The sequence below is a fragment of the Sander vitreus genome, chromosome 1 (assembly GCF_031162955.1).
Source record: "Sander vitreus isolate 19-12246 chromosome 1, sanVit1, whole genome shotgun sequence".
Taxonomy (NCBI): Eukaryota; Metazoa; Chordata; class Actinopteri; order Perciformes; family Percidae; genus Sander; species Sander vitreus.
Window position 1 is genome coordinate 12015926 of NC_135855.1, and position 72089 is coordinate 12088014.

Below are 72089 nucleotides of genomic sequence, written 5' to 3' on the forward strand. Positions count from 1 at the left end.
AGCATTCAAAATGTGCACAGGGGATGTTGTCCTCTCTGTCCGTCTGAGACAAACAGAGAAGAGAATGCATCTCAGAGGACCTGAGTGTATACAATATGTAAAGGTACAAAATGACCTCAAAATACAGGGAAACAAAAAAATAGTTTGACATTAGAGCTGCACTTGATTTGATTTATATTAACAATGGACCAAATAACTATGTGCAATGTTAAAGATGTCACTTTTCATTTAATTTTTTTAAATTAATTTAACCCATATTTAACTAGGTAAGAACGGTTGAAAAATGATCTCTTTTACAGTTTTCTATTTTTATTTCCTCCACAGTACCTTTGACATCAGTTATTAGCACTTCTCTATTCGCAGTCTGAAAAAAAATCACATGAATATTTTGTAGCAGCTCGTTCCAGCTTTTTAATGATGGTCATCAAACTCGTGAATCCATGTTTTTATGGCTACCTCATCTCTTTAAATGTTTACAATTCTAGGTGTGGTCTTTGACAATTTGTCCACTTTTTTATAAAATTCAGCTTGACATATTTAGTACACTTGGAAACGTTGGGATTCTGTGGGTTTAAACAATGTTTGCACAGCATGAGTTTGAAATCACTATTTCAAATTCAAAATGGTGAGGTTTAAGTTAATTAACCTGAGCCTTTTAGCCTCTTTTGGCTCATTGTCTTTCTTTTCAGGCCTGCAAACTCAACTCGTTCTCACTCCCAATGCGTCAAATACTGACGCTTGGTCAGTGGCTCTCAGTGTCGGATACCGACACAAAAATCACCCTTTAGCGTCTGTACGGGATGCACAACCCGGTCTCACGCCAGTTCGTGAAATAGTCACGTTATTTTGATTTTGATTCGTGTACAGGTCAAGATTTTCAAACGCTAACATTTCACGAACTGCCATGACACTGGGCTGCTCTGGGGGACGCCACAACGGGGAAATTAAACGCCACATGCCGGCGACAACAACAGGACGGTCCGCCACACGCGGCCACAATGGGGAATTTAAACGCCACACGCCGGCGACAACGGGACGGACCGCCACACGGGGACGCGATCCCTGGGCGCAGGGACACGAGACGCGGTCTCTGCGGCACGCAACAACGGGGACATGAAACGCCACAACAACGGGACGGTTGAGGTTAGGAAAAGAAGAACTGGGAAAGGAACTGCAACATGCCGGATGCGATCCCCGTTCTCCGGGTGAAAGTCCTGTGTTGTTGACCCATCCACCATCCCGACCAACCTCCCTACGCGGATTTTCTGCTTTTCGTACTAATCCCTACGCGAGAAAAAACAACATCATTGTGTCCTGTTCACGAATCAATAGATTCAATAACGTAACCATTTCACGAACTGCCATGAGACTGGGCTGGGACGCACCGGGCATAGCTGCAGCTTGACTGCAGTGCTGTAAGATGATGTAGTATTAAGAGCGACAATGGTAGCGAGTAGTATAAAAGACAGAAAGAAAATATGCATAAGGTGGTTGTTTGGGGTGGTGGATGGGTCAAACAACACAGGACTTTCACACAGGAAACCGGGGGTTTGTGTCCTGTTCGTGTCCCCGTTTTTGTCCCGCGTGTCAATGAAACGTACATTTTGTAACCCTACCCACTACTGCCCCCTAAACCTACTCTCGAGCAAGCACATCTAAACATGACGCTAAAGAAGACTTTTTGCGTCAATAACAAACATCAAAGGCACCTCACCAAGCATTGGTTTTTGCCACGATGGGAGTGAGAATGTGTTGGCAAACTCCACCTAAACTTATTTCCATAAGCTGAGTTTTGGCACAAAAAAAAGAAAAGGCCTGTAGGCATAACACCAAATTAATGCTAATGTTGCTCTGTATGTATTTGCTGGATGTCTAATGTAAGCTTTTTTTCCAATGTTCAATATGATAGATGAATGTAGTTTACAGCACATTAGTTGAATGTAATTTTTTTGTTACACAGAATATGAAAGCATTGTGAGCTTAATTTGATCAACTATATTTGATATATTAAATGTTGACACAGTATACACAGGATGCAGTACCATGTGTTTTGGGGTGTCGTTTTTTATCATCTTATTACTATTTAATGTATGTATTTATTGCCAATTATTTGAATTATTTGTTTCACATGAATAACATAATTAAAACTGATTCAGGAGTTCAGTCAGCCTTCAGGTACAGTAGCTCTCACAAAGCTGTGAAAATCTTCTCCACAGTTAATAAAAAACATTAAGAACCCGTTAATTTGAATGTTTTTCAAGTTAAAATAGCAATTAGCAGGACTCACTTTAGTCTTATTTGGTATATTTTGTTGAAATTGGCACACTGTCCTGAGGGTGTGCCACAAATAATTCATCAGTATTCATGAGTGGTTAATACAGTTGCTCTGAAGCTCTTCTAAGTGCCATAAATGTGTTGCACGCCAAATTTAAGGTAAATTGCCACCAGAATTTGTGCCTTGAACTATCACAGTATGCTGGTTTATTAACCTCAGCTATGTGCCGTTAATTGACAGTGAAAGTGATGTATGGGTGCATACTGTACTGTGTGTTTGCCCTCAATGTCACCTGCACATAAGTTTTTTTTTTTTGGCAGCTAACTTGTAGCTAATTTGCAGACACTTTAAGTCTATGTATAATGGATGTTATGGTACAAGGGTGTACAGTGTCAATTGACTGAAGACGTGTTACAGATCATATCTTATACATTTACTGTAAAATGAATAGACAGAGCATCCGGTTTGGCGAAGTGAGTCAAATGCGGATGCGACTTAAATCTGCATTCTATCTAAATTCCAGCAGGGGGCGACACGTGCAGTTGCAAAAAGGAGGTTGGTTTCTATAGAAGTCAATGGTGAAATGACCCGCTTCTCACTTGATTTATTACCTCAGTAAACATTTTCATAATTATGGTCTCAATCGCTAGTTTTAAGTCTTTTTCAATACAGAATTATGTTCATTTTTTTTAATTATTATCTAGACGATAGACGATAAAGCAGGGTATGTTTTGGGGCGTGGGTACTTTGTGATTGACGTGTCAATCATGAAAGAGGCTGGTTGTGTCCGTGATATTGTTTGACCATCTTACGCTGTTTTTACTAGTTAATTTGAACATTTTGGTCCCCTAAAAAGTGCAAATTAACCAACATAAAGCTATAAAGCGCTGTTTTAATATACATTTATTTAATGAAACTGTCAATGACATGCTATAGTTCAGGTTAACATATAGTAATGTTACGGTTTGTTGTGGCACGTTTTCAACCTGCCAGCGACTTCAGATAAAAGTATGGACCAAGCTCTAATTATTGTGCATTATTGTCCCATCTTAATAAGTCATCCTGTGCAGTTTGCACTTGAATGTAACTGTTTCTTCACAGACAAGCAGGTAGACATTAATCATGCACTAATTACAATGTGCCATGGGCGATTTTAAGACCCTTTTTAGGGGGGGTCAAGCCCCCCCTAAATTTCATCTCAGCCTAAAAATTATAATATTAAAAAACTTTTTTTTTTTCATTTTAGTTTTTCAAGTTTGCGATCTTGTCTGTTAGTGACAGAGGAGAAAACAATTACAGGTTCAAAGGGCTTGAAATGAGGGTTTAATATCCTGTGTTGCTGATGCCGATGCTACGCACCTGTAACCCAGTAGTAGTAGTATGTTCCCTGTCAGTAGTAGTAGTAGTAGTAGTAGTAGTAGTGGTGGTGGTGGTGGTGGTGGTGGTAGTAGTAGTATGTTCCCTGTGTACAGCAGTAGTAGTAGTAGTAGTAGTAGTAGTAGTAGTATGTTCCCTGTGTACAGCAGTAGTAGTAGTAGTATGTTCCCTGTGCACAGCAGTAGTAGTAGTAGTATGTTCCCTGTGCACAGCAGTAGTAGTAGTAGTAGTATGTTCCCTGTGTACAGCAGTAGTAGTAGTAGTAGTATGTTCCCTGTGTACAGCAGTAGTAGTAGTATGTTCCCTGTTCCATCTGGTTGTGGAAAACAGAGACTGCATGGAGTTCTCAAATGTCTTATGACAATGCCAGAATTTTTTTTTTAGTTCAGTTTATTTTGCTGAAGGACAAGCCAGCTTTTAGTAGTTTATTATTCTGTCCTCAGTATTCAGAGGTTACATGTATTGCGTGTGTATTGGTGTTACCACTTTAGAAGTATTATGGCTGTTTAATACTTCTTGCGTACAGCACGATCGGCGCTGTGCGGACAACGATATGACGCAAACGCAGCCTGGGCGACTGGCTGAGCCGTGCATCTGCAAGATTTGGTAACAACACGGACCGCGTTGCAATGATTGGCTACAGGAAAGAAGACGTCCGTGCTTTGAGTCGATACAATCAGTGTGACAAAATCTGGCGGTTTCGCAGCACCCAGGTCGCGCTGAACGCAATAAGCATTAAACAGCTTTTAGGCATACAAAATATATATTATTTACTTAGATGTATTAGTTAGGATTAGTAATTGACACTGCATGTCCTTGTATGTTTTTTGTTTTGAGACTTCAAAAATCTCAGTTAGGTATAGCTCATGTACATAAGATTTAATCAGTTTTGGTAGTCGAATAAGTTGTTTAATATGCCATTTTTAAATATTTATCATACATTAACAATAAGCCTGCACTAATAAACAGCAGCTAGTGCATTTTCAATTAACTACAAGTTTTGTTTTGTTTTTCAAATGTACTACATCGTGAGACATTTTATATGTAGCAGGCTCACAGCTTGGGGGAAGAAACTGTTCTGAAGTGTATTTATGTTAAGGAGAAGGAGGAAGACATCTCTGTCTGCTCTTCCTCATAGGGACTGGTTGAAGAAGGAAAAAGGCTCTCCATCTCAGACTACCCTGCTTAACCAACGGATGTAGACTCTATTCAGACCAAGGTCGTTCTCATGGTCTCTGTCGCTCTCTTGGTTCCGCGCAGCTGCCCCCTGTCGATCAGCTGATCCAGACTGTGGCTGGGTGGAAAAACACATTGTAATAGTGAAAAATGTATCATAGTGTAGGCTGTAGAGAAATGCAAAATGAACAGCAGTACTCTTAATTTCACACACCTATCTAAAAATGCATGATTCCCTTGGCTTAGTTATACAAAAAGTCTGCTAAAACGTTCATGTTTAACATTAAATTGCAATAGAAAAGTAACTGTTCTGGGGCATTGTGTAGGTGGAAATGCCAGCACTCAAAATAACTTTCTGAAAGAGAAAAATGACATATTTGAGGTCCGCATATAGTTAAATATTAACGCACAATAGCATAACGTTGAACTGTACTTCATTTAATTGGGAGAAGAATACACATTAATAACTGTTCTGTGGTGTAACATTAACTTAGTTAAAAAAAAGCTAATTTCCATCTGCTGGCTATTGAACAGCATGTCAAGGGAAAATGCGCCAGCAGTTAGCAAGACTACAACGTTAATATTTCTATGATAAAACGTTGTTGCGGTTACTAAAGTCTAACCTGCATTATACAGTTTCTAATAGTTAGATAACGTTAATTAACGGCATTGGCAATCCTCGTTTTTCTGGCTAACGTTAGACAGTTTACACGGGAACATCAGATACATATACTTTACAGTGTTACTCCTCTTATATGTAATATATGTATGCCATGAGCTACTAAGATTACTTTTACATCTAGCTGTTAAGCTTACCTCGATTTATGTAGCTAAGCTAACTTTGTTAGCAGCAGCTGTGGCCCATTGACAGTTAAAGAAATGGACCAACAGATCCCGTTGCTCTGGACAAAGACCAGTGAAGGATATTAGAAGCACTTTTCCAGTGATGGCTGAGCGTTACTGTGCTTGAAGACAGATGTGATTTGTGTAATTATTGCTAACTAAAATGCTAGTTAATAGTAGCAATTAAACTTAAACAGCTAATGTAAGTTGAAACTGCCTGCGAGCTTTTCCTGTACTATACGGTAATTCCTCTCTACATGGTTATGACACAATCGTTAGCCTATTTTTACAAAAACGTCTGCTAGGGAGCCATAACGTGAGATACAAAGTAATGGAGCCCTTTATGTACTGTTGTGTTTCTTTAGACATAAACAATGGACAAATAAAGTCTTTTAAACGCTTTAGATGTAAAGTTATTCACTGTCAAAGTGACGTCAAAATGAATGGCAGTCAATGGAATGCTAATGGCTGGGTGTATACGGCGTTCACAGCTTCAGTCACCTCCCTCGCTCCTGCCCAGCTCCACCCTGGGTGACGTCACACATGCTCTGTCCATTAATATTAACAGTCTATGATCTTATACAGAGAAATATAGAAGTGTTATACAAATTATATATCAATTACATACAGATTATACTGGACACTATTAGCGTGCAGTTACCAACAGTACAGTATATCCCAATAATTTATGTTTTAAATGTCAGAAAAAAACATTTATACATGTTATGTGGGAATTTACTGTTGCCTGCACATTTTTGGAAAAGGTATGGGATGCCCAGATGTAATACTGTATATGGTATGTTATACATATGGTGTATTATGTTACATGTTATCATGTATTTCATTTCTTAATTAAGATCATATTTGAATAGCAAACATGACTTAACAGGGGTATGCCCTTTGCCATGAGTATGCCTTAAAAGTGCTCTAAGCGATGTCACGCGTTTTTTAGGCAGCAAACATCTCCTCACTATCTGCTAGCTGCCTGTCCCCTGAACACACTGTAAAAAATCTCAGTCTCTGTAGACAGCCCAGGCTCCACAAACGGCAACAAAAACAAACTGTGCCAACCTGCACCACGAAACAAACCAGCGTTCCAGCCAATAACTGACAAGAAGGCTTTGGGGGTTGGGGGGTTAGTGCGCAGAAGCACGGAAGGGGGGGAGGGGGGACGGGATGAGGAGGAGGGAGGGACGAGCTAGCCTCATTTTGTTTGAAAATACTTTGAACGTCAGCAAAAAGTGCCTTCACCCAACATTGCTTAGAGCACCTTTAAAGCCGCACTAATCAATATTTCCAATTTAACAATAGATCAAATTACGTAGTGACAACCCAACAACGTTGCACGTTGGCGGTTTCATCATGTGACCATAATCATGTGACCTTTCAATACACACAATAAATAACAGGCGCAGTTTTTAACATGTAGTAAAAGTTGTGAAATGGAACTGGTTAAGTTTAGGTAACAACAATAGGGATTGGCTTAAAATGAGACGTCACAGATGTCATTGCGTCATGGACTAAGGTCAGTAAAAATCGGTTAAATTCAAAATGACATTTGATTTTTAGTTTCACACGGTCTCTTGAGTGAGACCTGGGGTAAGTCCTGAGGACAGCCCAGGTCCGCCCAGTGTAGATGGCCAATCACAGCACAGCAGTACCAGACAAACACAGCACATTAGGGCGGGACTTGACATAAAGCAAGTAGGAAAAAATGAAGGACAGACAAAGCGTGCAGAGATGAGCTTGTAAGTTGGTGTATTCAATTTTTGCCAAATCCTGTCCTCTTTACGGTCTTCATCTCAAACACGCCCCGGTTGTAATTAGCCCGGAACATCTCAACCGGCTGGGAAATGTCCGATGCAAAAGGGGACCGGATGCATCTGCAAGAGCTAATAAAACATGAGCTTGCAGATTCATCTGGTTCCCAAGCAACCCCAAGTTGCTAAAAAAATCTATTGATTTTGCTTCAAGAAAAACAAAAAAATGTTGTGAGACAAACCTGGAAGGTTGTGATTTGGGTAAGTATTAGGTGACAGCTACCAAATCACTTTCTAAAATGTAAGTAAATAACACACAGAGCACACACTAGCTTTTCTACCAGCCTTTTTTTTTCTTTACACCGTGAATTATCAAAAATAGCCTTGTTCATCAGTCCTTCTGTTGAGTATCACACGCAACCAGGTTTTAATTTAGTTCAGCTGAGAGGCATGTAATTAATTTGCCATAAGCAGTAATGAGTTGTATTGTAATGTAGCATCTAATCACATCCTGTCTGAAGAGAAATTGCTGTGGTGTTTGCCTTTGTGTCTAGATATACCTGTCTTATGTATTTTTCTCACCAAAATAGATTCAGCCTCTTCAGCTCCAACTTTGAAGTCATTTCTTTCCCCTTCTTTTGTTACAGTGACAGTTGGACGGAAAAATAGCAAACAAGGTGAGATTGGTTTGATAATGGCGAGAGAAAAAGGAATCATACTCTGCTTTGCAGGCCCCAAATAATTGTAAGTGTCCTTGGTGCACTGGGCTGTGGCAGATTTTAATCAGCTTCCCTCTCAGCCACAGCATGATATGCACCACAGGAGCAGCAGGAGCCAGAGACACATATGACTGACATTTAGGATCTCTTGATGGCAGTGAAAGGGGCTAATAATGCAGTACATCAATTATCAATAGAGGCATAGTGTGAACACTGATTGTTTAATGTGTGGCACCTCAAATCAAAAGAGCACTCAAAAGTCTGTATTTATTTCCACTCATGCAGGGCGAATTTTATAAAGGAAATTATTTTAGTTGCTGATGACCACCTACAATAGAAGCTGTAATCATGTTTGTCAAGCGCTTCATCTGTGAAATTTGAGCTCTGTGGCCTGGATACAGCAGGGGGATTTTCAAAATAAAACTATCAAACACTAATTAGCCGCAACTGCTCACGTGAAATGCCTACTGCTGGGGATATATTGCCACACAAGGAGCCATCATGCTCATCTCACAGTGTCAGCAGTTGCTGCAGTGGCTGCTTTGCAATCAGCTCAGAGTGTTTTCTGTGCGCGGGCCTTTGCCACACAGGACAAGCTTTCAGCATTCAAATGATAAATGGAGGCTGGCTGCTGCCTGTCTCCGATATTTCTGCTTGGGAGTATCAGCAAAGGACTTACAAAGCATCTTGGGCCGTGAACGTGGTTAAAGCTGCACTGATCAGTTATTGGCCATTAGGGGTCCGAAAAACATTAAAATCGCTGGCTTGGAAAGTTGCTATGACTAACATGCTAGAACACAATTGCTGCCCTTTATCATGGAAATAGGTGTTGTAGGAAATTGGAAAGATTTTGCGAGGTGTAGAAAATAATGGGTAATAATTAAAGCTGTGTTATTTGTTGGGGGAGGTCTGACATAAGATACTGTATTATCAACTCATGAAGGCAGGTAACATACAATGGGTTTATTAGAGCTTTTGCTGGAGGCCAGCAGGCATGGTTACACCATTATAACACCATGACAACATTCAATTTCATTACATACAAAATTATAATTTTATTAGATTTCCATATAAATACAGACAAACACTGAGGATCGTTATTTAGTCACATACATTATTAATCATACTATATATACATCGTTTATAGGCCTACGACTCTTCTGCTGTTATTCACATACAATCACAATCACATTTTTGAATCGCTCTTGTATAGTTTCTGTTTTTACTTCCATTATATTTTACTTTTAAAAACCTTTTACTATTTATTTTTTTTACTTACTCTAGCTGTATTTACATGCATCAACCACATTTCCCCTTTGGGGATAAATTAGTATTAAGTAAGAATTCAACTGGTCCTAAGTGGAGAACAATTTTATATTAGCTGTGTAATACTTTGGTTTCAAAACCCTTCTCTGTCAGACCATAAACTGCCCCACAAAAGACCATACGGTATGTATGTATGTATGTATGTATGTACTGTATGCATGTAAATAAACTGTGTTAACTTACTGCCATGTTAAGGACCACATACGGTAATAAGTCATTATGTCACCTTAACATATGTTTCACAAGGATGCACACATTAATGTTGTGGAGGACAATGAGAGCAACAAGCTAAAAGAGGCTAACAGCTGCAGAGTCAAGTGTTAATTCTCTGTAGTTTTTGTTCACTAACAGCAACCCCATCACCTCACACTCAGTCATTTGATACGGTGTTAATGTGAAACCTTAGTGTCCAAAGGCAGCATTAACGAGCAACTTGGAACTAATTGAAGCTAAGAAAAATGTTTGTGGTGGTCAAAAAAGTGTGAAGTTTGAAAGTTATTTTTTACTGCAAACATTTACATAAACACAACTTACCATCCATGGCCCACTTACTTTGGGGCAGCAGTAGCTCAGTGCGTGGGGACTTGGCTTGCGAACCAGTTCAAGTCCCCGTACGCACCATATACGGAGTGTGGACTGGCAGCTGGAGAGGTGCCAGCTCCTCTTCTTTTTTTTCTTTCCTTCTTCTTCTTCTTCTTCTTACGTACAGGATAGTTTCTGTACTTTATGATCAACAAAGTTACAGTCATCAAATTGTCTGTCACTACTGTAATATTGTCTCCACATGTTTTTGCACAGTTTTCCTGTGAACATTTTTCATTTCATAAAAGACTGGGATTTTTTTTTTTTTTTGAAATCCACAAATAAAAAACATCAAAACCGTCTTCCCGCAGAAAATTCACACTGGCAGTAGCTCTGCCGGACACATAATGGGATCTTCTGAGGACAACGACCTCTTAACAAGAAGCTGTGTATTGTTGTAAATTGTTCAGTGAGAGCACTTGTGTAAAGCACAATGTATTCTTTTAATGACTGATCTCCGTGGCTGATTGCTTTGGTGTGATAATGTTTCGGGAGCATACAGAGACTCAGCTCAGCACACACATCATTGCAGCAGTCTGGCATATGGCGTGAGATTTCCATGCCTCCTCAACATGTGTTGACCTTGATTTGATCCTGCCTGCCTCCCATACATAATTAGTACCTATTAATTTCTGCATTCCTCCCCAGTCATTTTAAGCCAGGTGCCAAGTAGGAACAAGCAAGTGCCTAAGCAGCCTTCCCCTGTTTGAGTAGCCTGATGAGAGGTGGAGTGGTGCAGTCAATGGCGGTGTTGCTGACCGGCTAGCTGGCTGGTGGCGGTCTCGCTGACTCACTTAGCTGATCGATAGCTAATTCCCTTAAATAATCAAGGGCCTCTGCAACGGGAATGTGGTGGGAGGTGTGATATAATTGATTACCTTTGCTCTACATTTTCCCCAGTGAGTTCACTCTGCACGATACTCCGCTGCATTTTTCATTGAGCTGTTCACGAGATGCTGAGGTATGCTCCTTCCATGCATCACATTTGGTTAGGGCCAATACGAGGATATAATTCTCCTTTGCTAAGACATTTACTTTGGTGCAAATCTTGCTGAGCCAACCTTCAAGTCCTATCTCACTTAAACCCTTATACAGACATGCAGATCTGTTTGTTTTCTTGCCGAATGACTTTGTATTTGTGACATCATACTAGTTGCCAAGAAGCCACAGGAGCAACAAGTTTGGTCACACATCCCAAACTCAGACTACAGTCTGTTACTACAGACTGAATATATTACAGTAAAGGGGTCCGATAGCTTTCCTTGGACAATTCACTGTAATAAAACAATTATGTATGGAAGATTGATGTTCAAGAACCCATGCAAATCCATAAATTCAGAGTATCAAGATGCAGAGCACTAGCCTAGAAATCTAGACGCACCCTAGTTGCAGCAAATGTAATTTGCAGCCAGGGGGTCTAGCAACTCTCCGTTGGCTTGCAAGCTGGAAAAACCAAACTCTGGCCAGGCCAATCACATCGTGAATAGAGTCGGTGGGCGGGCTTATGGCTGCTGCTGCTGGCGAACAGCGGCCTTTCGAATTGGCTTTGGCCGCGACTCTGGAAGACTTTGAGTTAAGCTTTTCTTTGAGAAAAGAACAAAGAACGGCACTGAAGATGTGTTCGGAGTTTTACCGACCGGATAGGGGAAAGGTTTAATCCATCAACTAGCTCCGCTACCTTCTTCGTTGCTCTGCCTGGTTGTAGCGCTACCCTATTGCGTGCAGAGGAAATTTGAAAGACAACCGTTTATCCCGCCCCTCGAATTGAACCCTGCCAATGGTGTGTTCCCAGACCCAACATCTTGATGTGGGTCTGGCTTGTCAGGCTAGCAGAGCACTGACCAAATATTGTATCGTGACAGCATTTTACCTAAAATGAAACAAGGCTCTGTTTTATTTTCCTCAAATTAATTGCTCATTACAGTAATCTAAATCAGTTCATTTAGCAGAGAAACAAATTGTGCTTAAAGTTAGTTCAAAGATTACTGTGAAAACTTGTTTTGTATATATCTACTTAGATGTGGGATCCAGGACTGTGCTGCTGAGGAGTGGAGCGAAGATGAAGAGGACCAGAGGCAGATTTTTTGCCAGCCTTGCAGTTCTCATGCCTCAGATCTTCTGTGTGTCAGCCTGCTTCTACTCCTGTGTGTGTGTCTGTGTGTGTGTGTGTGTGTGTGTGTGTGTGTGTGTGTGTGTGTGTGTGCGTGTGTGCGTGCGTGCGTGCGTGTGCGCGTGCGGGCGTGCGTGCATGCGTGCGTTCGTGCAGGAATAATAGGGAAAGCAGAGAAAAAAAACATTTTACTCTTGAAGATGCACTTTGACTGGCACAAACCATCTATTGTTTTATTCTGTATTCAGTTGCTTGTTTATCTGCCAAAACCCCAAACATTGTGTTGTGCAAAAGCACTGAGCCAGCAGCAAGTCATCACAACTGACAACCGCAATCTCACGAGTGAACTCACATTGATTTCTTTCAAGGTGTAAATGAGTTGGTTTAGACACATTTTCATTAGTGGGGGATGCATACACTCTTACTTGAACCACATTTGAAATAAAGAAAGCTTGCTTTTATCTCCTAATTCATTTGTATTCCCAGTCAGTGATTGGTGTAATCAGTGTCAATCATGCGTTCATTAATATTATACAGCTATTAGCCTCGTTCATGAATCTTATCAACACTGACAGATTTTACAAAAAACATGTTGAAACAAAGGAACAAAAAACTAAAGATAATCTTAGCCCAAGGTCTATTTAATAGCTCATCTTTAGTTTTTGATCATATCGCATAATCTTTATCAACAGATGGAATTTGGCCAGTTGTCACTTTAAATTTCTCCTTAAACAGCACTTCCTGGCTCAATGTTGTATAATTTTATATAGATATAATGCTTGAGTTGTTAATTGTAACACATAGCCAATTTTCTAATCCGACTTTAATGCTAAACAATTGTAATTTTTTTTATAGATGTAGTGACTTAAAATCTATTGAATGTTATGATAGTTACCTGTAGAGTATTTTTTTTTATTTATTTTTTTACTTTATTATATATATGTATACCTTTGTTTGGTTTTGCACATTGTGAGTTGGTGTTATGGTGAGAGTTTTTGAGGTGCCCTGTAGAGTTTTCTTGTTTCCCATCCAAACTCACCTTGTATCCTTGAGGCCTTACAAATTTTGGTAAAATATGTTACATTGTGAATCACCTACACCAGTGATACTTAAGCAAAGCCAAATCTGGCCCGTGAAAGGGTGCTGGGGACCCACCGACCATTTTCTAATTCATATGTGTTTGTACTTTGAATAATAAGATAATATAATATAAGGTGCATAAAAAAACACCAGAATAGAGCTTGTTTATTCAAAAAAAAAGTGCCAGGGGAGGATTCCCCAGTACCCCCCAACAGAGATTATTATATATATTATATAATTCTATATCCCATAAATGTGTATTTCACACTAAAAGAGCTTAAATATGCTTGTCTTGTTTTATATCCGGGAGGAGCAGTTTGTTTATGGTTTATGTTTATGCCACATTTGAGTGGTTGCATGAAGAGGTTCCAGCTATGCGTATGTTGTCTAAACTTCTAAACATCTGTCAAATGTAACTAAAGCATTTACAACTAAAATGTAGTTGCAGCTATTAAATGCAGTAAAATATCTGATCTATCTGTCACAGAGGCCTATAGTGTAAATCCTTGTGCTAAGTAATTTAGTTCATAAGGAAAGTTAATAAGTCAGTTAATTTGAAAATAAGGAATTACAAAGAAAGATGAGATATGGATATTTTAATGTGTATTCATGTTATCTGTCTAAGTATTAGTAATGTGTGTGTATTAACTGACCCCTGACCTCCTGTCATTTTGCAAAAGTGGCCTCCTGGGCAAAGCAAGTTGAGTATCCCTGGGTTTCACTCATGTTGCCATGTTAGCAGTGTTTTCTCCACTGTCTTAGGCCCTATCCACACGAACACAGGTATTTTCAAAACCGCAGCTTTTTCTATACGGTTAGGCCGTTTGTCCACACGCAAACACAGTATCAGGTCGCTGAAACCGAACCTTTTTCAAAACTCCAGCCAGGGTGAAGATTTTTAGAAACTTGTGTAGCCAGTGAATACGGTGATTTTGGCTTGTGACGTCGGAGTGCGCACTATTGAGATTGTGCAGCTATCAGTCCATCAAGGTGTTTTAAGCCCCCAACGTCTCAAGTTTCTGCTTTAGTACTGAACAGAAACAGGTTGGTTTAAGATGTTTTTAAGCTGTCTTTTTTGTTTATCTGTGTTTTAAGCCCCCAACGTCTCCTTCCAGGCAGCGCTGCCTGGAAGGCAATAGGATTAGGCAATGGTTAGGGTTAGGGTTAAGGTTAGGGTTAGGTGCCTTGAAGACAACGGTCGCAGCGCTGCCTGGAAGGAGACGCTGAGGGCTTAAAACACCATCAAGCCTTTGTTTACATGAGACAAATCTCTGCAATGGCGGACGTAGCTAAGATATTGCTGCTAATAAGGGCTTGGTATATATATATATATATATATATATATATACACACACAGATACATGCACACAGTTCTCCCATTATATTGCAGAACAGAGGTGTCAGAATGCAATACTACGCCGCCACCTTTGCCGGTTTTGGACGAGACCCGGTCGTACCTCTACGGGAACTTCAGGCTTCTGATTGGCCAACATGGCATGCTCTTGACAGCACTTGATAGCGTGTTTTTTACGTTTTCATATGGATGGAGTTTTTTTTAAAACCTTGCTTGTGTGGATGAGGCGTTTTTTTTTATTGAAGGAGTTTTTCCTCCTTTATAAAAATACCCGTGTACGTGTGGACTAGGCCTTAGTGGAGATAAAGACTGTATGTCTGATGTGAAAGTTGTCGCCCAAAATAGCAGTCGTAAAGGTTGAGATTTAGGGTTAATTAAATTTGAATGACAACTGGGCAAGCTCCATCTGCTGATTAAAATCATGTGATGGGTTAAAGCTACAAACCAGCTACAAAATGGACATTGAGGTGGGTTATTTTGTCAAATGCTTTTTCCAGGTTTAAGAATTTAATTTGTAATGAATGTAATGTAATGAATAATGCTGTATCTATTCATCTATTTGAAATTATCTACAGAATGAGATTGCCAATTTAGACTGTAGCTAGACTTCAGATTTCCCTTTTATCGGTTTATGATTAACTCAACTCAAGACACTGGACAAGAACAGGTCTTGATTGACTCGCCCAACTGGAGAATTACTTTCTCTGGCCGTTTTGCAGCATTTGAGCTGGAATGCCTCCAAAACAGCAGGTTTACCTCCATTCAAATACACAGAGCTGCTGCTGTCGACCGGTGACCATTCTGCCTGTGAATAGTTTCCCTTAAAATGAACTGAATTAATTCAGTTGCCTATGTTTATTGGAATTTCTCTTGCTGGCTTACTAACTGTACATATCACCATATTCTTAAAAATGTTACTTCTTTGTCTCTGCTGCAAAGTAAATTGTTAATGTTGCCACCAAGTTAAACTGGTGTTTCCTTTTCAGATCATTAGTAAGCACTCCTGTCATTAACTTATTATTGAAAGTACATATAGTGGCCATGACAAGTACATACTTTTGAAGTTGAATCCAAAATCCCAAAACATCCACCCAGCCACTACCCAGCCACCAACCTGACCATATAATTAGAATATCATGAAAAAGTTGATTTATGTCAGTAATTCCATTCAAAAAGTGAAATTTGTACGTATTCCTTCATTACACACAGAGTGATATATTTCAAATGTTCATGTCTTTTAATTGTGATGATTATAACTGAGAACTAATGAAAATCCCAAATTCAGTATCTCCGAAAATTGTAATATTACTTAAGACCAATACAAAAAAGGATTTTTAGAAATGTTGGCCAACTGAAAAGTATGAACATGAAAAGTATGAGCATGTACAGCACTCAATACTTAGTTGGGGCTCCTTTTGCCTGAATTACTGCAGCAATGCGGCGTGGCATGGAGTCGACCAGTCTGTGGCACTGTTCAGGTGTTATGAGAGCCCAGGTTGCTCCGATAGTGGCCTTCAGCTCTTCTGCATTGTTGGGTCTGGCGCATCGCGTCCTCCTCTTTACAATACCCCATAGATTTTCTATAGGGTTAAGGTCAGGTGAGTTTGCTGGCCAATTAAGAACAGGGATACCATGGTCCTTAAACCAGGTACTGGTAGCTTTGGCACTGTGTGCAGGTGCCAAGTCCTGTTGGAAAATGAAATCTGCATCTCCATAAAGTTGGTCAGCAGCAGGAAGCATGAAGTGCTCTAAAGCTTCCTGGTAGACGGCTGCGTTGACCCTGGACCTCAGAAAACATAGTGGACCAACACCAGGGGCCTGTTGCACAAAACCAGGATAAGGGATTAAGCTGGGATATTCAAGTTATCCTGGATGAATTTAGCTTTGACTTGGTTGCACAAAAGCAGGTTGAATTAAACCCAGCCAAGTAACCATGGAGACTTATTCTTTGCAGCAAGCCTGCTCCAGAGCAGGCTAACAGCCAGGCTAAGATTAATCCTGGAGTCTCGTGTTAAATCAGCTGCCGCTCTGATCCGAAATAAACGTGTTTAACAGTTATTCTGTTGTCTTCTGAATGTGTTCTGCTTTATTTTTATTAACATGCATTACTTGTCACTATTGCTGTCACAAGTTTGATGTAAATCCTACTATTGCAGTTCTTTACATGGTAAGAAATGGTTGCACTGGCACCGGAGACACCGTGAAATTTGCCCCGTGCAACGTGGAGAGGCGGGGGGGAAGCAGGGGGATCCTCCCACACCGTGCAGCGGACTCTAAAGGAGACTTTTAGTGTCAATAACAACGACAATGGCACCTGACCAAACCTCCGTATTTTACGAGATGGGAGTGGGAATGTGTTGGAATGCCACAAAGCTTCTTAATCTTTTTATTTTGGTGCTGTCACGCATCTGGGAGTGAGAAAAAAAACCCTGAATAATAGGCTATATTGTTTTACAGATATGCTTACAGTGTGTTTTGAAGTCACTTACTTCTTTTTGTAGTTTTTGTCCAGTCATGTTTGTTCTGTATGAACATTTATTGTAGAAAGACATTTAGAATTAGACATAGCGTATAGAGATTTGTGCATATGGTTGTAAAACATATTCTCGCATTGTGAATACAGGTTTGAAATTAAGCCTAGTCCTTAGGGTAAATTTCCAGAGGAACATTAATTCCCTCTGCTCACTTTTAAGGCAAAGTAGGCTAAATAATAAAACATTTTATTTATGTAGTGCTTTACAGGCTACTCAAAGACACTTTACAGTAAAACCAGCACATAGAAACAGATACAGCAATACAACCAACACATAAAACAAACATATTAAAACACAGTGTACAACTTTGTAAAAATGTGAAGTGACTAGTAAGTACATCTTTTTAAATCCTTACGCATTCAGTTGGTCTGCTATTGTCTGTTGGGCTTTTTTTCTCTGTCTGATAACAACAGCCGTATTTCCCTTTTTGCATATTATATGTTTCACCTCCTCGTAATTTTCCATTAAAAGCTGCTGCTCAGCGTCTTCTCCATTTCTGCATCAGTAAATCTGTGATCGATACCGTGGTCTATTTAAGAAAGCCGTGAACGTGCACTTATCCCAGCTATCTATACCTGGCTTGACATAGCTTCACCTTCTCATCCTGGCTCGGCAAATGTGCAACCGATTAAGCCGCGATGAGCGGACCACACTAAGTCAAGCTGCGCTTTTTCAGTTATCCTGGATTTCTTCATTCTACTTTTGTGCAACAGGCCCCGGCAGATGACATGGCACCCCAAACCATCACTGACTGTGGAAACTTTACACTGGACTTCAAGCAACATGGATTTTGTGCCTCTCCTCTCTTCCTCCAGACTCTGGGACCTTGATTTCCAAAGGAAATGCAAAATGTACTTTCATCAGAGAACATAACTTTGGACCGCTCAGCAGCAGTCCAGTCCTTTTTGTCTTTAGCCCAGGTGAGACGTTTCTGACGCTGTGTCTTGTTCAGGAGTGGCTTGACACAAGGAATGAGACAGCTGAAACCCATGTCTTGCATACGTCTGTGCGTGGTGGTTCTTGAAGCACTGACTCCAGCTGCAGTCCACTCTTTCTGAATCTCCCCCACATTTTTGAATGGGGTTTGTTTCACAATCCTCTCCAGGGTGCAGTTATCCCTATTGCTTGTACACTTTTTTCTACCACATCTTTTGCTTCCCTTCACCTCTCTGTTAATGTGCTTGGACACAGAGCTCTGTGAACAGCCAGCCTCTTTAGCAATGACCTTTTGTGTCTTGCCCTCTTTGTGCAAGGAGTCAATGGCCGTCTTTTGGACAGCTGTCAAGTCAGCAGTTTTCCCCATGATTGTGTAGTCTACAGAACTAGACTGAGAGACCATTTAAAGGCCTTTGCAGGTGTTTTGAGTTAATCAGCTGGTTAGAGTGTGGCACCAGGTGTCTTCAATATTGAACCTTTTCACAATATTCTAATTTTCTGAGATACTGAATTTGGGGTTTTCATTAGTTGTCAGTTCTAATCATCAAAAGTAAAGAAATAAACACTTGAAATATATCAGTCTGTGTGGAATGAATGTATACATTATACAAGTTTCACTTTTTGAATGGAATTACTGAAATAAATCAACTTTTTCATGATATTCTAATTATATGACCAGTACCTGTAGTGTTGTTTTCATGTCAGTCTACCACCTGTTTCCTTGTATCTCCTTTAGTTAATCCTCTGTACAGTTGAATGACTTCCTCCAGATTGCATTTGGCAGTTGGCTTGCTTCGAAACTAAGATTCCCAGCAATAATAATGTAAATATTGGATATTTAGACCTACACTGCAAACATCTGTCTGCAACCCACTTGGATTGTGCTGCACAAGCTGTTCAGAGGAATTCAATAGACAATATTCTGCATTTATACTGAGCTGTAAATAGACAGCTCTGTTGAACAGCACAGGATGATGTGTGGTGGAACTGCGGGAGCTTAATTGGGTGGCTTTTATTTTAGAGTCAAACTTTATTTGCACAGGCCAGTATCAATAAACAGCTTGGTTAAACCTGGATTAAGTGATTTGTTTGGCCACTTAGGGGCAATGGGAACAAGGTGTAAACACAACACTGACATATCTCCTTTTAAGTTGATATGGGGGACTTGTTAGCAAACAGTCATGTATTTTCAAATCCTGCAAAGACGCATTCATTATCAATCATGTGGTGTCCTGGCGAATATCAATTCAATACTCACTCCAACACATTCTCACTCCCAACTCATCACATAAGGACACTTGGTCAGGACACCTTGACACACACAGTAAGTGGGAGGTGAGGGACATCGGGCGTACATATACTGTATCAGCTGTTTCATTCATCCTTCACAGTCAGCTGTATGACCAGTAACGTCCACTTGTATTAATGTAGGCTAACAGCATTGGCCACATAGATATAAAACAATCAAAAAGTTTTATATCCATGATTGGCCATATTACACTGACACTTCTCACCATTACTCTGCTGATACCCTCGACCTCCACCTTATCTTATGTGCTATATTTTGGCATTGTTGATTGACATATTTGTTAAAATAAGAGTATGACATTTTGGGAAAAATGCTAATTTGCTCCAGAGAGGTGGTGGTGTAACATCTAATCATTTTATTCAGAGCTCCGCTTGTCTTCTCTGTCACATTAAAGACTACAGTCTTGTCTTGTGTCATTTATGAACATGGACTACATTCAGAAACTTGAAAGACTTGCAGTGTGACTCCCAATTTGCATATAAAGACTTGAGACTTGACTTGCTGTAGTGTTCTCAGTCAGCGTGTTGCAACACTGATTTAACACCGAGTTAAACCACAGCCAATGAAGACAGACTCGCAGTAAGTTTTGACCTTTTACTGAGCAACTCCATCATTGACATGCTGGTGAAAACTGTAAATAAAGACAACACAAAATATGTAATCCTTTCTCTCTAAATAAACATACTTTTTAACAAATTGTCAATGATATATATATTCTCTAACATGTTAATTGTTAAATAAGGACACTTACGGCATTGCCTCTATGATCCTTTTGAGTGGTTGCAACCAGATTGCAGGACGCACATGTACTGCCTGTCTGCTGTAAGCAGGAAGTGGCTGAACCGGAAGTACTAGCAAACCGCAAGTGACGTCATATTAAGACGCCAATATAAAACGAAGCAATGAGAACAATATTATTATTTGTTATTATTTTCAACTTTAAATACTAATTATTTAAAGTTGAAAATGCCGTAGGGCAACACACTTGCACTTTACTCAAAGCACTTAAACAAAGCACTTTGTGTTCTCATTAGTTAGATCTGGTCCCTGCGGGGCAACTCAGTCCTCATCAGCTCTTGTCCCTTCTGGGGACACTCACTTGCTTCACAGCAACTGGAACCGAGCCAAGTGATCTAGTCTGCAACAAGCTGGCACCCGCCTTAATCACCTAGTCTGAAACCTGCTTCAGTCTCGCCTTTGACCTTGTTAATATTCCATTGTGTGAAACCTGCTCCAACCTGTCCTGAGAGGGGGTAAAACTTATGTAATGGTGTTCACATATAAAGAGAAGGCCTTTTCTTCCCCTATTATCGTCTCTTTTTATGCCTGATTGATTATAAGGGTACGATAAAAGCATTATGTCATTATCTTTGGTTGCTAGGCTTTATTATCTGGCCTTACAGACTTTACTGGATTGAAAGCACACTTATCACTGTACCTTGTTATGCAAGAGTTGGCTGGCACTCTCTGTCTCCTTGTAGAAAATCCATTGGTGTAGTTGTATTTATAAGTGCATTCTTGGCCCACTTTCTGTCATATCTTTGAGATTATACTTGTCAAAAGTTTGGTTAATGCTACATTCACAGGACATGTTCCTATTGTCTGCCCTGAGTCTTTGCATAGTTGGATAAAAGGGCTTTGAAAAATACTTTCTTGTAGTTGGACCTCACTATAGAATTACTTAAAAGTGATGGATCCACATGTATCACTTAGAGAATTTAAAAACCTCACAGAGAACCTTGAGGAAGATTCCTTTTTAAAGTGTTTGTGCATTTGTGTCATGTTTTATCCCCCTGCCTCGTTAATATATTGATTTTTGTCATACCATACTGTTACCCCACCCGTAGCCCAGCCCTAATTGGGCTAACAACACTCCCAAATCAACCACAGTAAACACCTTTAAAACAATCAAATCCATGGGATTTATTAACATAAAGGCATACCATGGGCGTAAAGCTGATCTAACAGTAGGGGGGGACAATAAACATAAAATTTCTGAAGAGCAATTTTTGAAGGGGACACAAATAATATAGCCACAATTATACTGGTAGAGGACATGTGTACACAGAGGAAAACCTTAATACTATCATTAGTGTAGCATGGAGACGCTACCATTATCCTTTTTTTCAGCGTTTCTCTTGATTCATTGGAAAGCTGACTAAATTGACCATAATGTTGTTCTTTAAAACCATGTATTTATTTTTAAGTTGTTTATAATCAAGCCACAAAAATACCTTAAAACATAATGACTTATTTTGAAAAAGTGTCCCCATATAAAAGAAATACAATGCTTTTGTACACTTGTTAAATTAGCTGATCATAATGTAAATTAGTGAGCCACTGGTAAAGCTCATCTGCTCACCCTGACAGCCACACACCTCCAAAAATATGAACTGAGCTCAACACACTTACCTGAGACTCTACATCTGACTGTCCCTGGTCCCCCTGAGACTCTACATCTGACTGTCCCTGGTCTCCCTGAGACTCTCCATCTGACTGTCCCTGGTCCCCCTGAGACTCTCCACCTGACTGTCCCTGGTGCCCCTGAGACTCTCCACCTGACTGTCTCTGGTCTCCCTCTCCCTCGTTTCTTTCTGTCTCCTTTGACTGTGACATAGTGACGTTAGTATTTCCATAAGCACCCATTCTTATAAAGATGTTACCAAATTGTCTTGATATGAGGACTTATTGTACTTACTTGGCGTTTTGGTGTACTGAAAAAGAATCTTTTGTCTGTTTTTCATTTCTCTGTCATTTTATCTGGGCAACAACAACACAAATCTTCAACGTCAGATGTCTAAATATGAATTAGGTTCATAGGTTCGCCATGCGGTCATACTATAATTCTAAAATTATCTTGCGTCCTCCACATATATATTAGGTTTTGTGTGGGACAGAGGATATATATTTAACTGATCAACCACTTAATTTCATATTGAGCTAAACACAACTGTAGATCTTCAACATTAACCCCAATATCAGTTCGCACACATAACGTTAGTCTTATCGCCATGGTAACGTTAGTTGTAGTGGGTGTATTTCTATCCAACAAGCTATAAGCTAGGTAACGTTACATTATATTACACTAACATAGCGAACTTTTTGTCATGATTAATTCATTAATTACCCAGCATCATTTCTATTTGAGAAAAGAAAAACTTCATACGTTGTTTAATGTGAATAAAATAGCCTTGAACCGTCAACTTACTACATTCCTGTCACTACCCGATGTGACTGTGAGTCTAGCGCAGATCCTACGGCATGCAGTGGACCAAACTACTGTGAGGCAAGGGAGGGGGGACTCAAAATGTTTCTAAACTTAAAAAGCATTTTTTGGGGTTTGTATTGTTTTACTACTTACACAGATATTTTAAGTATACATCATTATGTTATTTACAATACACAGCATTGTTTTAATGATATTTCTAGGGGGGGACAACCATTAGATGGGGGTGACCCCCCTGGGATTTACGCCCTTGAGGCATACAAAAAAGACAATACAAAATCCCAGACTGAGAAGCAACAAAACCAGCAGTCCCCACACCAGAGGCCTACCTTTGCTGCCTCTAGCACGGGAGCTTTTAAGTTTCTATGTCCGACCAACATTAAACGCTGGTGTCATCTAACCATGGTCATTCCCCAACTATAAAGGTCCTGCACAACAATAGTAAACCCACACGGGTGATTTGAATAATTTTGGTTGAGTACACCGCTTCTCTTTCCTGTTCTACCCACCTTCAACCTGAGAGGGTGTTTTTTTCAGTGAAATTCAACACTTTCTACAAATTCTTAACATCACTCGTCCACTGTGCTCTTTAATTGGGGGCTTTTCATGTGAAAAATGAAATGGGCAGGAGGTGTTGAGTTCCATTAGAGATAGTGGAAGTGGAAAGAAAAAAAATTAAAGAAACTAGTATTTCATTTAAAACGAGAAACTTAGAGCAGCAGAGTAGTGAATATGACATGACTCTTTAGCTGTATTGATGGAATTGGTGCCATGGAAATGTACATTATACTAAATTTGCAATGTGAGCTTGGCTTTCTCCCTCCTCCGCCTTTATGTTTGTTTTAACCAGCCCTTATTAACGGCCATTTGTTCATGTTGGACACAGCATGCTGGCTATTATTTATTCCAGCCATTATTATTTTCATGGGAAGATTGAATGTATTTATACTCTGTGGTTGTTTGTGTATATTTCCACGATCTTGTTTAATAAAAGTTGAATGTCAGTGGGGCTTAGTGAAGTAAAGGCTAAGTGAAAGTCAAACTCTTTTTTTACCTGCCAACTGTGCCTGGAGGGTATGCTGTCTGTTGTCTAAAAAGGTGGCATGCTTTAAATTCTGTTGCCATGTTCCCACGGGTTTACAGGTGTCTTAGTTTGCATAACTGATAGCGAAATCTATGTTTATTTTACACGGGGCTCTTCAGCATTCATTGCCTGTCTATGCAAATATCACTCCCCTGTCTCATCTGTATATTTGTAACCTTTCGTATTTGTTTATCTTTCCCAGAATGGGCTCTGTCAGAGGAGAACGCTGACCTTTCAGATCCACCCCGGTGACCCAACAGCAGCAGCAACCAGTGTGGAGAGATCACTGACAGACAATAGGCTGTCAGACACATGGGTAATGTATAAGCTGCAATGAGCGGCCGACCTGTGACAGTGACAGAGGGAGAATGTTAACCTGGTGCTTGGTCTCATTTCTCACGCTCTATGCCATATCCTATTGAGTTAGCTTTACACCCCAGGAATGTCTTTAATGTCACAACAGTCTGAGCTGTGGGTGTACTTCTAAAATGCAAAATGCCTCCTTCTGTTTGGGTGGTCCTGAACCACAGGTTTACCTCATTTCCTTATAGGTAACCCTAAACTAACCTCAGCAGCTGAGATGTCTCAGCCGAGTTAAAAATTATGCACTACAATTATACCTACAATTAGGCTCACACACACACACACACACACACACACACACACACACACACACTGTATGTCGGTTTAGCACACTTTTGGGAATATTATACTTGCTTAGTTAATGCCCTGTGGGCTTGCACTAAACTTTTAGTTTGCCCAATTAAGACAGAATCCAGTCTCGATCATTCTAAATACATCTGCACTGACACATCTTGGCAACATGAGTTGTGTGCCTCATAAGAAAATGGTTTCCTCAATCAACTGTGGTTTGATCATCACTGTTCTCATTGTTTCGTCATATCATTAACACAACATTATATCATTAACACAATCATTATCGCATTCTTTTCTTCTACGTTCTCTTATTTTCTCTTAAAGCTGCTTTATTGTTACTGTGTAAATGTAAATCTAGTTGCTGAGTGTTAGGTACAGGACTTGAGCCAGGAGGCATGAGCTTAGCTTATTTTAGCATAAAGGAGGCAGGGGAAGAGGCACTGGTGTGTCTAATTGGTTTCATTCATACATGAACGGAAGTTATAAAAATGTCAATTCGTAGTTATAGGTTTAGGATTTATGTTGATGCCCACCTGTTGTTTGCAAAAAAATAGTTACAGCACTTAGTAAAACCACTATGAATTTTACATTTCTGTTTGTGTTCAGGTTAAACAAACGGAATGAGTGACAATTATTGAGCTTGAAGGTGCTGGTAAGTGGATTTTTGAATTTAGCCAATTGCCACCTAGTCTCGCTTTGCCAGACCCTGCTCCGCAACACTGTGGAGTCCACACAGCATTCCGGGATTGGAGAAAAACATGCTGTGGTTTATTGTCAGGGCAGCGCTTAAAGCCACGGTGCCTCTGAAAAATAGCCTCGGGAGAGAACTTGTTTTGGTGGAACATGTGTTCATTCAAAAGTTGTTTTAGTCGTGCAACAGAAAACTCAGATTGGACAGATAGTCTAGCTAGCTGTCTGGATTTACCCTGCAGAGATCTGAGGAGCAGCTAACCATAGTTCTCATAAATCCACCGGAGTTTAAAATTCCAACACAAATAAAACGAAAGGTAACAGACATCCGACTGAAAAGAGTGAAATCCGGCGGAATTTCTGACGGCAACGAAGCAACCCCGGAAGTGGAACGTCGTGGATATAGACTAATTGCTACCTGGCTCCATATTTAATTTATAGACATGAGAGTTATTTCGATCTTCTTCTTCTTCTTACTTTTTGCAAGTGAGTAAATAAAAGTGTGGTACACAGCTTTGTTCCATTCTTGATTTTGATTGGTCAATTATGGCACACTAGCAGACCTATGGTATGGATGCAGTTCTGATTGTAAGCTGCAGGACTACTTTAAAATCAATAAAATATTTTTCAATCAATAGTTTGTGGCAAATTATAGATTTCTTTAGTAAGTGATGGAATAAGTGGGATAATGTAGAGCAAACGGGTTATTATTGCAAATTAAACCCCAACAGGGTGATGCAAGACCCGCTGGCATTACATTATCCCTTACTTAAATGTTTGGAGACATTTAAGTAATTCATGTCTCTGTGTTGTCCTGTCATGTATTGTATTGAACCCCTAATTCATTCAAATTGTACACATCTCATTTTCATCATGCTGGCAACTGGCATAAAAATATTTAACAAAGCACATCTCACACATTTAATTTATTTCCAACGCCTATTTTTAAGACAATGTTAAGCATTGTGTGATTTTACATTACTATTGTCAGACCTTCGTTTGGCAAAAATATTTAATAGTCAGGCAGTAGGCTGGCTAGAAAGCCAATGGGCAGTATAAATATACGTCTCATTCAGCTTAGTGGTTAAACTGAAACTAAAAATGTGAGGAAAATATGAGAGCAATGTGGAATTGTGAGTAGTTCAGGTGTTTTAAATATGTTGTCAAACTGGAGTTCAAGCTGTTCCTTCTTCCACCAGCATTTGCCTCTGTAGACAGATTGGGCAGGTTTGGCAACAAAGGCTGAGACAGCAGCTACACATCAGCCTCCATATGCCACCACGTCCTACCATTCCTTCAAGGTTTTTAAATGAGTATGGGGGATGTTGAGTTGTTCATTAAGTTCAATGTGGCTTATCAATGAGAGGAAAAGAACAAACTGAAACGAATCCCTTTTGATCCTTACATTCTTACACATGTCAGAGACTATTTTCATTCTGAAACTCTGATGATATTGCAGCTATTGTGCATATTTACTTTTTGGACATATCTGTGGAAACTGCATCAAAACTTCAGGTCTCTGGGGGATGTTTCCCATAGCAGCGGCTGACTGACAATTGAGGGTCAGTGTTGCTATGAGACGCGCTGTCAACTTCCATGTTGTGCTTCTCACTGAAGCACGTCATAGCCTACAAATACTGATACAAGACATTATTTCTTTTTTCAACAAGCTTACATGTTGTTGGTTATATACCACTAGCAATTGACATTTTGGTAAGTACACTCCAGTGACTTCCTTAAACCTCTGCTGGTTGCTTGACAACTGGTCCTGTTCAAAATTATAGTCTGACACATAATCGCCATAAAACGGCAAGCTGAAGGTTTTTACACTTATGCTGTTAAATTTGTAGTCCACCTGGAACATGGAAGCAGTTGTAGTGATGGCAAATGATCAGAACCAAAAAAAGTCCTGTAGTTACAGCACTCTGTACATTACCTTATGATTCATATCACAACACAGAGTACGTAAGGAGTGTTCAGTGATCGGACTAAGCAATGGCTAAATAGACACTGCAGACTCTGACCCTTGGTTCGATCCCACACTTTTTTATCACTTTTTTCGACATAGTATACTATGACTTATTTCGACATGCTATTCTATGACAATACTTATTTACAGTCACGGTGGCTCAGTGGTTAGCACTGCTGCATTTAGCACCAACAAACAAGCCCTGCAGACTCTGACCTTTGGTTCCATCCCCAGTCAGGGCCGGGCTTGTTGTGTGGAGTTTGACGTTCTTTTCTTTTTTCGACATACTATAATTTTACTCTTTAATCACTTTTTTCGACATGCTATACTATGACTTTTTATCATTTTCACATTATTATATGTCAAAAAAAGTGCATGTCATGGTATACTATGTCGAAAAAAGTGATGAAAGTCACAGTATGGCCGGTTAGCTCAGTTTGTGAAGCAGGCGCGCATATATAAAGCTTTGTTCCTCCATGCAGATTCAGGGTTTGAGTCTGACCTGTGATGGTTTCCTGCATGTCTTCCTCCTCTTTCTTATCTGAGCTGTCCTAGCCATTAAAAGCAGAAATGCCCAAAAAATAATCTTAAAATAAAAAGTCACAGTATATATTTTTTAGGGCTGTCAAAATAACGCGTTCATTTCGATTAATTAATCGGAGAAAAAAATAACGCAGATTTATCCATTCCATATTGACGTTTGACCCGGAGCCATTCTAGCCACCATTCGACTGTAAAATGGAGGAAGACGAGAATGTGCTGCCTGGATCATTAATTGGAACATTTACATTTACTAAAAATCCTCTTCCTGAATAGGCTACCGAAATCTGGTGCCACTGATATGTCTGCGCTTCTCTCTGATGCTCTGAAACAGACGTTACAGGCAACACAAACACCGCTGCACGTGACGCTAGTTAACACTATACTCGAGCAGCTAACGGTAGCCTACCGCTAGCTAGTAGCTGGATTAAAAACGGTTAAAATGCTGACAGCTAACGCTAAACGGTGTAAAGTTGACTGTGTTTTACTGTAGAGGATTCCAACACATGTAACAATCTGCAACTGCCGTTGTCGGAAAAACAACACAGACGGTGCGTTCAATGAAACTGGTAAACTACAGCCTTGTGGTGCATTCAAAGTTATTGTTAAATGTCCTTTTCCCATCTGGTGGTTGTTTTTGTCGTTCAACAGTAATTTATTAGTGAAATAAGTTATTGTTATACATTATTATTAAATCCTTTCATTTTGACCATATGGCCTAGCAATAAACAAGCCTTCTTTAATGTCGCCGACTGTTGTTTAGTACCCTTCTTGTTGTCAGGAGTTTCAGGGGATGTAGGACCCAAATGCAAGATGGCAGAAACAAGTGTAATCTCAAGGATTTATTTAAATGAAATCCAATAAACAAAAGGTGTCCTGGAACAGCAGGCAAAAATCCAACAAAAACAGGAACAGGCAAAACATCAGGAACACCAAGACCAACAGGGTAGATGACATACAGACACTCCAAACAACATACAATGATCTGACACAGGACAAGGGGAACACAAAGACTAAATACAGAGGGTAACAAGGTAACAAGAGGCAGGTGACACAAGGGCTGGGAAACAGGTGGAAAACATCAGGCAATCACAAGAGCGGGAAAACACAGGGAGTAAAACAAGACAAGACAGAGAACAAACTATCAAAATAAAACAGGAAACAGAACATAAAACAAGACTGATAATCACACAACAGAAGGAAACAAGACATGACAGAAAACCAGGCTACAAAAATTACAGGAAAACAGACTACGATAAGACAAGACAAAACACCAAAACCATAACACTTGTTTTTTCTCGTTTTCTTTTTCGGTCCAGGCACCGTTAATTATTTATGCGATTAATTTCGATTAATTAATCACAGAGTATGTGACAGCCCTAATATTTTTAGTTATAAAAAAGTGTCATATGATAGAATGCCAAAAAAGTGATAAAAAAGCCATAATATAGTATGTTGTGATAAAACATCAATGTGTAGCTGGTTAGCTCAGTTCGTAGAGCAGGCGCACATATGTAAAGATTAGTTCCTCGATGCAGGAGGTCCAGGGTTCATGTGTGATGGTTTCCTCCGTGTCTTCCCCCTCTCTCTCCCCTTTCTTGTCTGAGCTGTCCTATCCATTAAAGGTGGAAATGCCCCAGAAAAATAGTCTTTAAAAAAAAAGTCACAGTATATATTTTTATGTTGAGAAAAGTGATAAAAATTCATAGTGTAGTATGTCGAAAAAAGTGATAAAAACGTCATTATAAGTCAGTATAACATGTTTAAAACAGTCATATTATAGAATGCCAAAACAAGTTACTGTATAGTATGTCGAAAAAAAGTCAAAAAAGGGAGGAAAAAAAAAGTCATAGTGTGGCCGGTTAGCTCAGTTGGTAGAGCAAGTGCACATATATAGAGCTTTTTTTTCCTTGACATAGGACGTCCAGGGTTCGAGGCGACTTCTGACGGTCCCTGCATATCTTCCCCCTTTTTCTCCCCTTTCATATCTGAGCTGTCCTATCCATTAAAGGTGGAGATGCCCACTTTTTAAGTAATATTATAGTATGGCAAAAATGTGATAAAAAAGTCATAGTATAGTACGTTGAAAAAGGTTTTAAAAAAGTCATAGTATAGTGTGTCGAAAAAGTTATAAATAGGTCATAGTATAGTATGTTGAAAATAATCCCATACTATGACTTTTTTTTTATCACTTTTTTCGACATAATATACTGTGACTCTTTTTGACATACTATACTATGAGTTTTTTATCACTTTTTTCGACATATACTATGACTTTTTTTCAAGATACTATACTATGACTTCTTTATCACTATTTTTGACATACTATAATATGACTTTTTTATCACTTTTTTATACTATGACATTTTATCACTTTTTTCGACATACTATACTACGACTTTTTATCACTTTTTTCGACATACTATACTATGACTATTTTTGACATCCAAACTATGACTTTTTTTGATATACCATACTATGACTTTTTATAACTTTTTTCAACATACTATTTTATGCCTTTTTTATAACTTTTTTTCGACAAACTATACCATGACTTTTTAATCACTTTTTTTCGACATACTAGACTGATTATTTTTTATAGCATACTATGACTTTTTTATAACTTTTTTTGACATACTATACTATGACTTTTTTATCACTTTTTTCGCCATATTAAAATATGACTTTTTTCAACATGCTATAATATGACTTTTTAATCACTTTTTTCGACATACTATACTATGACTATTTTTGACATACTGTACTAGGACTTTTCATCACTTTTTCCGCCATACTATAGTATAACTTTTTTTTTGCATACTATACTATGACTTTTTTATAACTTTTTTCAACAAACTATACCATGACTTTTTAATCACTTTTTTTCGACATACTAGACTGATTATTTTTTATAGTATACTAAGACTTTTTTATCACTTTTTTTGACATACTATACTATGACTATTTTTGACATACTGTACTAGGACTTTTTCATCACTTTTTTTGCCATACTATAGTATAACCTTTTTTTTGCATACTATACTATGACTTTTTTTTATCACTTTTTTATACTATGACTTTCTATCACTTGTTTCGACATACTATACTATGACTTTTTTTTTCTCGAGATACTAGATTATGACTTTTTGTATCACTTTTTCCAAAATACTATAATATGTATATGATATTCTAGTTGCCTTTTAGCCTGCTACAATGATAATGTTTAGTAAATATTTGTCTATGATGTCCAGGTCCTTAGATATGTTTCCTAAGTAGAAGAAGAGAGATAAGTGAACTCAAGACTCTTCATCCTGGGGAACACTAATGTAGGAAGTGCTAACATGGCAGACAAACTAATAAATTCAAACTGTTTTTCTTGCTTTACATACTGATACATTACATGGGCAGTGTTTAGCTGCTAGTTGTGTTTAAATCCTTTCCTGTGTTTTTGACTTGTTGAAGGAAGAATCCACCCTAAAACACTTTCTGGCCTACATTGGCCAAGCATAGACAATACAACATGTTATTGATGTATTCACAGTCCAACTTTGTACAGTGGTTTGTACTTTAGTAATTCCCCCAGAGAGTCTCTAAACCTCCATTAACGCAAAGGCCCCATATTCATTAAACATCCCAGGATTTCGGCATAATATTTTATTGTTGTAGAGGTCTGATAAAGATATAAGAGTTATTACAGGCTTATAGGTTCAACTCATTTCAAGCGAGTTAGCTTGAAGAAAATGGATTTGAATTTAGCCAATAATACATTTGACATAGCCTTAATTTAGATAGCAATCGATTAATTTCATTCAAATTAATTTGGCTCTGCTGGAAGTATGAATTAACCTGTCTATACCCCCCAATGAGATATGCACATTTCTTAGCAAGGGCTCTGCGTCAGTTAATTGATTACAGCACCCTGCCAAACAATCACATCCTAAATTGTTGTGCTTAATTAAAACAGAGCAGGTTTTTATTGATGTATGAAAGAAAACCCTAGCTTGTCCAAATATGTTCTTTATACTAAAGGGTGTGTGCATATTTTTGTGTGTTTAATGAATAAAAGAACCATTTCAGTCAGAATATCTTCGAAGGAAATACAAACTCACGTGAGAGCGTTTAATATGATATGACAAAATGAAGAAAAACTTATTTGGGGTTTGGTTTTTTATTAAGGCATCATCATCAAATTCCATTACATTCTACAAGCAGTGGTAACCCATGTAGAAGTCTTCCATTATCCATCTGTCCTGCATTGTTTCTGCAGTAATCAGTGATTCTTTAACACTCCTCTCTCAGTCAGACAAAATGCTTCTTGGCTGATTTGATGTATGAAATTAGAGCGAAGAAGGAAGTAGACCTGCCGTCTGCTGTTTAGGTCGAGATGATATTGATCAAGTGTGGGCTTCGCTCAGCTAATGACGACTGAAAGGATCGAGGAAGCTGAAAGATGTATTTTCTTTACATATACAGTTATAAAAGTGAGTTATATAACAAAGTACATTAAGAAAGGTTACATAAAAATAAACAATTATGAATTTGATTTTACTGTACAAAGGCTTTAGATACACAAAAAGAGGAGAGAGCGTAGTTAATCCCTGCTTATTCTTTCTTGCCCAACAATGTATCAGTCAAAAAAACGACGTTTCTTGCTGAAGGTTGTCACTCAAAGTTGAAGCAAACTTAGAAAAAGAATAACAATGAAAAAATAAAGTTTCCAAACATCAGGTACGTTCTAATTTTGCTCTAAGTATGTGGCAGGTAAGCATTATGTAACTCTCCAGGGTGCACACTGTCGCTATGAGAAACTCAAATCTCTGTTTGGACACCTGGAGGTCAGAAGATTTAAGCAGTATATTATGATGATATAGTTGTTGCTACAGCGTAAGACCAAATACACGACTCCCTTCCTGAATATCAAAATCTTAACAACCAAAAACCATAACAAAACAGCACCCAGCCTCTCTCCACATCCCTCGCTGGTGTCGAAAAGCAAATTCAAGTCTTCGGTTTGTCGGTTCAATTGTCAGACTCTGGCTGTGACTGCCAGTTGTGGAATACCTGCAAGCGCAGTTTAAATGTATCTTTTTATTGCCTTCCCTCTGCCATAACAGCAGGTGATTGTTGATATGGATAATGTTATTGTTTACCATGGTTTCTGAAATTTGTTACAAACGCCTCATTGGGCCAGCTGTGTCATCTGTTGTTTAGGCAGCAGAACAACAGCACTTTTTGTTCTACAAATGTTTTTTGCATCAGCAGGAGCCACATTCTGGTGTCTTCTCTTTAGCTGTAGGAGTGTGCTCCTATTCATACTGATTCAAAATTAAAACAAAAGTTATAAACAAATATAAATTTTTTAGATCATTCATTGACTGCAAAGCATATTCTTCATTAGGAAAGATTTGATTTGATACCCTTTGGCAACATAAATAAATGTCTGACAGTAGTTAATTTTGGCTGTTACGGTGTAGTTCAGATAAGTTGCCTTCAGTGAGCCCTCTATTTAAATTTAATAAATGTACTCAACACAATGCAACATCTCACAAACGCCTTTCCATCAACAAATGTCTTATTTACAAAACTCAGCGCTATAGGCTGTTTATCAGATGCCAATTTGGCCGACTTTCTTTCAAAGGAGTTCATGAATTTGGTCTTGAGTCTTTTCAGTTTCAGCGGCGTCCTGGAAAGTTGGTCATTTGGATGTTGTCCCCTTGGAGTCCTGGGTTGTAATAGGCCAAACCACCAAAGTTCAAGTCCAAAGGTTCGTTGTTGTCTAATCTGATAACTAGAAATCAGACAGGTTAACATGAAACATTTTTGTCATTGAAATCATTGTTTCTAAAGCTTCATTATGTTGAAAGAAAACCCTGAGAGCCAAAGAGCAAGGGTTCCCTGCTGAGACTTGATTTTTGAACAAACATTCAAACAAATCAATCGTACAAAGCTCTATTCCTGAATAAACCATCATCATTCCTGTCGTTGTTGTTTTCTGCACCTACAAGTACTGAATGCAACAGGTTCACACCCAATATATAGAGCTTTTAGAAAGTCATTTGGGGAAATGTAGGAAATCGATAGCAGAGGATAGCGTAAACAAGGCAGATTAAAGGTAAGTAGGTACACCGAAGAAGTGAGTTCTCTTAACTACCAAATAACAACTGCAACACGGAGATAGGGTCGCTCAATTTCCTGAGAGGACAAAATAATAAATCCCAACATATTTTTTGACAGGTTGATTGAAGCGTGACTTCGTTAGAATGAAGCATAGGTTGATATCACTGTAAATAACACGGCTAAGGTGTGAGCGTGGTCAAATGGACCCCTTTCTCTCATTTATTTTCCCATTAAAGTATTTTTTGTGGAGGGTTTTTTTCTTATCCAAGCTTGGGATCTAAGAATGGAAGGTGCTGTGTGCAACTTATTCTCATCAACTGGTCCGTATGATATTATAAGAAAACATATGACCAACAATTTGTATGATACCTTAAGAAATTCCAGTGACCGGTCAACAGATTCTCACTCCCATCTCGTAAAATACGGACGCTTGGTCAGGTGCCTTTGTCATTGTTATTGACGCTAAAAGTCTCCTTTAGCGTCATATAACGTGCTTTAACTAAACGTGCTTGGTCGGGACTATTGGCGTCCCTTTTGACGCAGTTATGTTAAGGAAAAGGTCGTGGGTGGGCTTACGTTTCCGTGACACGTGGGAATAACGGGACGGTTAAAGAAGAAAGCACCTATAGGAAACGTGCCGGGTGGGACACAAACCCCGGTCTCCTGGGTGAAAGTCCTGTGTTTGACCCATGCGCCACCCCAACCAACCTCCCTATGTGGAATTTCGCCCTTACATACTACTCGCTAAACCCCGTGTAGCTGCTGCTCACCCCGGTACGTTATACAAACACGCTGAAGGGCACTTTTTTCATCGCTTCAGACGCTGACAGCCCATGTCCAAACATCCGTTTTCGGACGAGTTCGGAGTGAGAACAGGTTGGACCGGTCACCGTTAGGCCTATGTGACAGTTAAGTTTAGCCATGAAAACGGTTAAGATTAGAAAAAAGTGGACGGACCTTCACCACTTTTCTTTCCACTTCAAAAACAAACAAACTCTCTCTCTCTCTTTTCTCTCTAGCTGTTCCACTCAGCACTCTTACTAGAGGCCTCGAGAACTTTAGTTAGGTTGACTGTAACTGTAGCGTTTTTCTGTTGCATGTGTTTTAGAGGTTTGTGTGTTTTTACTTTGCGTCGTTTCTGTATTCGCAGCACGTTTCTCCTAATTGAAGTGTTTTGGGCCATTGTAGCACGTTTGCCCTGGCCAGCCACCGTACTTTGAGGATCAAGCCTCTAACAGTTTAGCCAACAGGAGCTGACACAAAATAAAAAATATATTAAAAGAACTTGCTGGTTACAGCAGCTTACAGGTCAAGGACAGCGGTATTGATTAATAATGTCTACATGAATAAATAATTACGCATACGATTCAAAGTGGCAGGCTCTCTAAGCCTTTTATCGTTACTTTTTTAAGCATCTTCTCATGTTTCCATCATACTGGTGCACTTCATAGTAGTTACTGTAATTTTTTAGATTAGCGATGTGTCCCTCTACATTGTTAAAGTTGTATTGTATAAAATCTTTGTACCGCAACAGAGCCTTTCCTCCATTTTGTTTTGGAAGATTGCTTTTGAATCATGAGGGAAAAAAGTATTTCAAGGCTCAATTCACATTGAAGGGCATCCTGCTGCTCCTCCAGTGTTTGAGAAGGTATGCATGGAAAGGCTCCTAAGGACCTACCACTTAGGTTGTAATCTAACTCATCTAAAATATGTAGGTAAGTATCTATCCTGCAAACTGACTTGAATGCTGTAGCAGGAAATAAAACATGCAGTTTCATTTCAGTTGGACCTCAACAGAAAGGTTAAGAACGAGGGCGTGCAGGGGGAACTGTGACAAGAAAATGCTGTCTTCTTCTTCATGGCAAGAATTAGCCAAATTGCAAACTGTCATAGTACATGATCCCATTTTGCATGCTAAGCTTAACTTAGAGTGTGTTCGTGTGACCAAGAAAGAGAGGTGCGGAGGAACCAAGGGCTAAAAGGAAAAGTTTGAAATTTTGGGAAATACTTTGCTTTTCTTGCTGAGAGTTAGATGAGAATATCAGTACAACTCATGCCTGTATGTTGAATATGAAACTACAGCCAGCAGTTATATCTTATGTATATCTATACGTTATATCTTGTTTCTTCAATCCATTAAAAATTAAGTGTAGACAATAAAAACTGCTGTTTTTCAGGGGTTCATGTATCACACTATTTCCCAAAAATGTTAAACCAGTGTATAATGTAAACATGTTTTAGCATTATATTTAGAGTTTGCACTCTGCTGCCCACCTACTGTAGCAGAGGGTTTTTTTTAATACTAGAAAATGTCAGGTCAAGTTGGCAACCCTAATTAAATCCTGATCAAGCAATCACAGATAACAGTGTTACATCTGTCCTAGTGTGGAATTTTCCTTTAAAATGATAACAAGGTTGGCTGTATTAGGCGGTGTCGGGACATACCTGGGGCTGAAGGATACTCCTCAACCAGTTTAGTGTGAGAGAAACCCTTCTGCTGTTTCTTCTTCAGGATGATGTAGGCAACCAGTCCCACAATGGCCACAGCCACCGCGGTTCCCAGAACAGCTCCCCACGCTTCGTTTCTTTTACTCTTGTTGGTCTCCGTTGCCAAACCTTCATTGGAGGAATGAGGGGTCGAGGGGGTGGGAGACAGTAATAAATATGTCAACAACTAAATGATTTATATCAACTGCTGTCTTTGAGGGATATTGTCAGATAATTATAGCTGAAATTTGTTTTTGCAATTGTGTTTCCAGTGGCAGTACGCTGCATAGATACACATCCCAATTAGTCAGCTGTTGTCAAATTTACGCTGCGATAATTAATGCAATTAACAAGGCAAAATCATGATCATTTCTTGAATACATTTGAATATTTAAAGACGGCAGGCTGTGCTCATTATCTAAATAAGGTGAAATGTGACTGAACATTACTTAAGCTCCCATTATAATATCACTTTTGAATTTGAATGACACAACTGATTCAACTTCTGATTCAAGATCACTTACACTTGTTTACATGTAAATATAGCAGTAAGCTAATCATCTGCAGCGATTCACATCTTTGCTCTCACATTATGACAGCTGTACAGGTGTGAGAAAAAAAAGTATGACATGATGAAGTAGACATGTAATTGTTGACGTTAAGAACATTTTCTACTTTTCCCAGTTTGTGTTCACGGCAACAGCAGTGGAAAAAACACAGTTTCTGAAAGTGACAGAATTGTTTTCAATATCCTTTGACATAGAAATACTACAGTTGTATTTTGTCAGGACTCACACATAAATAATTCAGTGGCTCCGTTTATCTACAAATGACTTAATGTACCCACTTGCTGGGATCAATTTACCCCTAACCTGGGGCAAGTTGAACCAAAAGATAAATTTTTTCAGGCAGTGTTTAATTTTAGCCGCAATCCCCCTTCATTTGAAAGTAGACAAAATAAGATATGAGTGGAAGTATATATTTATATACTGTGTGTACTGATATATATCTTACTCCACTCTCTTCTGAATGTCGGCTCACCAATATAGTTGAGGTTACTGTAAGTCAAGTTTTTTTTATATTTTTTCACCTCTTTTAACCGTCGGCTGGATTGCCATGAATGTTGGTACAGACATGTATGTTCCTCTCAGCATGAATTGTAATAATGTTGGTGAGTCCCTGACTTTTCATGTAGCGGTTCAGGTCAAAACTTGAATTAGACCAACTACTACTGTACTTTGGTTTATGTCCAAATACCTGCAAAGCTAATGACATTCCCATCACGCATCACTGTGTTTGGTGCTAATATGCATATATTAGCATGCTAACACATTACTGTAAACTAAGACGGTAATGACTAGCAGGCTGATGTTAGCATTCACCTTATAGCATCGCTGTGCCTCACAGAGCTGCTAGCATGGCCCTAGACTCTTGTATTTTGATGAAACAATTTAAGAGTCATAAAGTGCCTCGGTCAAGCAGCTGGAGTAGGTGGATATATTTTGTTTATTGATGACAGTGACAGCAAAGTTCCCTCTGCTCATATTTATAGACTATGTTTATCTGTACTCAACCGTCTGTGTTTTTATATAGTTTGTGTGCACACGCTGTGCCTGTCATGGTAACTATGGAGAATTTTTTAGTTTTCCCACTGTTTATTGCCCTCATCTGTTAGTGTTATGTCCTGCTGTCACATCTGTCCGTGTTATCCAAGTTTTATTTTAATCCCAACCTCACGCCAGCTCTCTAAAAGCCCCTTTTTTCTTCGTCTTGCCATGGTGTACATGGTAGTGAGCTGCATATATTATGCAGGAAAAGTTATTTTTCGAGTACATCGATAGATATATAGATGACCTTTGCACTGCAATATGACAAACAGCCTTTTCCAGTCCTACAGTATCTCCTTGATCTTGTGGTTGACACCAAAGACTAGTCTCACGCCCCTGCACAGAGGCAGCAAAAGTATCTTTGACCTCAGTCTCTGGCCGCCTCTTTCAGATTCTTTTGCCACTAAAACAGGGGTTCATTGTCCTGCTAAAAAGGTGGTTGTAATAGACCCCTTCACTCACTCGCCACATCGATAGCACCTGAAACCCAATCTAACCTTTTCCTTTGAAAGAAGGGCAGTATGTCTTCTGCCAGTGGGAAAATAGATGCAGGTAAATGTGGGTCAGGGAAAGGGTGGACAAAAGCAACATTAATATATGCTCTTGAGCAATGATACAGTTACTTTAAGTCACTTAAGGTGATCTCTGTAAAGGGTGTTGTGCCTGTTTGGTTGCTTTCTTGCTCAAACCTTAACACACATTAGTCAGGAGGGCTTAGAATTTCATACACATGCTTTTTTTTTCTTCTGGTATCTGTCTATAAAGTGATGTCATGCTGCTAGGAAGACACACAAAGCAGTTTGGACACAGAAATGTACACCAGATACTGTGACACCTGAAAGGCAGCAGTACCTCTTTCTGCGCTGCCCCTTAAGGCTGCATCTCTGTCTGTATTGTTGGCCTTCTCAGGTGTGATTGGAGCAGCGGGAGTTGTAGTCGCAGGGCTCATTTCTGTGGTGTCGGATGGGAACACCGTTGTAGATGAAGACGTGGTGGTAAATGTGGTGGAGGTCTTCTTTATCTCTGGCTTCATCGTGGTTGTTATAGGTGTTGTGTTGGTAGATCCGGTAGCATTAGTTAACCCTGTATCTGTGTCGGGTTTCGTTGTGGATTCTTGAGTAACATTTCTCTCTGGAGGCAAGGTGGTTGTCTGCAAATCGGTGCGATTGGAGTTATCTGAAAAGCTGGTGGCGTTTGGTGCGCTAAGATGAGTTGTGGAGTTTTGAGGGGTCATGGTCGAGTCATTAAATTCTTCCTCAGCTCCTGTAATGTTGAGCTGACTTGAGTTTGTGAGACTGGTTTGTGAAGTGGTATTAGCTGGAGAAATGGTGGCGTCTGGCAAATTAGGTTGATCAGTTGTAACATTTCTGGGACTTGTGAGATCCTCCATGGTATTGACAGCAGTCAGATTATCAGATGTTTCATTTGCACCCTTATCTTGGCCGGCCACATTTTCCTCGCCTTCACCATTTACTGTCATGGAGTCAGATGCTATCCCACTGCTGAATTCATTACTTGACTCCATAGCATTTGCATCAGGTGCCTGATCAAACTCTGTCTCCTCTTCAGTAACTGCAGCGTTTTGGTTTCCAGTTGTATTTTTGAGTAAGCCAACACGGAGCCAGCTTTTATCAATTGTCCGCCCCGGAGAGTCGGTTGAATCTTGGAGCGATGCCAGGTGAAAGGCCTGGATAAGCAGAAGGAGGCCTGCTGTGATTTTTAAATACAGTTCCATTTCCCTCTTTTTGGTTTTACTCTGAAACAAAAGAGAGAACATTAGACATTATTTCATTTCTTGAAATAAATATAATCCATTGTTGTTTTGAAAGTGCCTAAGGTTCAGATTGAACATTGTGATAGTACTTCAGATGTGAGTGCTCACTAATTAATACAGATCATATTGGAAAAGGAATATTATTGTTTTTTCAACTTTCAGTGGAATCTTATGATGGTGATTTTACTACATGATTGTGTTATCATTTTTCAAAATGTTGTTGTCTTAATTCATTTCCAGCAGATTGTCAATAAAAAACAAAAACTTGTTTCATTATTTGAATTTGGATTTTTGTTTTACTCGTGTGTAGAGTTTATTTTGATGTTATGAGTCTGAGTCTGTGTTTGGGTCTCTCCGTGAAATCTAATAGTTCTGTTGTCAGGGAACTGTAGATGTTCAAACATTATACGGACCACTTTTCAGGCATCTTGTCAATAAAGGTTGAGATTAAAAGGTTGATGGTTTTTATCTATTTCAAATTGTTTTGTAAACCGCTGTTTCCGTCAAGGTCTCAATAAGTCATAAAAGTGTTCAAAATCATAGTAAGTTTGAACATCTACAGTTCTAAGGCAACTGAGCAAACTGCATCTGCTAATGAAGACTATGTGATATGGTTGAAAGCTCCCAAACATGTAAGCAAGTGGAACTTGAGTGGATAGTGTTTTGTCAATTTCTAATGTGAGTTTGCATACATCTGCCATTGCAACATTCAAACAGGAAAAATGTTCTCATTATATTGTGTTATTATCATTGTTATATTTATTTCAACCATATCACCCAACTCTACATCACTGTATGTTGAGAATATGCTTTTTTTGAATGATATGTCAAAAGAACTTTAAGTATCAGCACAGAGAAACTATCGCAAAATACACAGATGAAGATTTATTTGATGAGAACAATAAATATGATAATAACTCTGCATTTAACATATGGTGGGCTAATCTATAACCATTCAAAGATGCTTTCACTGTTAGGGTTTGTTTGGCATTCCTCCAAAGCCACGCCCATGGTAACAGTTTCATAATATAAATATATGAATCTCTAATTCTGAGTCCAAATTTAAAGAGATTAGATGCTGGACATAAATGCATCTTTATTTCAAATGAAAACTAAAAGCGACTGAGGAGTCTGTTTACCACTTGTCCAGGATAAACACCCTCAGGAAGCAGCAGTATATATTAAACTTGTGTTTATCACAGCCTTCAAACTCTCCGTGACCAAATAGAAAGACTCAGTGTGCAACAAGACATATCTGGTTGTTCCCATTTTCCAGAGGCACAAAGTCACCTGCTTTAACAGATCAGGTCAGCTGCACTGACACAAGTCATGATGAAAATCCTTGAACCACTAATCCTGTCCCACCTCCCGTCTTTCAGGGAACTGCTCAGTTGATAGAACAGTAAACATGGGCCTTAAGTTCGTGAACATGACATCCCCTTACTGCTACATCTGGAGCTTGTGGTAGAATTTCAACACACACACAGCAAGCAACCACATTGCAACATGGTCTAAACACAATCTCCAATGAGATCTTTATGAAAGGTTAATTTAAACAGGTGCCCTGCGAGCTATGTGTTCTCCCTTTGGCTTCACTTCAATACACAAATGACTGCAGCTCTAGTTATTCCCCATAGGGCACTCTGTCACTCGCTATTTGGATCGGTTGCTTTGTTCTGAGCTGCTTCTTGTCATAAGCATTGCAACAGGCTGTGTATATAGAGCGTAATATCGTGGCCTGCAGCAGCAGAGATTTGAACATGCCAATCTGGGGATTTCACATTTCTGATTTTACCTGTCATAACAGATTTTAATGATTCAACGAGGGTACCACCAAAATTAAAATACATTGTTACCGCAACAGTCGGTGGTGTATATAATGTGAATATAGATTAAATAGATAACATTTTCATTTGTAGTGGCCCCAGTAATAGTTGTTTGTTGTGTACTGAAGTAGCATATCACGTGACACAGCCATTCATCTGCATGTAGCCTACTCTGCCCGTGCTGCTAAACCTGTGCATTAAAACGACTACAACAACAACAACAACCATGTATTGAGGTGGTTGAGGAAGTTAATCAGCTGATTGATGGGCGATAGAGTTAAAAGCCTATACATTTTGATGGGGAAGCACCAACACTCACGTCATCACACTCACTTTGACCAATGGTGGAACTTCATCACTTCGTGACAGAGCAACAGAGCGACAGAGTTTTAAAGTCCCAAGGCTGGTCCCTTAGCCTGGGAAAACCATGATGAACTTGCGGCAAATTTGAGATTTGCTCTGCAAGTCAGTCTGGCCAAGAGCCCATTTAAGCCCATTTCCAATTTTTCCAAATCGTGGCACCAATCACAACCGGTGAGGCGGCCTTTACACGATGACGATAGCGCAGCGACGGCAAGCAGCCTTTTGTTTACATTCAACATGACGGCCAACGAAGCGCAGCAACCCGTTGATGCCGCTGTCGCTGCTACGCCACCCGGATCGTTGGTCTGATTGGTTGAAGGTCTATCCAATTGCGCCCAGAGGCATTTGAGCGACGTCCGTTGGTGACGCCCCTTTGGAAATGGGCTGTGAATGAACCTTCCCCAGACCCACTCTCAGTTACAGCTGAGAAGGGTCTGGTGTCAACCAGGCTACTGGTCCCTGTGATCCAGCCAAACGTTATATACATAGTCTTTTAAATACAAGTTGGGCTTTCTGAAAAGCCACTTTTACTTTCTAAAGATGAAACTTCTGCTCTTAAATAAGTATGAAAAGATGCAATTATATTGACTGCCAATGGCAAATGAGCCAGTAATGTTCCTCTGTGCTCTGTTTCTCAAAAAGCTTGTTTATCGTCTCTTCTGTGGAAAAAACCTGTGGGTTGTTGATGTTGCAGCCTGCTGTGTGAACGCAGGATCAATCAAACGGCTCAATCCACCAAAAGATACAATTACAATTTAGAGTTTATAACACTACAGCAGGGAAAATAATAAACTGGAATAAAGTGACCAGTTCATTTGCAGCTAGAGATCAAACGTTTGTGAACCTGGTTAAAAATTGCTATTTAGCATCTTTGGCGCTCTCAAGTCAATGGTTATTTTTGGACTCACCTGTTGTCACCAGACATAATAGAGTTTAAAGTTCTGTTGGGTACACCACTTATAGTGAGCAGAAGCTAAAGCTTACACTTTGTAGAGACTTAATTCTACATTCAACAATTTAAATTATCAATTGAGTTTCAGATTCCAGTGCTGTGTTTTGTTCTGAATTGATAAAGCGTAATAAATGTGTTACAGTTCTAATTCAGCACTTCATTATCATGTGTATTGCAGAATTAATGTAATAAATAAGGCTATATACATGTTTACAAGTGTAAATGTTACAAATACTAGTACAGTAACCCTTCTATGTGGAGTTAGGAAATGAAGAATTCTGTGCCAATTTATCTGTTACTTTTCAGTGATACACAGTACATCCCCCTCTCTTTCCCCGCATTGTCTGTCTTGACTATAAACTGTCAAAAATAGTCATAAATGAGTTAATAAATAAGGATAAGTTCTTATTAACATGTTTGTTTAACTACAGTAGCACAGCATGTTGAAGTGTGAATCCTATAATGCACTCTGTAAATATGACGAGTTTATATAGTACCAGACAACTAGTATAACAGGCCGCTCAGCAGAGCCAATGGTTTGTCTTAATGTGTACTGTGTAGCCTTCATGGTCAGTGGAGACAAGATTTAAGATCGCGCAAAGATCAAACAATAATTAATGACTCTGATCTTTAATCTCAAAAATGTTGCGGGACCTGTTCTGATTTACATCTGCCAGAGACGAATGTTGACTGCTATTGTCTGTGTGTATGGTGTATATGTTGGCTATTGAATTTCAAGCCAGCAATTCCTGTTTTGTGTAAACTCAACGTGTCACTTCCTATCCATAATCAAAATAGCCTCACCTCTGTCATCACATTGGACATAGCTGTGTGGAACAACTTTCCACCTGTTTTTAGTAATAACAGAAGCAAACTGCCCGACCCGCTGAGAGGCTATTTGGCTGTCAGCATCCCACCAAAGAGTCTCTGCGCCGCTGTGGTTGACGTTTACCTCCAACCTTTCGCACTCAGAGAAGCCGTCATTTGAAAAGAGTTCCCACTCTGCTAGTCTGTCAGAGTCTGTACCAGCTATCACCTCAACAGCTCTCTCAGCTGTAAATGTACAGAGATCCAGTCCCACATAAAAACACAAACACACATGGACTTAAAGTAATAGTCCTGAAGACTTTCATTCAAGTAAATGTCTGTTAAGAACGTATCTATCGCCAAATGAGATAACACAATGGTGATTGAGCCTATGGCCCACTGATGAAAGCCCCTGCATTTGTAGTATTACCAACTGGGCGACATTCCTGGGAAACAAGCACAGTTAGGGACGGGTTCTCCATTAACGGGCAGTGGTTGGTGGAGTTAACGCAACAGACTCCCTCTTCAACTCACTTGTGTGTGTGAAGCGCCATACATATTTTTTCGGTCTCTGTCACACAGGTGACACTGTTTGGATCTCTGGGAAGTGAGATCCAAAAACACACCCGCAATTATCGCTAATCACCATAGGTGCAGCTAAAGAGAAAGAAACAAAGATCTTTGAGATTGTTCCTTTTAAAACAAATACACTGTAAACACGCTGAACTCCTTCAACCCACACACAGACACTAATGACCTGACATTTATGTTTCAAATCACTCAAATCAAACACCTATATCGTCATTTACGTTGTACATTTCCTGCCTCATACAACCTCAGTTTCTGTTTAGACAAAATCCCAAGCAGGAGTTGAAAGTAGCTAAGAACATTTACTGAAATACCGTACAATTTTGAGGTACTTTTACATTATGCTTCTTCATACCTCTACTCCACTAAATTTCAGGTAGAAGTATAATCCTTTTTACATCACTAAGTGTATTTAGCAGCCTTAGTTACTTTTTTTTGGATTATGAATTAACAGATAAAACATATGATCAGTTTAAACAATGATTGTAGATTAAACTACCCCACAGCATACAATATGAAGCAGTTAAAATTAGCTCCACCTCGACCAATGATTAAAAAAATATAATAATATAACACTGACCGAGGCCATTCTGAATAAATAATAGTACTTTTCATACATGTATATATTTACTGAATGCAGTGCTTTAACTTTTAATGTAGTATTCCTTTAGTGAGATTTTTAATAGTTATTTATGTAAATGATCAAAATACTTCTTAAAACCACTTGCACCAAGTTCACAAGTCATTAGGGCTCATACTTTTGAGTTTATATTGTGTAACTGCATTGTATGTTTAGGTTATTTAAGGCCCTACAGTATGTATGTCACTTCCTTTTGTGATGTTTTGGCACCCGGCAACAAACTCTTTTCCCTCTCACATTAAGCACAAAAGCATTTCTGTTTGTGAGACTTTTTTTACCCCTTTCAAAACATAAAGCAGTGTTGAGAAAACTGCCAAGTATGACCAAATTACAATAAACATTTTAGTTTAACTTGAAAATATAACAGCGAATCAAATCTTATTAAACATATTTAGACCAAAAAAAATAAATCATCCATCACATATTTCCTGAGAACCTTAAAGAAGACAAAGACAGAATTAAATCCTTCCTCCATAAATCCTTACCTTATTCTTAAAGGCTCTATCAGATGAGAACAGGTGCACTGGCACCAAACTCTCTTCACTGAGTGGCCAGCATGTGAGAGTGAATCAGCAGTCATCCCGGAGAGACAAGCAGGGAAGGTGGGAGGAGGGTTCAACAGAGTTGCATTCAGGGAACCAACCTGCCCAACCTGCTTCTTCACCTGCCAGCAATAGCAACATGCCCTGAACCGCATCCATCTGCACACTGTGAAAAGGCCACAAAAGACAGGGATGGAAATTAATGAGTAGGCAAGAGAGAGGAAGACCACCCAATTTCATGTTCCCAGCTGAAAAGGTTGATTATATTAATTTTGGGCTGCCAGGTTGCTATGTTGCCAGGTTAGATCTGATAATTCCCCCAGTGGGTGGAGCCTCTGGCCACATGTCCTCTGAGCTCTTTCTGTTTTGTTCTCACCGAGGCACTGGAAACGGCTGCTGTCGTCATGGCAACAGAATGGAGGCTTGCGAGCTCGGGTTTCATCCACGCCTTTGTGCCTTGTCTATATCAGGCTACCGAGTGACGTGGGACTTTGTGAACTCACAGCTACTGTGCGTCAGGTGAGCCGGGATTGTTTTTTTTTGTTTCATTCCTGAGTTAACTGAGTCATGCAGCGGCTGAATTCATCAGAGCAGACGAGCGAGACGGATGAAGTAGCATTCAAAGGCAATGTGCTTTGGTGAGTCAAGAACAAGAAGTGGTTGTACTTGTTTTCTTAATGAATCTGAAAGTTAAAATTCTTTGAAGTGGTTAAGAAATTACTTTAGAAGGGAAAACCAACATACGGTAGATGCAACAAGTCCTCCAAACCATACAATGATATAGGTTGCTGTAATACGACCCACAGGAGCATTTCTTCACAGTAATTACTAATTAACAATGGCTCCATTATATTCAAGTGTCCTAGTAAACCAAAACAGTGTGACAGTGTGAGCCAGCATGCACTACACCAGGACCCTGAAACTGGAAACAAGCCTTCGGCTTTATTTTGTTTTTGTCCTCTGTGATTTTTTTATGTATGTAATGACTGCAGTGCAGTGTTATGTGGGTTTTACTGAAATAATCAAATAAAAACAATCAATCAATCAAAGCCTTGAATCTGTCAATACTTTTAAAAAAATGATTATTAGTTAACTGTTCTCTTTCAATTTTATCTCCCAATATGAATGTCTAAAGCCTGTTTCAAAGCCTTCTTCACATTGTCAGGAATGAAATTCTGGGGAGAAAAGACAATTCAAATCTTTATTTATCTTTTATTAGCCCAACCTTTGTCAAATTCAAACATATTGAATCAAAAAACACTGCAATCAGCTCAATACCCACCATGTATAAATTTTTTTATTTGTATAATGTAAACTTCCACTACTAAATACAACAGTGTGTGTGTGTGTGTGCGTGCGTGCATGCGTGCGTGCGTGCGTGCGTGCGTGCGCGTATGAATAAAAACTGAAAAGCACGTTGGATAAAAGCACTATATAAATGCAGTCCATTTACTAAATATTCATTAAAATATATAAATAAAATAGGAATCATGACCTCAGTGGTAGCTATGACCCTGAATTCAGAACTAGTTTACGTATTGTTACCCACTGATTAAAAACATTCACATTCATGTCCAGACCAAGGTTACATTAGTTTCGAATGAGTTTTTATTACATTTTAGTTTTGACCTTTAAATTTCATTTTAGTTTAACTTTTAGTTAGTTTTCAGAGTTAGCTAGTTTGAGTTTTTCCTTAAAGGATATCGTTTTCATTTAGTTTTAGTTCACGACAATATTTTTCACTGCTTATTTAGTTTCAGTTACAGTTTACGATAATCACCCGGGACCAGACAGACGTGTGCAGTAGACATGTGCCTTTGTTAACATAACCAAATGACATTTATTTAAATAAGTGCAGTGATGGTTTGCAGGTCAGCTGATGATATACTGCCATAAATGAGGGGAAACAGAGGCTCACTGTCCCGAGCATAAAGAGTTCCTCACAGACAGCTTGTCGCTGGCACCTCACGTGGCCTGCCCGTGTTTGAAGCTAATGGGATCATGTAGCCTCATCAGGGACGTGAATAATAGAAATGTATAAATCTTGAACAGAGGATAAACAGGCCTCAGACTTCAGTGCAAAACAAAAGTGTACAAAAGCAATGAAAAAGTAAAAAGGTGGGCCACTTTGAAAACCTGGTAAATACATTATGCACAGCTTCATAACAGCAATTTGAGTTCTATATCAGCTTAGATAGAAGTGTGAAAGCCAGTTTTATATTCGTTTTGTTTTTGGCAGTAACACTCTGCAGTGACAGAGGAACTGAATCCGTAAATCGGAAGGTATCATTTGAGGTCATTATCAGGTTTACAATGATGATGAGGATCAACCTGATCTCACAGAATTCCATGAAATGAACACGGCCCCTTAACTCAAAATCTGTGGCAGTTTCACGGAATCGCAAAAAAATCTGTGATGGGCCCATGGAAGAATTCTGTGAAATGAACACGGATCGCCGAAAATTCCGTGATGGGCCCATGGAAGAATTCTGTGAAATGAACACAGCCCCTTAAGTTAAGGAAAAGGTCGTGGGTGGGCTTACATTTCCATGACATGCGGGACAACGGGTTGGTTGGGTTTAGGAAAAGAACAGGATGGTTACGGTTGGGTTTAGGAAACGTGACACGTGAGACACGATCCCCGGTCTCCTGGGTGAAAGTCCTGTGTTTGACCCAACCAACCTCCCTTCGTGGATTTTCAGGCTTTCATACTACTCGTTACCGTAGTCTCTCCTAATGCTACGTCATCTTCTCATTGACTTTACATTTGCATTGTTTTCAGTGGTGGCCACACGGAATTTTCACACATTCCGTGCCACCACCACGTAATGCGGTGGCCAGGCGTACTCCTTGCTGTCTGACAGCCTGTCCCTTTATCCTGGGTCCAGCTCCGCTGTCGATCGCACGTCTCACTGCGCACCATCCTGCACCCCCAAAAAGGCGTCTCCGCAGGTACCGACCGCAGGTCTCGACCGCCATCTAGACCAGCACCACCTCAGGTCCTGTCTTCGGTCCAGCTCCCCCGTCCAAGCCAGCCACTGTACGTCATCTTGCTGCGGATCCTGACCACCACTAGCTCCACACCACCTCAGGTCTCCTCCACAACTCCTTCTCCAACTCCTCCCGTTCTCTGCCCCACAACACCTATGTAGGCATGGCTCCTAGCTCACCTAATTAGGAGATGCGGTACCGGTGTGTTAGGAGACCGTCCTCGTGCAAACCCAGCATCTCCCCTGATTAGGAGATGTGCCTCAGGTGTGTTAGGAGTCTTCAGCGTCTGCCAGGCAAGCAAAAACACAAACAAAAGCAAAACACCACACTATATGTACAATAAAAATAAGCAAACGCTAGCTGCCTGGCTACACTTTGTGGCAATCATTTCACAGAATTCTGTGAGACCAGGCTGTGAGGATACAAATTAGCATGCAGAAAATAATACATCCATTTTCCTTTGAAGACTGCCTTTACTTGAACTCAGTGGAAAATATTGTAAGGTAAAAAGACACTAACAGACACCCCCACAGTGCTAAGAGAATATCTGATAAAACTAGGCATCATTATGTATGACGGTGTGTAGAAACACTTTATATATGTATATCAGATTGTATAAAGTAAATGCTAGAGATAAACATCAGGGTGGTACAAAAGATATATTCGCAATCCAAATAGTTAAATTAAAGCCCATACAGGATCTGAACGACTCCTAGTGGTAAAATAGAAAAAAAGATACAAGTCTTTATGACAGAGCACTCATTAGCATATTTGGTTTTATTCATTTAATTAGATTTTGTCTAAAGCTGTAGCTGTTATGATTGTGTATTTGTTCTGTTTCCTGTTTTATTTTGGTAGTCTGTTTTTCTCCCTTGTCATGTCTTGTTTTACTTCCTGCTTTGTGTGTTCCCGCCTTTTTTGATTGTCTGCCCCACCCTGATTTGTTTCACCTGTTACTGAGTGCTCATGTCATCTGTCTCTTGTTTCCTCGTTACTGCTTGTATTTAGTCCCTGTGTTTCCTTTGTTTGTTGTCAGGTCAATGTTCTGTTTTGGAGTTCTGTGTGTTAGTCTGCCCAGTTTGTCTGGTTTGTCTGGGTTGTCTCAGTGTTGTTGTTTTCTGTGATTCTTGTTTTTGACTGCTACTACACTTTGGATTACCTTGTCTGCTGTTTCCTTGACACATTTTGTTTGTATGGATTATTGTATTAAATCCTCGAAGCTTACTTTTGCCGGGCTGTCTCTGCACTTGGGTCCAACATTCTCTGATTTTTGTGACAGTAGCTCCTTAAAATGATCAACCTTTATCCTTAAAAAATATTTTCCAAAATGAGTGAAAAATAATTAGATTTGTTTATAATCCATCTTGACCCATTCATTAATTCTTAATAACATCAGCATGCAGGTATTATTTTTTTGTTGGCTCAATAGTTTAATTTTCCCAAAACAAATGATGTGAAATGTGTTTTTGCTAAAACCAGATGAACTGAAACAAAAAGCGTTGAATCATCTATTGCCGACTGTACAGTACCGCCTCTCTTTTGTTTTTTAAAGGAAAGAAAACACTGAAGTTTCAATCCATCTGGAGGATTTAACCAGCTCTTATACTGTAGAAACATATAAATAAATTCAGTTGGGGGCCCAGTTTATTAAAAAAAAAAAAGAGGGTAGAGAGAGGACTTGACCTTTTGATTTAATAAATCTGGTTCATTCATATACTCATTCATATGTGTTGCTCATCCATGCACATGAGCTCATAACATAGAATACAGAATTCACTCATTCATCCATGCATACATGTTTTTACATACATTCTGTTTGACGTTGACTAGCAACATGCTGTTTGCATGGTCACACATGCTGCATAGTTCATACATTGACAGTAGAATCAAGCAGACTGCATGCAATGAAACTGCAACAGATTATGTACAGTGCAATACAATCCAGAAAAATCACAATGTGAAAAATGTAATACATTGCAGCTCCTTTTTAAGTATAAGCATTACAATTCCCAAAATATGAGGTTTTTACTCAACAACCCCATTTCCCATTGCATAGTTAATAATTGAGTAGCATTAAAATATGCTCAATCTGATGTCAAGTTGAATATCCTCAGCAGTTTTGGGTTCATTATAGAAAATAAGTATTAATATGTGGAAATGGTCGAGCTTCTTCAAAGATCTGAGGCATCACTCTGAGAGAGTCAGTATGGGAAATGGCTGCGAGAAGGAACGTAACAACCAAAATGCCATAATGGGTGTGCACTGAATGTGAATCTGAAGAAGCATGTTTTGAGCTATTATTGTATTTAAGGTTAATTCACTCGGAGTAGATGCAAACAGACATCGTCGGTGTCTGGTTTCAAGATATTTTCATTAAAAAAAAAACAATGTTTTCATGCTTTTACAAGCAGCTTACACCTGTTTCAATTGACTCAATTTCACAATGATAATTTTAAATTAAAGAATCGTGCAGAAATGAAATGATTTTCTTTTTTCTAGTAAGTTCTCCAAAATTAAGCTTTCAGATGCTCCGGATAAACATTAGATTTGATTGAGAGTGTTTTCCCTGTATGCTAAAGATTCTGTGGCTCAGTCTAACAGAAACACTTTGTAGACATTCAGAGAGGCAGAGTGAAAAAACTCAAACTGCGCTTGCACTAGCTTATTTCCTCAGTTGATCATAAAAAAAGGGTATAATTGCTCGAGTCAAATCCTGCGTGGTTTCCTCTGGAGCTATTAATGGTTTTTGCCTTAGAGTTAGTTAAAATGAAATTGAGCAATAAATTGCCTCTTTAAGACACATTCATCTGCGGTAACAACATGTAATCACACTCAAGGTGTTTTCTATTTCTCAACATGCTTGTGACATTTGAATAACAGCTGCCTGGCACATCCTCCTGCGTACTGATTACAGTAAGACGGCTTTCAGGAGATGAACGATCCAGGAACAGTGTGCCAATTTAGACTTAAAAAACAAGAAGAGAATACTCACAGTTTCAACTAAAGAGCATGACTTCGGGTTAGCCATTAATAGAAATGTTGTAAAGCTGTTTTTCAGACAGAGCCAGGTTGTTATATTTTCTTGTGCTTTGAGCATTCTCTCCAGGGTTGATTACAGTCCAACTGTTACGTTACTACGAGCTCCCCAAAAGCCTTAATGATACCCTCTTAAAACCCACAAACGGCATACGATTTGTGTGTGTGCACGTGCGTGTGTGTGTCTGAGGATGTATTTCTGCAGGTCTGAGGAGGATACTTCACTGTCAGAGTTGAATTATCTTCCCAGGGTTTGTGTACCAGTGAGATCCGGAAGGCAGGATGGAAAGCTGAATGGCTCTGCCTTGATGTCTTTTAGGTTTAACCCTTAGATGCACACTTTAAACAATCTAACATTTCCTATTTTATACCACTGGTTGCCATTTTATCCTACCTTAAAAACCTTAACATACTATGTACGGTACGTTAGTAAGTCACACGTTATTAAAATCATCCTATTTCACACTTTCTGACAGTATCATATATATTCTCTATCAGCTTCAACTGTTAAATGAAGCCTTATAATTTTACACTGAGTGAAATATAAATCAGGACTCCACGTTTTCTACTGCATTTATTCCATAAGATAGAAATATTCCAGATGTCTTGTTTATACATCATTTTATGTAAAATGTAAAAAGGAAAATTTGGTCTCCTCAATAAAGCTCTATGGGTTTGAAAAGCCTGCAGTATTATAGTGTCACTATCTAACCGGTTAGATAGGTGTACAAGGGAGCAAAGTAGTCTGCAGGCTTTCATATGTAAACTGAAATCTGGTCTAGTACCAACAGACTCTGCATCTGTTACTATTGTTTAATGCATTTTAATTGTGTTTTTTTAAGTATCCCTGAAAAGCAGTGTTGATACTAAGTGCCTTATCCTGAGGAAATACACTGATATTGGTTGCACAGCAGGAGTTTGCTGTGTTGGCTCACTGGCCCATCAGCAGGTCAGTGAGCTTAAAGGGCCTTTAAGAAATGCACTCTAAATAGTAATTGAAATGCAGTTATTCCACTTAGCTATATTTATATCAGCCTCAATGCATTTATAATGGACACAGGCTCAAAATGTATTAGCTGCAGCTTATCAACTTTTCATTATGAAATGTCAATGAAGGCTTTATGAGCATATTTTGGAGTTTCCGGGATCTCTTTTTCCTAATGACTATCTTAACATCAGAAAAGCAGCTCACAAGCTTTCTTTGATTTTCAAGAAGATATTTGTTGTAATAGTGTTAATGGAAAGTGGTGACGTTGAAGAGTTAGAAGAGTTATGTGCAAACAAAAAGAAAAGGAATTGTGCCAACCTATCGTTGGTAATTAAAGGGTGACTTTAGTGCATCACTGTGACATAGAAATATCTTACTCCTTTCAAATTCAGTTTACCTAATGTGTGCAAAATGTCTTCTATGGCATCAGCCAAGTTTTCATTTTTATAGGAAGCTGCATGTTTTTCATCTATTTTTTCTGGTGAAGTTTTGTGTATGTGGCCAGGTGCACACCTCAGGTGGCAAAAAAAATAATCTGGTTTATTAATGGACACTGAAAGACCCAGTTACAGGGTGCTGAAGGTGCATGTAAACAGCTTAACTGGAATGCAGCCAATAGAAAGGTTATACTCTGCATGGAGCCAAAGGACAAGTTTGCATGTACTCTAATTATTCAAGCTATTAAAATAACAGAAATGGCCATGTAAACACCTCAGTTTTAAAGTGTAATTTTGTTATATTCAATTCATATATTGTTAAGAGTTGCATAACTTGTTTGTATGTTTGTTTGTTTGTTGCCACTAGGCAGCAGAATATTTCCACAAAAAGCTGAGAACACATCTTTGACTCACCATATAAAGGTACCATGGCTAACAGTATTGACACATTCAGCAAACACGGAGCAACAGTCAGGATGATCCCCCCTGAGGTCAGGTACGTGGATACTTCTTTAAGACACACCGGCTTGCCCTATGCTAGTTCCTATAAAGCACCTGTGCTGGCTTGGAATCACTGATAGTTTGATCGGAACCGTCTCTGAGCAGCCTACAGCTGGAGAGAGAGTCTCTTCACTCAGAGAACCAAGGTTACACCGTAACCGAGCGATTACTCTCCTTTTAGCTCTGGTTTGTACTCCACCTACTCCTAAAAACAAACTCCATTATCAACTTTCCTCACCAGCTGTGTGCCGTTTGGAGCAGGGCGGGTAGCGCACAGGGAGTTTATTAAAGCTTTTGGAAAAGGGGTTCATGACTGCAGTAATACTGAACCAGTAAATGTGCCACAAAATCCAAAAAAGACTAAAAGCTGTAGAGAGCCTGTGGAGCTATTAATGGTTTTGCCTTAGAGTTAGTTAAAATGAAATTTAGCAATAAATTGCCTCTTTAAGACACGGTAACAACATGTAATCACACTCAAGGTGTTATTTTTCTTAAAATGCTTGTGACATTTGAATAACAGCTGCCTGGCACATCCTCCTGCGTACTGATTACAGTAAGACGGCTTTCAGGATATGCTCGATCCAGGAACAGTGTGCCAATTTAGATTTAAAAAACAAGAAGAGAATACTCAGAGTTTCAACTAAAGAGCATGGCTTCGGGTTAGCCATTAACATAAATTTTGTAAAGACAGAGCCAGATTGTTATATTTTCTTGTGCTTTGAGCATTCACTCCAGGGTTGACTACAGTCCAACTGTTACATTACTACGAGCTCCCCAAAAGCCTTAATGATACCCTCTTAAAACCCACAAAGAGCATACGATTTGTGTGTGTGCGTGTGCGTGTGTCTGAGGATGTATTTCTGCAGGTCTGGGGAGGATACTTCACTGTCAGAGTTGAATTATCTTCCCAGGGTTCCTAGGGTAGAGAGCAGCAGAGTTTGGCAAAAAACCTAGTATAGTTTGTCACCCCATATAGATCATATTTAGTCATTTGATCCAATGTTACTGTATGAAAAAAATAATTTAATTTGTGTGTATGGCAAGGTTATTCTCTACATTGAGCCAAAGAACAAGTTTGTATCAACACCAATAATTTACTCTAATACAGCAGCAATAGTGATTAAAAACAAAACAGTTATTTGTTTATTATATATGTTCACATTCTGTGTTCTCTCCATCAGAATTAGAAAAGGATTTATTGCCAAGTAAGTAACACTTAAGTAACCGTGACACTGCCTTGGTGGTTGGTGCATACGTAATAAACATTGAACATCAGTGTAAATGTCAGTTTTATTAAGCTAATCTATTTATTAATTTGATTTATCATGTTTTTTTAGTACAGAGGGTTAAGTCGTTGTCGACCCAATTAGTTTTCTTTGATATATATATATATAATTTTATTTATTCTTTTTTTGGAGGGGGGCATTTTCAGCCTTTATTCTGATAGGACAGCATATGACATGAAAGGGGAGAGAGAGGGGGGAATGACATGCAGCAAAGGGCCGCAGGTCGGAGTCGAACCCTGGCCCGTTGCGTCGAGGAGTAAACCTCTACATATGGGCGCCCGCATTACTAACTGAGCTATCCGGGCGCCCATGATTTGATATATGATTTGATATAATACTTGTGCTTTCTGACAAATATTGTATTATCTTGTATAATATTTTACCTCTGGTTTAGTCTCCACCAACTCCTAAGGAAGAAAATCTAGCTCTATCTAATCTAAACGATTGAGTTTCTTCAACAGGTAGTAGCTTACTTGGTCTGCGGTTTGGTGCTGGGCAAGTAGCGTACAGTCTTTTATCAGAGTTTATCAGAGTTTATGTGCTGAAAACAGCTGCCAGCTGCTACTGACAACATGGGTAATTAGGGGATCAGACTAAACCATACAGTAAAGGTGCTATAGAACTACAAATAGTAAAAAAAAAAAAAAAAGCTTCATAGAGCTGCAGAATTGGGTGATAATTATATGTGGGTTTGTCACAACCCTTTTTACACTGATCCAATATCCGTGTGATGGCAGCTTACCGAGTTACCGAAGAAGTTTCTATTCACACTTTGTTTATTTGGACATGCAAATTCATATCTGTTGCTGTGTGTAAAGTATGTGTCATAAGGAAGCAGAGCTTGCTTGAACAAACAAGTCACAGTCTCATGTTCCTTCTTGCAACTACTGCTTTGAATGAGTATTTACATGTACAACATCCATCCATCCATCCATCCATCCATCTTCATCCGCTTATCCGGGGTCGGGTCGCGGGGGTAGCAGCTCCAGCAGGGGACCCCAAACTTCCCTTTCCCGAGCCACATTAACCAGCTCCGACTGGGGGATCCCGAGGCGTTCCCAGGCCAGGTTAGAGATATAATCCCTCCACCTAGTCCTGGGCCTCCCCCGAGGCCTCCTCCCAGCTGGACGTGCCTGGAAACACCTCCCTAGGGAGGCGCCCAGGGGGCATCCTTACCAGATGCCCGAACCACCTCAACTGGCTCCTGTACATGTACAACATATAAAACAAATACCAGAGCGATGACTAAATATAACGACATGTTTGTCTGCTAACAGTGTTTGACGAACAAGACTGCCTTAGCTGATTTTTGCGTCATAAGTTATTTTTGGCTCTAAGTGACAGTGGTTAATAAAACATTATTATGTGATGTTCGCTTATCCTTTGAGGACAGGCAACAATCAGCACTTTCAAAGGCTCCAGTCCATATATCTGGAGATTCTTCCCTATTGTTTTCTGACTGGGCAGGAAACACTTTTTAAACATAACTTAAAAAGAGAAATTATCAAGACGACACCCAGGACAGTTTAAAGATACTTTCAATGTTATTGAGTTGTCAGGATCTAAAAGCTATTCGTTGACTTTCAAAAGCGAAGAAGTGAAAGTTGTTTGTCACTTCATGGTTTTGATGTGACATAAGAAAGGCTGAAATATCCGGATTATTACCTTTTGAGGACCAAATCTGCAAGTTTCTGTTCAGATATAACCTCATTTATATTAACCTTACTTTATGTTATTACTAATAATTGATTTAAATCTTCCTGTTTCAAGAACAGGATGATGTAAAGCTTTCTGGGTTGGATAAACACCAAAATGTCAAACAATTAATAAACCAAATCATTCACAATAAGAACTGTTTTATACATGAAATGGTAGATTTCCAGAAAACCAGTAACTAAACATATTTCTCAGCAGTATTTTAAATAGCTTAAACTGTTAACTGTTTAGTGTGCATCTGTGTCAAATCATAAATTTACAAAAATCCAAATAAATGTAATTTCAATCGGTGTAAGCATGCTTTGTTTTCTCTCATTAGTAGAGAACAACTGAACACTTAACAGCATTTGGCTTTAAAAGGTCCCATATGGTAAAAAGTGAGACTTAATAAATAAATTATGTATTTTCTTGATGAACTGTCACAAATGACCAATGAATAATGCTAAGTGATGTCTTTGCACATCAAGCGATACACAAATAAAGGTGGTTGTTCAAGAGATGACTTGAGATGAACTTTCAGTTTAATGAATGACCAGTTCAAGGGGTGTAGGAAAACGCAGTATATCACAGTGTAACATTCTTTTTCTTACCCTGTCTGTTTATTTTGTGTACTTATTTATTGATTTCTATTATTGATTTCCCCTCCCAACAGTGATAATAAAATGGTGCTGATGCATTCTCTACCACTAGATGTCAGCATCAACCAACACCTTCACCTGTGATCACAGATTGTAGATTCTTGATAATGATAGACTGACCTTTTTATTAGCACAACTATGGACCAAAAACCTGACCTAAAACATTACTGGGAGGATGATTCTTCAAGCACAGTGTAGAGAAGCAGAATTACAAGTATGCAAAGAACTGCAAAATTGAAACAGTACAAAGTACAAGAGTCACAGAATGACAGTATTATGATATACAGCCTAGACCTGTAAAGGTAGCAGGGCTAGCAGGACAATTTCCAAAAAGAAAACAATGCAAACATCTACATGAATTAAGACGTTTGGCTTAAAAGATGAGTCTTAAATCTAGATTTAAAAACAGAATTGGACTCAGCATTTCAGATTGAGGCAGGGAGGGCTTTTCAGAGCATAGGAATGGTTGTATTCTAAAAATGAAATTGTCAGTGTAACAAGAAAAAGGTACAGACTAACTTTGGTAGTTACATTGTTCCTCATCCCAGGGATAAACAATGTATCACAATTAAAAGAACAAGAACAAGTCTCCATAGTAGGTACGACACAGCAATTAATCTAAAGACATGCATAGTACAAGAGTACAACTTAAAAGAGCAATATAATATTAACAATAAATGAAAATGTACTAGCAACACGTTAGCCTCAGACAGCTAATATAGCCTAATGGCTAGCTTGTTAACACAAAACTAGTCTATATCCAGAACGTTTCACTTCGTGCTGCCCGAAATTCCGCCGGGTCACGCTCTTTTCACCCGGATTACCTTCCGCTTTCTTTGTCTTGTGATGTTGAACTCTGGTTGATTTCTGAGGACTATGGTTAACCGCTCCTCAGATCTCTGCAGGGTAAATCCAGACAGCTAGCTAGACTATCTGTCCAATCTGAGTGTCCTGTTGCACGACTAAAAACAACTTTTAAACGTACACATTCCACCAAATAAAGTTCCTTCCAGAGGCTATTTTGCAGCGGCACTGTGGCTCTGCCCCGCGCTTAGCGCCGGCCATGACGATTGTGATTGGTTTAAAGAAATGCCAATAAACCAGAGCACGTTTTTCTCCCATGCCGGAACGCTGTGTGGACTAGCCAGACCCTCATCCGCAGCGCTGTGGAGGAAGGTCTGGCAAAGCGAGACTAGCACAAAACTAATTTTACATCACAGATTACAAATACTTAGAAAATAGATACAATAAGTGAAGTACTTACAAATAATGGTGCAACAAGCGTGGGTTAAAGATGCACGGAAGCAGATTTGGATGTAACAATGACAGGTAAACTGCAGTGTTGGGAGTAACGCGTTACAAAAGTAACGCAATTACAGTAATGTATTCCTTTTTGCTGTTAGGCAACGCATTACTAATTAAATTTCGGTAATATTATACCCGTTACAATCTCAGTTACTGTAACGCAAGTTACAACGCATTTTAACGCAACATTTAGTGGTGTTTTGATTTTTTAAGAATTCACCAACACCGTGAAACATTTCTTCACAGGAAAAAAAAAGCTGTGAGTATTATTTCCTGTCGCTGTATTCGATGGTTGAGATGACTGCAGAGACAGATACATTTGCGAGATGGACATTATTTTCAGGAGTTATTACACTGCGTTGAAGCAAGCTGTCCTGTCACTGTTCCCGTGGTCAGAGCCAGAACCAGAGACGGTACGGACAGCATCTGTGTCCCAACAGGTGACGGTACGTCAGCGCGGACAGCAGTGTGTCCGAGCAGCTGACAGATAGAAACATGTCGGGAATTAATGTTTAGGCTTGCTACGCGTAAATATAATTGCATTTTATCAGCCGTGGAAAGTACTACAACTGTAAGGTACTTTTCATTTTCATTTTCTCCTACTTGCCTATTGTACGTTTTACTTCTCTATTTTTATAGCTTTAGTTACTTTGCATATTCATATTAATTATACAAAATATTATGAATAATCTATGATGTATTAAAGTGGATAAAGACGAGACTTTATTGATCCTGTGGTGAAATTCACAAGCTACCTGCCAAGTCAAACTTCCGCTGTTATTTTGGTGAAAATAACTCAAAAGTAATGCAAAAGTAGTGTAAAGCATTACAATTCAGAGACAGTAATATTGTAATATAACTAATTACTCTCAAATGACAGTAACTAGTAATCTATAATGTATTACATTTTGGAAGTAACTTTCCCAACACTGAACTGTAACTCCTATGGGACCTTAATACCAGCAGTTGCTACTAGCAACAGGACATTAAGCTGCTGGTGGCAAAACTGTGAGGACATGAATAACAAAACCCTGCTGATGTAAAACATTTAGAATGGTTCTGTGAAAACATAATAGCTTCATAAATTTCAAGGCCAACTAGCATGGTTTCTCTCGCTGCATAGCCGCACCTTCACGCATAGTAAGGACTATATTTGTCAACGGAGTAATTGTAAATGTAAACGGCATTTGTTTCATTGCCTGCTTCAGTACTACAGCCACTTTGCAAATAATCTGCTATATTGTATTTATACCTAGAGTCCTCTGTGGTACAGTATAATTCAGCCCTGCTACCTTTGCAGTTCTAGACTGTATATTATAGGTCACGAAGCTCTAATATTCTACTCAAATGGCCTCTACAGTCAGATCTCAATCCAATAGAGCACCTTTAAGATGTGGTGGAACAGGAGATTTGCATTATGGATGTGCAGCCGACAAACCTGAAGCAACTGCATGATGCTAATATGTTAATGTGGACCAAAATCTGAGGAATGTTTTCAGCACCTTGTTGAATCAATGCCACAAAGAATAAAGGCAGTTCTGAAAGCAGGCCCAACCGAGTACTAGCAGGGTGTACCTAATAAAGTGGCCGGGGAGTGTACATATAAAGGTCAGGTTACTGAACCGGTTTGTTGTACATACTATTACCTTGAATAAGGCACCTTGCAATATCTCAAACAACTACGTAGTAATATCAACAGTAAGGTAATTTATATTATATAACCCTTATAATGCTCAACACTTGCCGTTGGTTCTGACACACTGACATACACACACCCACACACACACACACACACACACACACACAGTACACGAACACAGCTAATTATGTAGCATAGAAAACAGAACTGAAAAAAAAATCTTGAAAGATGGAATAAGTTCCGTGGTCAAAACAATCCCACTGCTATACCATTAGAAGCCCTCTGTAATCTCACAGTTATTGGAAAGTAATACAAACCACTCAGTTTGTTGAGGGACCTCTTCGTATTCATATTCTGTTTGTTAGTGTTTGGGACGACTCCGAGGACAAAACTTACAAGAGTTACAATGTTATAAATACCTCATGTGACAAAATGGGTGACACACTCACCACTTGTCCCCTGGTGACATTTGTCCATATTTATTTCACATATTGCTTTAGTTATTGTACATGGTATTCATTTCACACAATGTTTGGGGGAATAGCCGTCCAGCAGCATGGTGTATTTATGACATCACGGGAAGAGTCATCAGGCCACGGGGGTTTTCTGTGTGTAGTTAATTTCCATGTGTTGGTTAATGAATTGGAGGGGTAATTGATATGAGTTATGGCCCTCATAAAGTTGTCTTTATTGTGTAAATGAGTGCAAACTGTGTCTAGCTTTGTCCAGACCTTGGTAAAGTTAGAAATGGTTGGTAGACTTACCACTGGAAGATAGTGGTGCAGTCCAGGGCTGATTGAGAGCCCTATAAAGGCAGTGCCCTTTTGCTGTTTAGAGAGAGGAAACCAGTGCTGATACAAACACATGCTTAGGGAAGATTGAGTGTTAAGGTGTACAAAGAGAAGTCTGCCTGCCTGTACTTGTGATGCTCTGGCTATGCACACAAAACCTCATACGACTGCATGTGCTGCTGCAGCTTCACTGCTGCACAAAGAAACATTGCAGCTTTACTGCTGCATGCTTATTTTGCGATTCTCTAAATGAACATCGCAGTGTGTGTAATTTACTCCAGTGACCTGCAGAAGTCCCAGATCCAGACCCAATAAAACACATTTGACATAAGGTGGAACAGTATGTTTGCAGCATGACTGTGCGATGAGGTAAAACTGCATAAATCCTTTACATCTTGAAAGATTATGGCTGCTCTCTGGGAAACATTTGAAATACTGGGAAGTACTTAATCAGAATCTCAAGCAGATTTATGATCATCAAAATATATATGTTTTGTACTGCTAAAAGTACAGAATGAATAGATACTGTTGGCAGCTTTTGCTGGTGTTTGAGCACCCAGCCTTCCACCAAAAAAACAGAGGCCTTCCAAAGAGATGACATCACTGTCCAGTCATGAGCTTAGACGTCTGCCGCCCTAAAATCCAGACTCACACACGAACAGCGAGGCAGGCACAGAAATAACACATCACACACACGGATCACCAGTGAGAAAATATCTTGAAAGATGCACAAAGGAATTCAATGGATTTGATTCCATTGTTGCTTTGACATTTCTTGGACGCCCAGTATGTCCAATCTGTGCTGGAAATGTTTCACTTGAACAAGGTTCTTGATGTAATCGGCAGGATTTACGGACGTCACTGTCAGGTTTTCTCTGTGCAACAAAATACTTAAACTCAGGCTGAGTGAACCAGTTTCTCTTTTCTGTAAATAATCTGGTAAATAAGTATGTCAAAATGATATTGCATTTCTTGACTGCACTGCCGTTTGGTTTGCAGAAAGCAACTGCCAACCTTGACATGGTCTGTAAATTGTGCTCAAGATGGTCCCACGATTGAATCACCTTTTTTGTCACATATAATTTATTGATTCTTTTTGCATCAGCAGACTGTTTTCTACTTTTTTTTTTGTTAGTGTGCAGGCATTTTTTCCTCATGAGATGGGACTGTTATTACCTGTTATACCTGTCATTGCTTCTTGAAAAGCCCTGTCAGAATTGTTTGGTTTGCAGAGAGGAAAATGTTGATGCAATGTTCTATTACTCTACATTTAGAATTGGTGGGATTGGTGCACATGCAAATGTGGACAGAAGGCACTGTGCCAAATCCAATCACTGTCAGAGCGACTTTCAGTGATCCAAACAAGTTTCAGAATGAAGTGACTTAGGGGCTTGCCACACACCAAAAAACAATGGACCAACTTAAAAATAAGTCATATTGTCTTCCATTCAACCTTGAAAAAAACACTTTTTTTCCCAATGTTTTTGACGCCTTTTCACAACTTCTTTTTGCTTTTTCCAACGTTTTTAAATTTTTAAACTTTTCTTCTGCACATTTTCAGCGCTTATTTCTACGTCCTATATTTTCTGATATAAAACAAAAAATTTCAATCAATGTGACCCAAAGTCAACACAAGGGTTAAGCATTTTCTGCACATGGCTTTTCACACATGCCTCATTAGGCTCGCATGTCAGTTAGGAGAACAAATAACAGGTGTGATATCAATACATCACACCACAAAATACATGCGTGATATGCTGCTCTGTTACGAGCCATCCAGAGCTCTAAGATCATCTGGGACAGGCCTACTCACCGTCCACAGGGTCACAACCAAACATGCAGAAGCAGCTTTTAGTTTTTATGCACCGCAGTAACGGAATGAACTTCCTGGACACTTACGATCTGCCCCAACCCTGTGTTCTGTTAAAGCAAGACTTAAAACTTTTCTGTTCGACATTGCTTTACCTGAGGTCATTTAGAGATGGCCATTTATCCTATATGATTTAAAAGTCTTTTAAATATACTGTTTGTTTGCTTTGTTTTTGATTGTTGAATTTTATGGTGTATTTGCTTTGTATGTGTATGCTTGTGTAAAGCACTTTGAATTGCCTTTGTGTATGAACTGTGCTATATAAATAAATTGCCTCTCCTTGCCTTGCCTTACATAATATAGGTACAGGTATAGGTATACAGGTATACAATAAAATCCAGAAATTTTACAAATAGGCTAAACACACATGTAATGCCACCATTTGTACATTGAATATTTTTTTAATTAATACATAGTTTCATCCAAAAAAAATACACATATAATCCATAGACCTCAAAGAAAATTGGATAAATGAAGCCCTCATACAAAAAACAAACACCTTTCAGGCTACTCGCAATGGGTGAAACAAATGTTTTAGCTGGTATTTAAATAGAGTTAGTACTTTACTATGTTTATTTAAATAACCCAATAATACTATGATAACATTGTAAAGGCACTCTGTGGTTCAGTATGTTCCCAGTGAAATTTATTGCTTTGGGTATAAGGGTACATCTGTCACTTGCCTCCAGCAACATTTTCACTGTTAGAGATTTTCATGACTTTTCTACGTTTGAGCTCATATTAGCATTTATTAGGTATGAGAAGTCCAAAAGGATTAAAGCTATTGCCAGTTTTTGTAGATTTACAGCAATGCGGAACAAAAAGGCCACTGGCTAACCTCGCTGTAGTATTTGATCTATACCTCAAGGTTCACTTTAAGGAATATATGCCTACTAAATTAGTTCATTCTCCATAAATGATCTTTTGATATGCCCAGCTACAACCTAATGTGTCCAGGAAATGTCTCAAAGACTCAATATACTTTTAAAATCTGAAGTTCATTCAGGGTTTTGGTAACAAATGGAAAGAGTTGCGTATTCAGCACCTCTTCCTTGTGGGAGAACAGAATTGGAAAAGCTGTTGTTTCATTACAGGAAAACCACAAGATGTACCTCATATGCCCCTTTATATGGTTACCTTGGAAATCATAGTCCACATCATTTAGCTGCAGTGTGTCACTAAAATGACTAAAAGGAGTGTTTTTCCACGAGTTCTTTGCAATACTATTGCCTTTAACATGCAAAGTACATAAAACAACATGAAGAATGAGGTACTATACTTAAAATAATATATATACTACAATATATATATATATATATATATATATATATAATATAATAAAATGACTTACTGACCGTATAATAAAAACAAGTTTATAAGCGTGTGGGCACGTTTTGAAGTGTGCTCTGAGAAATCCTGAGAGCTGCAACACAGATGTTTAAGTCAGTGTTTAACTTTTAATGGCCAAATGTCCAGATGGAGCTAAACGCCGAGAAATTCAGTAGCCTATTGTATGGTCACACCTGCATCTTTTTTTACACAGATTATAGGATGGAAAAGTATAATGCTTCTTTGACCATTCACTAAACCCCTACTCCAAACAGCTGTTGTCCAATCATAGCTTAGCGGCCATGACTAGGCACAGCTTGGATTTCTCCACATGTTGCAGTGGCGTGCATGGAGCGGTAGTAAAGTTGGCTTGACATTTAATGTGTTTGGATGGTCTTTTTTTCAGCCTTTCCAAAAATAAAGAAAGAGAGCGTAAGGAATGTATTAAACTGTGTTGATTTGATCTAATATGACCTGCAATCAGAAATAGCGTTACATTTGCCAAACACATCAGGTAGTCCCTTTCTTTTGTAGCTTTAAAAGTGAAACAAACAAAGTTTAAACAATAAAGAATTAAGTTTAACCTCTGTCTTTAAGTATTTGCCCAGGTATGTAAGATAAGCAGCCAAACAGGGTTGTGTTAGAACACAATCCTAGTTTGATCTTACAGTTTTATATATCATACATTTAGGACTAACTAGCTCCACACTGCAATACAAGAATAATGCTTCTTTATTCTTCTTTATTTCGATGGTCTCATCAACTGGTGATGGTGCTGACCCTTGGCCTGGGACATGCAGCTTTGGCTTCCGTCTTTTAGCACAATATATGTAGCCATCAAGTGCACACTTAAAACCCCTACTACAAGACTGTCATTTTAAAACAAATCAGCTGGAAACATTAAAAAGCCTGCCAGCTTAATTAGCGAGCTAGATAGCTGATAAAAGCTCCACCAATAATTGTCATTTCAGCTGGAAAAATGTAGAAGTGTGAAGCCTCCTTCAAGGACCCATTGTGTCAAACATGACTAAGAATTTTGATGGGAAATCCATTGTTATCATTGTAAACTGCATTATTGTGTCATGCTGTGTGAAAACAGAAAGCTTGACGGGGGTGGAAACTGAAATTTAGGGGGGGGCTGGGTTAGTCTTGAATTGCCAGACCTATCTCCACAGCGCTGCGGAGGAGGGTCTGGCGAGTCCACACAGCATTCCGGGATAGGAGAAAAACGTGCTCTGGTTTATTGGCATTTCTTTAAACCAATCACAATCGTCTTGGGCGGCGCTAAGCGCTGGATGCAAGTATGGTGCCTCTGCAAAATAGCCTCGGGACGGAACTTGTTTTGGTGGAACATATGGTGCAAGTAGGGAGGCGAGCTCTGGAATTAAAATGGCTGTCGAGTGTGTGATGAGAATGTTACTCACAAAAAAGGTAAATATAATTTGATTGTCAGTTCTAGCTCGGAGGATGTTTCCCGAATCGACCGGAGTTTAGAATGCCAACACAAAGAAAGCGGAGGGCGAGGGACATCCGGCGGAACCTCTGGCAGCACCGGAACAATCCGGTAAATGAAACGTCGTCAATATAGACTAGTGAACAGTTAACTGGCTCAAATATATTGCAAAGGAAAGCCCAAGGGGCCCTAAAATAGTGATGACACATCAGAACCAATGCCACCTAGAGTCCCTTTAAGGACATGTCGAGCACATCCTCCAGAATAATATGAGGGAAAGGGGAGTCTTTTAATGCAGCAGAAATTTCTGTCTCCGTTGAATACAATGTGGGCATTAAGGGTGTCGTTCACAAGCAGACAGTGGTGACGATGGGCACATTCCTGTGGCCTGGCACCCAGCCAGACAGTCAGGATACTCACAGAGACTCAGTCACCATTCATGTAGCAGCACGGTCCAAAAGATTACCGCACTGGTTCGGCTGTCCTGCCAACTACCACACAAATTGCTTACAGCATGTGGAAAGCATGCGTGCACACTGAGCTAAAATAAGTGGTGACCATGTGGCAGAGTTTCAAGAGGCACTCAACAACTCCATTGTGCTGTGTTTGAATGGCAGTATATAAAGTGTGTACCAACAGAATAAACAGCTGTAATCAAAGTGTTCTACTAGCAGCAGTGTTTTATTAGTAGCTCGACAATTATTCCACTCACACCTGGTGTGAAACCGTTTCTCTTTAAGATTCTGATCTAGGGTCAATTTTGAAACCATCCCCTCAAGCTGTGAAGAGGCACTCAGTCGGCCCACAGCAACAATTACCTTTTCTTTTGTTCTTCCAAATCACATCTTAAATGACTTTGAATAGGGTTTTTTTTTTGGTTGTAATTCAGGGAGTCATCTCAATTAGCGATGCAAGCCGCAAGTGCACTCTCTCAGGTAGATGTTAACTAGTCAGAGAGGTTACAGTTAAGTTTAAGCTCTTCGCCAAAGTCTCAACATCTGTGACCTTTTACTGAGGCTAATAAGTGTTCTTGTGTAATTACATGCTGCAGACCCCTGCGCCGTGGTAATAAAAGCATAAGCTTCATGAAAAGGGCAGCCATGGTTTCTTTCAGGACTTTCAGCACTAACTTGACTCTCGTCTTCCTTCCACTAATGACTCCTTTGACAGTATCCAGGGTCATGTTTTCTTTGCCAACTGTTAATCCTTATTTATAAATAAAGCGGCGGACCAACAGTTATTACTGTCATGGTTGCTTATGATCTAATTCTCTTTAGTAGACAGACTGATTTGCATATGATTACCTGACTTTAAAATGTTACTCATTATCAGTTAGCAGGGGCATTGTATTCACATTTTCTTCAGAGATATCTACATGGCCTAGGTTATTATCTAGGCAGTGTACAGACAAAACCCTTCTTGTTTATCTACAAAAACATTAAAACTATTTTAGGAGCCATTATTCAAGAACTCCATAACCCTGAAAACTACAGTTTCTGACATTAGTATTAACAATACATGTGGACCAGATCTACCATTACCCAGAACTGAGCCCTCTTTACGTAGGCACCCAGTTTAAGAGACCGGGCCTGAGCCATAACTTCAAAGAAGCATTGCTCATTGACAAACTACAAGATGAAAGTGTAATTGCAAACTATCCTTATCATTGTGGAGATGTTAATGTTCCTTAGAGACTCTGGGAGCAAAAACTGTCCATTGACTGTAAATATTAATGGACAAATCATCCGGTTCGGCGAAGTGCTGCAAATGCGGAAGTGCCTTAAACCTGCATTCTATCTGATTTCCGGCAGGGGGCGACACATGCAATTGCAAAAGGAGGTTGATTTCTATAGAAGTCTATGAGAAAGTGACCCACTTCTCACTAGATTTATTACGTCAGTAAACATTTTCACAATGAGTTTTTGGTCTCAATCACTAGTTTTAATTCTTCTGCAACACAAAATGATGTTAATTTTTTTAATTATGGTCTCGTTGATTTTAAAATCGGTGATAAAGCAGGGGGTGTTTTAGGGCGTGGCTATAATGTGATTGCCAGTGAAAGTGTGTAACGTAACGTAGAGTGTAAGTGTAAGTAGCTCCTCCCTCACTCCTCACTCCCGTCTAAAATCGTCACATCTGCAACCAGGATGGCTGCGCCCATAACAGCAAACTCGACGACTCAGAGCAGATCTCCACAAACCGATGGGTGACGTCACACATGGTTGGCACCTGGTTCAGACAAGCTGTATTATTCATTACAACACTATCAAAACAATATCAACACTATAGGTCCATTTACTAGCTGTTCTGGAGCTTTCGCACCAGTTCGTAATCTTCATTTATCTTGAAAGTTAAGACTTTTTACAACTACTGTTTCCGAGGTCAAGAATAACACTATTGGTGTATTTACAGTAAATTGAATTTAGAAACTGTGCACAGAACAACGACAACAGCCAACTCCAGAGGCCAGGCTCGCAGTTCAGTACCTGTTGGCCTGCTGACCCCACAGCCTGACTGTACATGGCCCATGAAAGCTAAATGGTAATACTGCTTCGTGAGGTCACCACCTGAAGTGAGGAGGACACAGTCGAGTACAATCCCTGTCAGAGCAGAGCAGGTTCAAGCATCAACTGAACATCAAAAATAAAAGAAACATGCATGGTTCAGGAGGTTGAGAAGTACCGACTGAATTTCATTCTGCTGCTCATCTCCTCACACAGTGTGCCCTTACCCCGATGGAGCCTTTGGTAATGATGGGGAATTTAAAGGAGTGCTCTGGGGAACAATCTTATTGATCTGTATAACAAAGGTCTGTGTTCAGAGATTTGCAGACATCTGGGATGGGGGCTATAGCCTACTGCTGAAAGAGACCTAATGAAACCAAACTGCTGAGGCAAATGTTGAACTGTTGGAGCCACCGTGCATATGTTTGACTGCAGAATACTTTGAACGTGCAAAGTAAGGTTGAGATTGTGTTTTCTTTTCCATTTTACAGTAACATAATGTTTCACCTTAAAACATATTTGCTAAATGAGTAGTTTTGGAGTATGAGGACAAATGTGATTGAACTATTGCTCAAGGACCTGCACACTTTGTACCCAATTCTGTTGGCAAAACAATAACTTATGGTACAATATTGAAAATTCAGTTAAATGTTAACATTTCAGAGAATAGGAGATGCTATACCTACTGTATTGCTTGTGAACAACACTTCCTTTTAGATTTAAAAGAGCAAGATGCAACAAGTTAGTCAGTGAGCTATAGAGGATGGTACTTCTTTTATCTTTCAACAGAGCACGGCTACCTATGTCCCCCAGTATCTATGCTCGCCTCCCAGGTGCAGCTCCATACTTGATGCACAGACATCTGGAAGTGGTATTGATCTTCTCATTTAACTACCGTTAAGAAATCAAATGCATGTTTTTCAAAGTATTCCTTTAATGCTTCCAGGTAGTTGGTTTGAACAAAACTGTGTCAAAGAAATAATAATGAATAAGTTCTCGAATGAGGCCACTTTTTTTTAAAACAGATTTTCCAAAGTTTTCTACTCAGGTGCCCACACTCTCTCTTAGCACTTCTGTGAATGTTAAACCTCAGGAGGTAGGCAAATCTGATTTAAAAAGATAAAATCTAATCTTTAGAGCTTGCTGTTATTTGTGCCCATTGTCCATTTTCTGGGTTCAGGCATCATTAGGCTATCTGCAATGGTTGCTGTGGTGACAGCATGAGTGTGCACAGTATGCTAATAAAAAAAAAAATAACACAGAGCTGCAGGCAAAGATAAGGAATAGAGATGTATCCTCCTGCACTGGAGGCCATAGCATTAAGTCGCATTGCTTAACTCCTCTGTCACATCAGACAGAATCAGCGATGGCGGAGGACATTGATATGCAGCCATGTTTAATGCTGCAGTTACAGAACAGCCGTCTAACATTTTGAACTCTAAGGCCATACAGAGACACATCTACTTTAATGTGAATTGATTTCCAATCATCTATGATTGGCATTCGAACCTGATTTGCGGAAAAATAAAATCAATATCCATGTTTGTTAACGCCAAGCTTTGATAAAAGCAGCCTGACTTAGATTTGGTCTGCTTAGATCTGGACATTCTGTATAGCTTTGGGGATTTTCATGCTTGCCCCTATCCCAGCTTGTAAATTTACACACAGCCCTTTATGCAATGTGGTGTATCAGTCATTTTGTGTCCAAGTGATTCTATGGTTCGTATCAATTCTCCCAACACACTGCCAGACTGATTCACTGTGGTGAAATCCATCATCTGTCAGTTAAAACAATTCATTTTCCATTTTTCACTTTGGAGCTGCATATTTTAGATTCTGATTCATCTCCTCCACATCGTTGAGTGTTGTCCATAAACACTCATATTCAACCTATGTTTTATGCTAATGACTGAACGGAAACAATTCTGTGTGAAAATGTGGTTGAGTTCATTCTGACTCACTGATCGGTTTCTCTTATATTTGTCATCTTCCACTTCATACATAAGCACCCAGAGCTTCTTTGTTTTTATGAATAAAATGAATTTGTGTGTCATCAGCGATGACTAAGCCAAACCTTTTGAAAACAATTGTTCAAGCTTGGCCATTGTTTAGAAGATGACACAACACTACTTTGTGGTTTTCTACTTTTGTAACCATTTTACTCCCAATTTGGAAAAAGCACTGCGGTCTTTGCTACTGCTAACTCCCACTCATCGCAGCACAGGGCATGATGGATAACTTTGTAATAGCCTTCAACTAATAGCCTTCAAATACCCACGTGCAGAACACACAGCAAAATACTCCCATCAGCTTAGTTATATTTTGCCTAGATATCAACTAACTGGCTCCAAAGTATGTGCTATGTGTTAAATTCTTGTAAATTGATTCAATACAAATGTACCATTTAAGTACAAAATCAACAGAGGATTAAAAGTGTGACTTTGACTTAGCATTGGGTAATAATGCAGGAACCACCTTAAGGCCCTTCAGGGGATATTGTACCTTGATGATGTTTATTCCCCATCACATTTGCAATTCATGATATTACCACAAACCAATTGACATACAGTGAACCTGGCGCCCTCAGAGCTGCGGGTCTGGAGCCCTGTCTGGTTGGTAATGCACCCTTGGCAGCGCATGAAAGAATTGACTTGATTCAAAGATTTGATTTTCCATTAACTTCCTAACCTCCCAGAGGGCAGAGGGCAACACATTTTAGCAGGGAGGAATCACTGCAAAAATGAACCAGGTCAAACACAGAAAGCTTCTTTGGCAAAAACTATAATTATAAACTACACTGTAAACCTACTGTAGCAGCAAGTGCAGAGTGAAATTATTACCTTGAATGTACCTTGTTCCACTTCCGGGATTGTTCAGGTGCTGCCAGAGATTTCGCCGGTTGTCCCTCATTTAGCAAGACTAACCCAACCCCAACGCAGTTTTTAAAAAAACGTCATACATCTTCAGCAGAGTGTCTGTCTAAGCTTTCACATTTAAATTTTTCTGAAAATAGTATGCAATGGATGGAGTTCAATTTGAAAATACGGATGCAACAAAGCTCTCCTCACAAAGTGACTGCTCTTTAGGTGTGCCCCAGGGATCTATTCTTGGCGCCTTACTTTTTAGCTTATATGTTCCATCCTACTGTATGCCCTGCTCTAATGACTCAAATGTATGTGGACAACACTATAATTTATGTGCATGCCAAGATAAAACAGCAGGTGGCACATTAGTTCATGGTAGCAATGTCCAGTATCTTTGACTGGCTAACTCAATTCGTTCTCACTTTAAATATTAGCAAGACTGCATGTATACTTTTTAATCAGGATGAAAAATGTCCATCAGCCTGCAATTGTTGTTAATTTAATTGATACTCTTTTTTGATCCCCAATGGGGAAATTACAGTTAAGAGTGAAAAGCTTCAAATTGTCTTAGACTTTAAGTACCATGGGATGATTATCAATTTAAACCTCACCTTTGAAAAACAGGTAAAAATAGTCATCCGTAGAGTAAACTGAACCTTAGCCACTTTAAATTCATTAAGAACCAATTGACAGCCTATGAGGTATCACCACTGTCATATACAAAGTACAACCTCTTGACCTTTGATAATTTTGTCCACCTAGCAGACTCCTGCTTGAGTCTGCTAGTATGCAGGTTTGCCAGATCGGGTAGCAGATCTGTAGTTCGAATGAACTGGACAATGTAATGTAATGGACAATTCCGCTTCCAACCTGTAGGGGGACCAAAGCGGGAAAAGTTACCTAGTGTTGCTTTAAGGCAATTGTGTAGTACAGCACATGTCCACTGAATTTGGCTGGTCAGCTTTCTCCATTATAGCTACTTTTGGAACACAATACCTAGCACTATCAGATAATACTCTACGCTCTAGTTTTAAAAATTGAAATCATGGCTGAAACATAACCAACATGTGACCATTAACCAATCATGTTTTGTATGATGTAATGTTTTGAATGGAAAGTGTTTTTCATTTTGTATTATTTAGCCTATAATGTTTATTTTCTGTACTCGTGTAAATCATATATCATAGTAACATAATTTGATGCAATTACTCCTTTGTGGATTTGCCTGCCAGGGACTGCTGATAACATTTAGCTATTGAGATCATTCTGGGACAGTCAATGACTGTCCATTGTCCCTGGTAAATAAATAAAAATAAATAAATAAAACATGGAAAATGCTTTGACTTGATTGGACGCTCGTTGTGGCTGTTTGAGGATATGCTCTTGGACAGGCTGCTGTCATTCATACTCTGCTATACATTAGCAATGAAAGAACTGGAAGACTAGTAGTAGTAGTAGTAGTAGTAGTAGTAGTAGTAGGAGTAGTAGGAG

At 39.2% G+C, this 72089-nt stretch overlaps 1 protein-coding gene across 1 annotated transcript; it reads right to left on the minus strand.

Moving 5' to 3' along the window:
- Nucleotides 1-29572: 29572 nt before the first annotated feature.
- Nucleotides 29573-45351, minus strand: LOC144527421 (uncharacterized). The gene is made up of 4 exons (XM_078265458.1): nt 45194-45351; nt 38611-39514; nt 36110-36280; nt 29573-33335 (listed from the first exon to the last, which is right to left on the minus strand). The coding sequence occupies exons 2-4, from the start codon at nt 39491-39493 to the stop codon at nt 33220-33222; spliced, it is 1170 nt and encodes a 389-aa protein (XP_078121584.1). The 5' UTR covers nt 39494-39514; nt 45194-45351; the 3' UTR covers nt 29573-33219.
- Nucleotides 45352-72089: the final 26738 nt, after the last annotated feature.

What these genes read in the sequence shown, in the direction of transcription:
- LOC144527421 (XM_078265458.1), bottom strand. Translation starts at nt 39,493, where the DNA reads ATGGAACTGTATTTAAAAATCACAGCAGGCCTCCTTCTGCTTATCCAG. An exon ending in AAGGGGCAGCGCAGAAAGAG is followed by an intron (nt 36,281 to 38,610) that starts GTACTGCTGCCT and finishes CCTCCAATGAAG; the next exon opens with GTTTGGCAACGGAGACCAAC. An exon ending in GGAGTATCCTTCAGCCCCAG is followed by an intron (nt 33,336 to 36,109) that starts GTATGTCCCGAC and finishes TCTGATTTCTAG; the next exon opens with TTATCAGATTAGACAACAAC.